This window comes from Gobio gobio, assembly GCF_949357685.1.
Source record: "Gobio gobio genome assembly, chromosome: 15".
In the NCBI taxonomy this organism is placed as follows: Eukaryota; Metazoa; Chordata; class Actinopteri; order Cypriniformes; family Gobionidae; genus Gobio; species Gobio gobio.
Genome location: NC_137108.1, coordinates 42,565,455 through 42,637,543, shown reverse-complemented (window position 1 = coordinate 42,637,543; position 72,089 = coordinate 42,565,455). Strand labels below are relative to the sequence as shown.

The 72,089-nt window shown below is 40.9% G+C and overlaps 2 protein-coding genes and 1 long non-coding RNA gene across 7 annotated transcripts; 2 read left to right on the top strand and 1 right to left on the bottom strand.

Moving 5' to 3' along the window:
• Nucleotides 1-17,573: 17,573 nt before the first annotated feature.
• LOC307138486 (proline-rich transmembrane protein 1-like) lies at nt 17,574-66,139 on the top strand. Of its 5 annotated transcripts, none has more exons than XM_079836805.1 (3): nt 54,250-54,363; nt 56,475-57,031; nt 65,141-66,139. In XM_079836805.1, the coding sequence occupies exons 2-3, from the start codon at nt 56,696-56,698 to the stop codon at nt 65,291-65,293; spliced, it is 489 nt and encodes a 162-aa protein (XP_079692931.1). In that variant the 5' UTR covers nt 54,250-54,363; nt 56,475-56,695; the 3' UTR covers nt 65,294-66,139. The 5 variants fall into 5 exon arrangements, 2 of the variants coding, with proteins under 2 accessions (XP_079692932.1, XP_079692931.1); XR_013818026.1 differs by having other exon boundaries at nt 54,262-54,363; nt 56,756-57,031; nt 65,141-65,632; XR_013818025.1 differs by lacking the exon at nt 54,250-54,363 and having other exon boundaries at nt 55,962-57,031; nt 65,141-65,883; nt 65,994-66,139.
• LOC307138726 lies at nt 40,057-43,627 on the bottom strand. The gene is made up of 8 exons (XR_013818055.1): nt 42,331-43,627; nt 42,162-42,213; nt 41,544-41,709; nt 40,984-41,059; nt 40,787-40,895; nt 40,677-40,697; nt 40,523-40,585; nt 40,057-40,441 (listed from the first exon to the last, which is right to left on the bottom strand). It is a non-coding gene; the product is annotated as an uncharacterized lncRNA (long non-coding RNA).
• A 1,337-nt stretch (nt 66,140-67,476) lies between the features above and the next one.
• On the top strand, nt 67,477-69,911 carry LOC307139026 (uncharacterized protein). The gene is made up of 2 exons (XM_079837802.1): nt 67,477-67,917; nt 69,105-69,911. Exons 1-2 carry the CDS (start codon nt 67,582-67,584, stop codon nt 69,288-69,290), a joined length of 522 nt encoding a protein of 173 aa, XP_079693928.1. The 5' UTR covers nt 67,477-67,581; the 3' UTR covers nt 69,291-69,911.
• Nucleotides 69,912-72,089: the final 2,178 nt, after the last annotated feature.

Below are 72,089 nucleotides of genomic sequence, written 5' to 3'. Positions count from 1 at the left end.
GGAAACTACACTTGTTTTTTTAACTATCGCTACCCATTTCTGAATATATTGGTCACTTTTTCAAAATTCTTCACACAGTGTGCACAACAGCAGTTTATGTTGGAAAATGTCTCATTACTTTGGCATATACACTCACCTAAAGGATTATTAGGAACACCTGTTCAATTTCTCATTAATGCAATTATCTAATCAAGATACTATTCAAAAGTTGGTAAAACACCAAGTTTGATATTTGTTCTAATAAGTGACTTTGTATACTGCGCGAAGAGTGAGTTACAGACACTTTAAGTTACAGTGTGATAGTTCATGTCGTGGACTTTGTGGTTATAATTAGCAACAGTCGGAGAAAGTGTGGACAGCTGATTATCACGCGCGAGATCAAAAGGACTTTGCCAGTGAGTAGCCTGCTCGGTTGCTGTGTTAAGTGCATCGCGGAAAAAATAAAACATAATCTTCAAGCAAGTGACGGGGAAGGATCGGAGGGATTCTTCAAGGCCGTTGAGCATTGGGAGGATCGTGTTTCAGCGCGTTGAAGGACAACACGCCGACTCATCAGTTCTGTTACGTGAGTTTGATTTTGTTTGTTGCGCCGAGGCGTGAAGCGACCATTGTGTTTTAGGTCTCAACGATCTCAAGCTACACAGCAGGCCTGCCACGAGTATTCATTTGACTATCAGGGCATTCATTTTGTTTATTCATTTTGATGGCCATTTAGTCATTTGCCGGCTTTAGATTTAGAATTTAATTTGGTTTAATTTGGGGAATTTGATGTGAAGAGAATTGTGATTTTGAATTTGTTTATTTGAATCTAATTGTATATTTGTAAACATTTAATATATTTTTTTAAGTAAATAGTTCATAACTATTTCCTGTGAAGATTGTCTTTATATTTTGGGTTTTATATATTTATACGGGTGATATATTTAAAGTAAATAATATCATTTACTGTATAATAATTTGGTTTAGAGTGAACGTAAATATTTGTGATAAAGTACCTTAATAATTCCTTTCCAGTCCAAGTAATATTATACTTATGGGAGTATAGCAATTCAAATAGGTGTAATACAAAAAAAGGATATTAAAGTGAGTGTTCATTTTAATTAGAATGTGAGATTCAGACATTCAGTCAATATTTTACTTTATTTTAGCTATACAGACATTGTGTGATTATTATAAATTAAGTAAGTGACTAATAGGAATAAAAGTGAACATATAGTGAGAAATTAGTGATTTACATTGGTGCATTAATTAATAACAAAAAGAGAGATCTTTCGCCAAGTAGGAATTCAGGGAGCGCACTTCAATAAACAAAAGCTAAGACACGCTAAGGGGGCGCTACACGCACAACCATTTCTAGGGTTTACAAAGAATGGTGTGAAAAGGGAAAAACATCCAGTATGCGGCAGTCCTGTGGGCGAAAATGCCTTGTTGATGCTAGAGGTCAGAGGAGAATGGGCCGACTGATTCAAGCTGATAGAAGAGCAACTTTGACTGAAATAACCACTCGTTACAACCGAGGTATGCAGCAAAGCATTTGTAAAGCCACAACACGCACAACCTTGAGGCGGATGGGCTACAACAGCAGAAGACCCCACCGGGTACCACTCATCTCCACTACAAATAGGAAAAAGAGGCTACAATTTGCACAAGCTCACCAAAATTGGACAGTTGAAGACTGGAAAAATGTTGCCTGGTCTGATGAGTCTCGATTTCTGTTGAGACATTCAGATGGTAGAGTCAGAATTTGGCGTAAACAGAATGAGAACATGGATCCATCATGCCTTGTTACCACTGTGCAGGCTGGTGGTGGTGGTGTAATGGTGTGGGGGATGTTTTCTTGGCACACTTTAGGCCCTTTAGTGTCAATTGGGCATCGTTTAAATGCCACGGCCTACCTGAGCATTATTTCTGACCATGTCCTTCCCTTTATGACCACCATGTACCCATCCTCTGATGGCTACTTCCAGCAGGATAATGCACCATGTCACAAAGCTCGAATCATTTCAAATTGGTTTCTTGAACATGACAATGAGTTCACTTTACTAAAATGGCCCCCACAGTCACCAGATCTCAACCCAATAGAGCATCTTTGGGATGTGGTGGAACGGGAGCTTCGTGCCCTGGATGTGCATCCCACAAATCTCCATCAACTGCAAGATGCTATCCTATCAATATGGGCCAACATTTCTAAAGAATGCTTTCAGCACCTTGTTGAATCAATGCCACGTATAATTAAGGCAGTTCTGAAGGTGAAAGGGGGTCAAACACAGTATTAGTATGGTGTTCCTAATAATCCTTTAAGTGAGTGTATATATTAGGGCTGTCACCATTAACGCGCTAACGCATGTGAAAATAAATAAATAAAAATTAAACTTAAAATAAATTAACGCAAATAAATTACAGAAGTATGTGAAGCTACGTCATTAATGTAATTTTCGTCATGCAGTTAGATGATCTTAGAAGTCGGGAGTTTATCACAATCACTAAGCATACAAGCACCTGTAACCCTTAGTAGGAGGAAATTTCCATTCTAACTCTTTAACCCAATTCTGCTTCTCTGTTTGTGATCAGGCCATTTTAGGCCGTTACACTCTGGCAAAGTTTTTCAGTGATCCAGTAATCAAATTCATTCAAACAGCCCAAAACAGAGCTCATGTAAAGAAGGCCAAACTGATTACATCAGACATATCAGAGAGAATAGAGACTCACATCGCGTTCTTAGTGAATTATTCATTAGTGGAATCAATCATTCCAGTGTGTGCTTTGCTTTAAAACACGAGCTCTGTTGTATTCCGTGATTGGTTCTAATGAGCGCAATTTTGTATACAGGAGTTGTACAGTAAGCGCGTGAGAGTCTGTTATATTGATGCACAAAGAACAAACCATGTATTTGTGCGCTCTCGATCACTGATCGCACGCTGCATTCATGCAGACACACAATGCATTCAGGTTGTTTCCAAACACACTCAGGAAGGATAATATTTTATTTGTCATGTCTACGTTGTTGTGCTTAGTAATCGTAGGTTTATGCAGTCCAGTCAAAGCAGTTTTTTGTCGTCTCCGTGTGGTCCTGTTCAGAAATATTATGTGCTTAGATGTGTTTAAATGTATTATATAGCCTAATATACTTTTATGGACTCCTTATATTTGGTTATTTGGTGTCCTTTTGGAGTCTCCAATGATCCTTGATTGCAGAAAATACATATATAGGGCTGTCAATCGATTAAAATGTGTGTGTGTGTGTGTATATATATATATATATATATATATATATATATATATATATATATATATATATATATATATATATATATATATATATATATATAATATAAATAAGTGAGAAAATAATTCATGTAATTTGCCAGTTTGCAGTTGTTTACACTTTTAAACTGTTAAACTTAAGTTCAAAACCAAATATAAAACAAAGAATAAGACCGCAATTTGCCACAGAAGAAGTTTCAGTAAACAGTAAATCTGCCAAAATTCATGTCACTCCTCCCCCTACAGTACAGCACAACCCAACTACCAGTCACCAAAAGAGCAATGTGATGCAAGCAACAGATCAATCTTCACCTGCATGACACACCAGAGACAGAGGTACAGATCTTTCTTATTCCTTCAGAGGTGTTGGACAAACCGCTATCAGAGAAACATGGATCCCCAGAAGTCCTCAATTGTAGTAGGGCAGCCTTTGCTTCCACTGCAGGACCCTCCAAAGTACGCCAGTGTTGGATTGCCTCCCTGTGAGAGCTATCCCAGCACTTCAGGTCACCCTGTGCAGCAGTATGGAGCTCCGGCAGCATCTGGCCTGAGCACCCAAGGGCCATATCCGATGCAAACTGTGGTCACTATGCAGCCTCCAGTTAATGTGTCCTTCACTCCACTGACCATACCAGAGAAAGATTACCTGTGCTATTCCATCTTTACCCTGCTGTGCTGCTGTTTACCTCTGGGAGTGGCTGCTCTTGTTTACTCCCTCACAGTAAGTATTGCTTCATACACCACACTTAGCATATTTACAGGTGAAGTAAACATTAGAGATGCTTTGCCACAAGCTGCAACTGTATGAACTACTCTCACTGTATGAACTACTCAGTATGGTGATGCGGATCATCTTCCGAGGTGGTATTCCTTGGAGCATCCACGTTGTTGGGACCCTTCCGCATCATCAGCAGGCAAATGATAGGCCTACTCTTAACATTTATTTTAAAATAATATATAAATATTGTTTTGAAAGTGTTTATAGAAATCACTTAATATTAAGGGCTCAACAAGACTTCAGAGGATCACGGTTCATGTCAAAATAAAGGAATCAAATTAAGTGGAACTGAAACAGACAATAAAGACTGTAAGAATAATGGCGTTTTTAATGATCATTTAACGTCATGGATCAAGGTTGAATTCAAATCTTGTTTCGAGTTTGCCATTCGAATCAACATTGATATTGTGACGTTGAACCTCTGTTAAAAATTCAATGTTTTATTTTTAGTAGTTTTACTTCAAAGCTTTAGGTCTATTCACTTTATTCTTAAAGATTTCAGACATCTTCTCCAGTTATATTAGCTGTGCAAAAACAGTCAGGGGTAGGGGTAAAACCTAACGCAGGGCTAGTTAACACACATGGTTTAAAACTTTCCACACATGCCAGGGTGACGAAACTTAGTGTATTTATTTACTAGTTGCCATATCAACATGATTTAGAGAAAAAGAAATGCGTCAAAATTAAAAAATCTTTGGAAGATATCACTGAACATTTAACCATAGCAAAAGTAAATTTCCTTCTTACGTTAATTGTTCATTTCTGTTCTTCGTGTTTATTTAAAATTAGACAAATCTAGGGTTGGGTACCGTAAACCCTTACTTATATAACCGGTATGTACCGGACCGAATCAGAACGCAGATTTCGGTTCCTCATTTCGGTGCCAAAATTCAAACGTGCTTTCGCGCTTTGGCTGGCGCCGAGCCAGAGACAGACACGCTCAGCGCTCGCTACATCACAACTCATGACAACTATTCAGTGTTTTCAACCACATCATGTTTATTTCAGGTTTCAGACATTTAAATGCTCATAAGTAGGCTACTAGCAACAAAACACACACTGATGTCTATGAAAGCGGCAATGACAATCCTTTCAGACGGTTATAATTTGACTAACGTTACGTGTTTTATTCACAACAGATACATGCACATTATATAGTAACTATATAGTTTACTCTATTCTTCTTCCAGTTCACTGGTCACTTACTTTCATGTATTTCGTGAGACGAGAATGAACTTAAGCGTTGTAAATCCGACAGATCCGATTCTGAGAATTTGTGAATATTTTGAATAAAAAGGAAAAACGAAATAAACCCGATACAGCTGAGCTGTCAGCGCTATTGCGGCTGCCGTGTCATGTGAGAAACATGATGCGTCGCCATGGAAACATTAAGGCGATGCGTTCTAAAATATTTAGCCAGAGAATATGATCATATTTCAAAATAAAGCTGAAGCTCGAAGCTGGTTTGTAGCATACCAAGAATACAGACTACTGCTGTTATTACTGTAACTGTTATTTAGAGTTATATTAGGCTTGTTGTAGTTGGGTTAGGTGGCTTAGGTTGTGAATTTGTAAATAAGTCAATAATAATTTGTAAATAAGTAAATTGTGTTTTGTATTTATTTATATTCATACATTTAAGTATACATTAAACTTTTAATAAATGGTTCAATTTAAATAAAAAAAATAAAAGCCATTTAATGTCATCCACCTCGTTTTGTGGCCTTTATTTTTTTTTAAGTATCGGTTCAGGCACCGTTTAGGCACCGGTACCGCTTTAAAAGTATCGGTTTGGCACCGGAATCGAAAAAAAGCCAAACGATACCCAACCCTAGACAAATCTGATATTATTTTAATCTTATATCTGTTATTTAACAGTTGAGATAGTTCTTTAATTCTGATCGAACCAGCTGACGACAAAAGCCGTGGTTAAATCCTAGTTGTGCAGGGTTTTTTATTTTTTTTAAATCCATTATTTTATATGAAAAAGTTGATAATTGTATTTTATTGACAAAATATTTTAATTTGTCTTGTGTATATATATATATATATATATATAATTTTTTATTTTATTTTTTTTATTAGATCAGATAACATTTTAAGCTGTGATATGGTCATGTTACAATGTTGTCACATTTCACTTCCATTTTTTTCAGTGTATATCAAGAAAAAAATTATACCCCGTATTAATGAAACAAATACACAAGTGTACTAGACATGTGTGAACTTAATGTGGGGAAAAAGAAATACACTAAACCCCAAGTGGATTTACACAAACTGAGGAAGTCAAAAACCGCTCTCCCCTAATTATGGCGATTGACATTGTAAACTGGTATTTCTTTCCATATTATTTTAATTTATTAACATACTAATAAACACAATAGTTGGTAGTGCAAACCGCTTTACTGTTTACAGCACTTTCAGCCAGTCACACACCAGACGAGAAGCACCACGCAGAGCTGCGGTTAATGAAAAAGAAGCCTTGTACATGCACCGAAAATATTGCTTCTGTGTTGAAAAATTAATTATACCAATAGAGAATTAAATAGTAAGCTAATTGCGCTAAAATAGTATAAACTGCTAGTAGTAGCCTACATACAAAAAACAAACTTGAAACTGCAACTCTGGGAAAGTTGAGACCCTGATTGTATTTTGAAGTATATTATGTCTTGATGTTGTAATATTGGTTACAATTGTGTATGTTATTTGTTGTTAAAGTGCCCCTATTATGCTATGTAAGCCATCCCAACGACGGCTTCCGATAAGCGGGTGAAGGTTTCTGTCTTTTCAGCGTGGCAAAGTCATTTAATTCCAATTTACCTTTATCTGACTCCATTTTATCATGACCTCGAATTTAGGTTAGAATGCTGATTTGTTTTCTAGTCATTTGTATAACAATTTAATTACACATTTGCTTATTCTATGTAATTCTTTACTCTTATTGAAATCATTCATTCGGTTCTCAGAGTCGCACAGGGTCCTCGCTCCGGCTGGTATGCGGGCCCACGATCACAACCTTGCCAGTCCGATAATTAACCAGAGGTTATGGCTAAAGTGATTTAACAATGCAGCCCATGCTTGCTATTGTTAAAAAGTACCCATGTAGCCCCTTACAGTTGCCTATATAACAACTTAAGCCGTGTTTCCACCGCGATAACTTTCCCCATGAACTAGGGACTTTGGGGTGTTTCAACCGCAGGAACCAGAGTTTAAATGAAGTTCCGGGTAAAGATTTCCCCCTCAAAACGGCCCTGCTTGCGAGGTAGTACTTTTTCAAAGTTCAGGAACTTTCGGGGGTGGGACTTGGGCGCTGAACATGCTGATTGGTTGAGCTCACGCAGCATTTTATTGCAACCTAAAAGTCTGTTACGGTGCGTGCAGTAAAAGTTGTTTACTATTCAAATCAACAATGGAGCTTAAAAAATACAACCAACGGACTGACGACGAGGTTCAGGTTTTATTACGTTTATTTGCGGAGGACGAAATCCAGTGGGCTCTGGAAAGTCAAGCACAGTCCTAAGTCACTGGACTAATCTTCACGGTACTTTAGACCACTATGGAAACACAGCAGTTCGGAAAAAAAGTTCCTGGGACAAATTGTTCCGGGTAATTTCCGTGGAAACAGGGCTATAGTTAAAGCTGAAACACTAACCAGAGGTTATGACCAGTACCATAAAATGATGCCATATATTATTTTAGTAGTATTTTATCTGGCCCCCTATAAAGTGAACTTCTGGCAACATCTACCTAAATAGCAGACCAAGACAGAAACCTCTTTTCAAATGTAAACATGAGTTCACAATGGGAATTTGCATTAATCAAGTCTCCAGACCTTGAAGGCAGGAGGTAATATTCATAAAAGACCAATTGGCAGAGGACACACTCCACCACAGTAAGCAAAATATCTCTAAACTCTTAAAACCGTTATTACCTTTTGGTTTACTTATGTGGGAATGAGACCTTTGTACCAAACAATATAGTATAATACTGTATAGTCCTTCTTCACACCAACTCACAGACCCTGGGTGAATCCCAGGCCATCTCAACATGTGGAGAGAAGTAATGAGAGTGAGGGGGATGAATTGTAAATTAGGTGATAGACTCAGTGTGCCACTTTCACAAGAGAGAGTTCAAATGTTAATTTCCTTTATTTTCACAATGAGTCGCCATCTCTTACAGTTCTTCCAGTTTCTTTACAGCTATTTTAAAGTTTCCTAATTTAGTCTCCAACAACAGGTTTGCATGCATCAAAGGTCAAAAAACTGTTTCAGTTTCATATACATTGCACATCACCACAGTGTTCAATGATTCTCAAACAACTCAATGGGTGAGCCTACTCTGCTCTGATTGGTCAGATGGCCAAGTCTATTGTGATTGGTCTACCAATTACAGCGCGTATTTCAGAAACAAACACCCATTACCATGACGGAACTCCAGCTCCATCCGGAGGCTTCCTAAAGCTCAGCGATTGTACACACTGTAAAGTAACGACGACGTCGATTTTACATCAATCCCAGCGTGAGTCCGAATCGATGATGAAACATTGGAAGAACTAGTTATTCAACCCGACGTTTCTCAGTGAAGCTACACAGTTTGAGGTACATTATAAGATGTTTCAACTCTAATTCTTCACCATCAGCATTAACAAGTGTGCTTCCATCAAACCCGTGTGTGTGTGTGTGTGTGTGTGTGTGTGTGTGTGTGTGTGTGTGTGTGTGTGTGTGTGTGTGTGTGTGTGTGTGTGTGTGTGTGTGTGTGTGTGTGTGTGTGTGTGTGTGTGTGTGTGTGTGTGTGTGTGTGTGTGTGTGTGTGTGTGTGTGTGTGTGTGTGTGTGTGTGTGTGTGTGTGTGTGTGTGTGTGTGTGCGTGTGCGTGCGCGTGCGTGCGTGCGTGTTTATAATTTATCACGGTGCACAACTGCACATGCAGGAACTTTATCAATAACAGCGCATATGTTAGCTGAGCATAAACGTGAATGACTGTTGTAACATTAAAGTTTGAAAAACAAATCTTGCTCCATCCTATATCTTTACTCAAAGTAGTGAGAATGACTGACAATCTGCATTAATAGACACAGGTTTAGGTAATACGGCAGCCCACAGCTGATTTACAGTAGTATTTCAGTATGACAGTAAAAATGTGAGTTAGCGGGTTAGCCATGATACTTACACAATATGAAACACAATAAACACATTGTAGAGCACAGCATCTTCTCGACATGATGCTCAGTATCCACAGGAATCAGCTGCAGCGTTTGAGGGGGTTCAAGTTTTCCCTGGTGTCTGCGAGCAAAACAAAATGGACGGGCAATACGTTTCGTCCTGACGTCACAACAAAATGGCTTGGGATTCGTTTAAAAAACGATTCGATTAATACATTTAATCAGAGTCAACTCTTACTTTTGAGAGACAGTTGTAAAACTTTGCAGGATGTTTTCATTCACTTATAACTATGTTACACACTACATGAAAGGAAATAAAAAAAAACATAATAGGGGCACTATTTTTTTTTTTAAAAACTATTGGAAAGTTGAGGTTGCAACTGGAAACCGCCAGGGGGCACAATGCCACTGTAAAAACCACTGTCCTTAAGATCATGAGACGTTAAACTGAGGTCTTCTCCTATCTGTGGATGTTAAATAAAACACACACACACATTCAATTCACATCTTTAAAGTGATACATGTAACCCTCGTTCCCTGAAGGAATGTCACCGACTGAAAGGGAACTGGATGTTCAGTGAAAATAAGTAAGGGACAGTGTGACAGTATGAGAATGATTTGCTGCCCATCCTGTGATCACAAGGGGTTTTGTCTGTATCAGCTAAGCCAAAAGAAATGTGTTTTTGTTATTCCTCACTTAACCATTATGTGGTCTTTGTCACTCATGGTCTTTGGGGTCTCCAGAGACCCCAGGCAACAAAATGTAATTTTACTCTGTTTATTAATGTTTTTACTCCATATCCTTATATTAATTGTATGATATCTTTTAAATGTATATAAATAAATTAAAAAGATTTTTAAAAATAGGTTTTTATGCAAAAACAGCTTTTAATGTAGGCTAAAATTCACTTTATAAAAGACCCACATTTCTAACTTACATTCATCGGGATAACATGGATAATTTGACATGGTTTAGTGTAAGATTTTTGCCCATCTTTTGGAAAATGCCGTTTTAAAGGTAAAAAAATTATCACTTTAACCAGTAGATGGCTGCAGAGCTCCACTATTTGCTATTTGACTTACTGAAAGCTGTCAGTTGGATTCATAAATATTATGAAATCACGATTATAACAATAAAAATAACTTTTTGTCAAAGTTTAGCATTTTTTTGTACTGAAATTTTTTTTTTTTTCTCCATAATGTTACATTATGATAGAATCAAACCTGAGTATTTAGAGTTTATCATTTATTTCATATTGTTTTTTTATATAACGTGCATGTGAATAGGACAGGAGTTAAATGTTATCTAACAGTTCACCATTCTTCACCAGTTGATTAACCAGTAAGACAATTGTTTTCAGGAAGCTGCAAATGAGGCATTAAATATGCACTAGTTTGCATTAGAACAGAAATATGAACAAAAAATAAAGCCAGGTAAAATGTTTGTGTTTTTTTTTTTTTTTACAGCCACTATAAATCAAATATATAATAATAATATTTCTTATTAATTTTCTTCTTAGTTGTGCTTTTTGTGTTTTCTTATTGTGTTTATATTCTGACCTGTGAAGACCTTTGATTTTATTTTATGCATGTCATTTAAGAAAGGTTCTGTACCCAGATTTGTGATTTACTTCCACAGACTCGAGATGCTAACATGTTTGGACACCAACCAATAGCAAGCAGAAACTCCAGAATGGCTCGCATCCTTAACCATGTCAGTCTTGCTATTGGCCTCCTCCTCTGGTTGATCATTGTTATCTATGTCATTGCTGTTATCATCACAGTTTCAAGGATTAGCTATAATAACTATAGATATTGACCATAAGTGTTAAAAATATAATTTTAGGACACCAGAAAGTTATAGATGGCGAGGGTTTTACAAACATAAACACATTATGTTTTGAATACACAGACATTTTGTGGTCTGCTTTTAAATGTTAGTGTTGCTCAAGTTATAATTGTGTAAGTAATTTAAACACATTCCTTTTTCAAGTTCATTGTTGTGTTTTTAAAACAATTAAAGCTTTGACTGTAAATGTGTCGTCAATTAAAACATTTGTTTTTTGTCTTGTCTTTGTTATATCATAGAATGAATATGATATTCTTGAATCTTTGTGTCACAATAGTCCACTGAAGGCGAGTTGAACTGAACCCATGTGAAGTTTATTTAGATCCAACATGAACAAAATTCAAAGTAAACAATGAATAGACTCGACCTTGAACTAAACATGAACAGAACTCACAACAGCAGGGAACAAAAACAAGGGACAATTGTAACAGGCACCGGCTGGTGAGATCATCCGGTTGCAGGCGGGGCAAGAGTAAAGAGACGGGCATCAGGTCGGACACTTAATGCTTTCCATAGTGTGCTAAACCAACTTCATCCATGGCAGACCATGCTATTTTTGCCAAATATAAGCAATAGGTTAACCAGAACGTTTTCTTCCAAACTGTTACTCTTATACAATAAGAATATATATTTACTAGAGTGTAATCTTAATTTTTGTTAATGTTTTGTGTGTTTTGTTTGAATATCAGATATTCAATATCAAGATTGGTTAAATACAGAAACTTTCCTAAGAAAAAACACGTCATCCTTGTCATCACAGAATCTGACCAATGAGAATAAAGTGTGTCATCATCAAGGCTTTCGTAGCCGATTTTGAGCAACGCATCGCTTGACCTAGGCAGCTGGTCTTGTTTTGCGCTTGTGGTAGCTACTTTGATGGCACATTTAAAGAAATCCAGTGTTTGATCATATCTAAATATTTATTAAAATGCAAAACCTAAAAATAAGTAAGCAGATATGATCTGCAATACTTTTTTGAGCAACTAGATTAGATACATGTATATTTATTAAAGAGCCATACAGGCACCTGGTGGCTAATGGCATTACAAATGAAAATTATTATTTTTCTAGCCACAAAATAACTCTAATTTACCTCTTTGAATTGGAATTCTCTATTTTAACCTTAATTACTATACTATCTGTAATATAAATAATAAGTGGTCATTCATTGACAATAATTATTGCAAAAATAGTATTTAGTAACAAAATATCTTCTCAAAATATTCAATAAATATTATTGAACTAAAATATAGAACATTTATTTAATTGAAAAATAGTTACGGTGTATGGTCACATTTGACCATCAATGAGTGTGAGCAATTAGTAAGCAATGAGAGCTAAATACAAGAAAAGCATTAACATTTATGTTAAAGATGTTGCATCTCCATCACTCTCCATAATAAAACAATCCTGTAAATATGGTTGACGTAATAATCAATGCACACTGCGCTGTACTGTTAACCTAAACTTGCCTGTATAGTGAAGCTGTTGTCTATCCGCTTAAGCCCTTCAAATGTATTGACACAGCGCTAAAGTATTGAGAGCACAATGAACCACGTGACGCATTTTCAACGCCTCTGGCTTTAACTGTATGCCTCATTAATTGCGGCAAAACGATATTTATTGTTTGAATTTTGCATTAAAACTTTAAAAAAAAGCGAGGCATTCTACAACCTTCATTCCACTAATGCTCACGTCACGAACATGCATTACAAAACGCTTATAAAACTTAAACCTTTTTTTTTTTAATGGCCGATCGTTTCGCTAGATAAGACCCTTATTTATCGTCTGGTATCGTTTAAAGCCCTTTGAAGCTGCACTGAAACTGTCATTTGGAACTTGAACAGTTTGGGCCCATTGAAGTCCATTATATGGAGAAGAACCCTGGAATGTTTTCATCAAAAACCTTCATTTCTTTTCGACTGCAGAAATAAAGACATGGACATCTTGGATGACATGGGGGTGAGTAAATTATCAGCAAAAGTGTATTTAAAAGTGAAATAATCCTTTAAAAGTTTCGTTTTATCATATTTATAAAAGACAGATACGCTGTACTTTTAGGGCGTATTATAAATAAAAAAATTCCTGCCTCAAGAAGCTTTACAACACGTTTTACAGCAGTGATATCAAATGCTCATTTGCTCTCACCTGCTTCATAACCCATTGTGGCATTCCATGTTTCGGTTGATTTGCGTTTGAATTAGAAATGCATGCCTTAAATTCACAGAGTGGATTAGGATAAGATCTTCAATAATTAATAACTTATTCTGAGGACGCATAGTAGGCAGTGCTTCCTCATACTGTATGTGTCTTTTAAGAAACCCCCATTGAATTTAATAATGTGAGAATAAAATAAATGAAAATATGACTTCAGTTATTAAATTTTAGCAAAAGGGTTGGCCCCACTTTATATTAGGTGGCCTTAACTACTATGTACTTACATCAAAAAATAAGTACAATGTACTTAGTTTTTATGTAAGTACAATGTAAAAACATGTATGTACACAATAAGTGCATTGTATCAAATTATTAATTAAAAAATGTTAGTACACAGTAGTTAAGGCCACCTAATACAAAGTGGGTCCAAAGGGTTTGTCTATAACCCTATAAACCAAGATGTGCAACATAAGTTTTCACCACATTTGTGCAGGAAGTGATGCGTCTGACAGACACCTGCGTTCAGCCCCGACAAAATGTTGCAAAACGTTTTGTAAACGGAAACGGTGCTGCGTTGAACACCCTGTTCTGATGACCAAGAGTTGCAACTATGGCTTTGTGTTCTTTTTGAGGAATTTTCGGAGCATAATGAAATCGATTATAAACACATGTTTAATACTGTAAAATACATGCAATCATGCCCTTGCTGCCCAGAATAAAAGACAACATCCCCATCCCATTTAATTAACTTTTTTATCTCCTGGTAATCAATTCTAATTTAAATAATTTTATTTCTAGTTCTTACTTTTTTAATAGCTTGTATTTTCGTCCTCATTTTTATGTAAAGCACTTAATTACCATATATGAAATGTGGTATATAAATAAACTTGCCTTGCAATGAAGCTAAAATATAAACAACTACACTACTTTCACGCTCTTGGCAGGCAGGCTGGACATAGCCTATAATTAATGGACATGTTTAATCTTAGTGATTTCTTAAGTTATTCAAGCCTGCCGGCTGTGTAGGCCTACGGACGTTGTTTTGTGCGGCTATTTTCTATTGAAGTCTATGGGAAGTCTAGTTTATTTTCCCCTAAAAAGGGGCATTGACGAAATTGACAGTTAAGTTCCCGGATGTGCCGGTAGTCCGTATATATCCTCCCTCCCTTTAGCGTCACTTCAAAGCGTCGTCATCAATCAATGACTCTACACCATAGCTCAATGTAACCCCTCTCGTTCGAACCGCCTCGCTCCAATCGGGACTCGAACCCGGGTCCGCCAACATGAGAGTCAGACGCTCTATCAAGGAGGCTAAAGGCTGCAACCTCTAGCGTCAGTCGCTAGAGCGTCTCTTGAGATCAGGGGAGTGAGGTTTACTCGCACAGCAACTACTAGCTGGCCTCCATTACACTCACCCCCCTAAACCTCACTCCCATCCGGGTCACGGCACCAATGTAACCCCTCCTGTTCGAATCGCCCCGTTCCAAGCGGGACCCGAACCCTGGTCCGCCAGCATGAGAGTCAGACGCTCTATCAAGGAGGCTAAAGGCTGCAACCTCTAGCGTCAGTCGCTAGAGCTTCTCTTGAGATAAGGAAAGTGAGTTTTACTCGCACAGCAACTACTAGCTGGCCTCCGTTACATCTACACCGATGGATTTAGCTTGCACGTCGGGATTCTTGATCATTAGAGATAATCATTTGTTTTGTAATAGTTTTAAAGGTCCCATGGCATGAAATTTTCATTTTATGAGGTATTTCAACATTAATATGAGTTCCCCTAGCCTGAATATTGTCCCCAAGTGGATAGAAATGTTGATCGGTGTAAAACCGAGTTCTGGCTGTCTGTCTCTGCCTTTGAGAAAATGACAGGCCAGACTAGCCAATCCTGAAGTCTCCTGGTTTGACGTCCAAGCAGGAACGGTTTCCTCCCTTTCCCCCGCCCAGAGAATCTGCCACGCCCATGCAAACACTCGAGATCATTAACGTTACTTGTGAACGAGTGAACACTGGCAGTTTCTCAGTGTTTGGATGTACAAATGAAAACAGAAGTCTTTCTTCAGTTCCTTCTGATCTGTGATCATTGATTTCTTATGTGTAGCTTATTATTTATTATTTGTGGACACGCAGCGGCTTCTCTCTCTCCCGACAGAACAGTGTTTTCGTGTTTTCTATCTTGTGAGTCAGTGTTTTTGTACGTCCTTGTCGCGTCTATCTGTTCTAAAATGTGCATACAGTCTTTTCTGTTTAACATCAGCAGTCACATCTTTAGAGATAAACTTCACACACGCCGAAGCTCGGCCTCCAACATCCCCGACCCCCAGTACTGCATCTGGCCCACAGCGGAGGCACCAAACGCGGCGTGAGATTAAGCAGAAGGAGGGTAAGCGTGAGGGTATCCGGCTAGGCTAGCCAGCTTTCCCCACAATAAACTGGATTACATTCGATTACAGCTGTTGTGTCTTTGTTTGCGCTGTGTAACGTTACTCAATGCGCGTCAAAGACGCTATTCATATGATTGTAACATATCTAGAAATAATGCTATACTCAACACTTACTAACTCGTTCATCTCGCTGTAATGGTACATTGCATGTGTTACAAAGTTGGTAGAATAATGATGAAGAGGACTCGGTGTGACTGGGACTCGTGTTTATTCAGAACTCTCAGATACAAACACAATAAACTCGCGCTGACTGACAGCGCTCTCATAACTCAGTAGTTACTATAAATAACTTTGTTAGCAATCGCTTCGTCTCCGTGATGTCCGGTTCGCGAACGAATCATTCTTTTGAATCGGTTCTTTTTAGTGAACCGAACCAGTTCACCAAATCGGACTGAATCGTTCTAAACGGTTCGCGTCTCGAGTCAGCGCTGATCCATAATTTACTAAAGTTACTAACTTTCTGACATGAGTGACAGCCCCTCCGACTAGAAATAAACTAATAACCTGAAGTATATGCTAGTAACTACAACAGTTCACCCTGAACTGAGACATGCTGAGAGAACTGATGAGAAGTGAACAAACACAGGTCCATCCGTCTCTCTGGCAGACTCGTGCCTGCTCGTGCCTCGTTAAACCACCCCCCCCTCCGCTCATTTAAAATGCAAAGATGTCAGCCAATCACAACAGTGGGCGTTTTTACTGAAGTCTCACAGCAGACACGCCTCTTGAAGCAGGGCATTCAGCCACAGGGCAAACAGCAGTATAGAAAAAATGCCTTTTATTTCTAAATTATGACATTTTATGATGTAAAAATCATACTAATAATATAAGTACACCTCAGAAAACACTATAAAATAATAGAAAAATGCCATGCCATGGGACCTTTAACCTCTACAAAATACCACATTTGCCCGTAGCCTACATTTTTTATATTACCAGTTATTATTAACAATGAATTATTCCCAGTTATTAACTGCTTTTATTTGTTTGTTTCATTTTCTTGTGCTTTGATATAATTCTGCATATCAAAACAAAAGGGTTTGGGGGTAGGGTTAAGGAATCTAAAATGTATTTATTTAAATTTATTTAAAGTTTTTTTTTTGTTGCTGTAAATAAGTTTACGTTAAAATGTCAATATGTCCATCTATGTGTTGTACCTGTAAATGTTACATATTAATACCTTTCGTCTGAGGACACAAGGCAGTGCTTCCTCAAACATATGTGTTTAATGTGTCTTCAAGATCTTCTTTTAAGAAAGGGTTGAATTTAATAATGTGAGAATAAAATAAATGGAAGTAGGCTATGACTTCAGTATTACATTTTAGCAGAAGAGTTTGTCTATAACACTGTTAAGAAGTTTCATCCAATCAGAGCGCTGTTTACTAAGTGACGTCAGTCAATGCCTAGCAGTCAGCAGAAGACGAACTGAATAGTTGTTGCTATTTGACATACATTTGTGTCTTGTATGTTAACATAATAACGTTTCCGTGTCAAAGGATGGAGGATGGAGGAGAGGAAACGAGGAGAGATATTGAGAAGCACCCCCTGAGAATTTATAAGTGAATTTTGTCAGACAAGCAAACAACCAAAATACCACAGACAGACAGTTGGTTCCCAGTGATCAAGCAACTTCAACATAAGTGTCTGTCAAATACCCAAATCAGGATTTGATTAACAAGAACCTGACAGGAGGAATGACAAAATTACATATCTGGATTTAAATAAAAGAAGATAAGGAAAGATTAAAAAAAAAAAAAAATCCCCAGGAAACATGAAATCATCTCCATCTGTCTCCTGGTATTTCGTTTTCCTGAACTCATATATTGATTCCACCAGGGGGCATCTGCAGTCAAGCTGGAGAACTAACAATGAACAGTGGGCCCATATCTGTGCCAAAACTCTTGTCACTCCTCCCCTTACACACACACACACACACACACAAAAGGAATGTGATACGTGCAACAGATCAGTCTTCAGCTGACTACACACCAGAGACAGACGTACAGATCTTTCTATTTCCTTCAGGGGAGCAGGGGGGGAAATCAAATAGAAACATGGATCCCAAATACTCATCTCAGAATCCTGAATTAGGGCAGCCTTTACTTGCACTGCAGGACCCTCCAGAGTACTCCAGTGTTGGATTCCCTCCCTCTGAGAGCTATCCCAGCACTTCAGGTCAGCCTGTGCAGCAGTATGGAGCTCCGACAGCACCTTGCCTGAGCACCCAAGGGCCATATCTGGTGCAAACTGTGGTCTCTGTGCAGCCTCCAGTTAATGTGTCCTTCACTCCACTGGCCAAACCAGAGAAAGATTACCTGTGCTATTCCATCTTTACCCTGCTGTGCTGCTGTTTACCTCTGGGATCGGCTGCTCTTGTTTACTCAGTCACAGTAAGTATTGCTTCATACACTGGTCTCACCTCACTTAGCATATTTACAACTGATAGGCCTACTCTTCAAAATAAATAAATAATTTAACCATTAGTTTAAAATATTATAGAACATAACTATTGTTTTAAAAGTGATCACTTTATTTTAAGGGCTAAACTTCAGAGGGTCACGGTTCATGTCAAAATAAAGGAATCAAAGTGGAACTGAAACAGACAATAGAGACAGTAACGTTAGGCCTTAGTGGTAGGAATATTTACCAAGGTTCATATTTCAGTGTTCAAATAAAGAATGACTTAGGCCTACATCTTCAGAAATGAGTCTTTATTGTTTACAGCCTGCATTTTAATGGTCATTTAAAGTCATGGACCAAGGTTTAATTCAAATCAAAAAGAGTTTGCCATTCGAATCAACATTGTGACGTTGTTTGAACCTCTGTATGTTGTTATCCTTTTTACATCAGTTTACATTAAGCCTTCCGTTTTTAAAGAAAGGGTGTGGCGCGATATGGAAAAACAACTCTTGAGTTGCTGTCAATTTACAGTAGGTCCTTTTCTCTCTCTTGAGTTAAAAAAGAAATAAACATAACAAAATAATAGGAATTTTATATTATTATTATAATAATAATAATTATTATGCATTACAGAAGTTTAAATACACAAATATCTTCTAGCTATCACAGTATACTCTAAAAAAAAAAAGGTTCTATATGGCACCAAAAATAGTTCTTGGCTCGTAATCATAGGGGAACCTTTTTTAGTGCTATATAGCACCATTTTTGGTGCTTCAGTGGTTCTTCAGCGGTTCTTCAGAGGTTCTTCACCGGTTCTTCAGAGGTTCTTCACCGGTTCTTCAGAGGTTCTTCACCGGTTCTTTGACTAAGGTGCTATATAGCACCTCTGAAGAACCTCTGAAGCACCAAAATTGGTGCTATATAGCACTAAAAAAGGTTCCCTTATGATTAAGAGACTTTTTTTTTAGAGTGTAGCTACTGCTCTCCAATACTTATTCTCCTTATTCTTAACATAAGAGCCATTTTTAATGTTCAAAGCTTTCGGTGTCAGGTATCTTCTCCTGTTTGTTAAGCTGTGCAAAAATAAATCATTATGTTGATGTACATTGTAAACTGGTATTTATTACACCAGACGAGAAGTGCCACGCTGAGCTGCGGTTAATGAAAAGGAAGTAGCCTAGGCTATAAATAGGCTACAGAGAAAATATTGCATCCGTGTTGAAAAATTAATAATACAAATACAGAATTAAATAGTAAACGTGCTCTAAAGTGCTCTAAAATAGCATAGTATATTAAAAAAAAGCGGTCCTCCTGGGACTACGGTCCTGAAACTGCCTCCGATACTCTGGGAGAATTAAGGTTGCTACTGGAAGCCGCCAGGGGGCGCAATGACACTGTAAACACTTCAGATCATGAGACATTAAACTGAGGTCTTCGATATCTGTGTGGATGTTAAAGTTATAAAAAAAAAAAGAGTAAGGGACAGTGTGATATTATGAGAAGGATTTGATGCCCATCTTGTCATCACAAGGGGTTTTGTCTGGATCAACTAGGCCAAAATAAATGTTATTCCCCACTTAAAGCAAGGCACCACATAAGGTTAAACAGTTCACCATACTTCCCCAGTTAATTAATCATTAAGACAAATGTTTTCAGGAATCTGCAAATGAGGCATTAAATACGTACCAGTTTGCATTAGAACAGAATAATTTTATTTAACATATTAAAGTTTTTACAGTGAGGATTTTGGTTATCTTTTTTCCATGAATCAGAATGCCTTAAGGAGATTCTTATCTGCAATTGTTCACTCACTGTATATTTATTATCTTGGTTCCATAAAGCAACATGCAATAATAGATCATGCCAAGACAGTTAATCTAGCCTAGTTGAAATAACTTTTAAAAACAGATTTGAAGGAAGCAAAAACGATATGCGCCAATCCCTGATGTTTAAAAACTCTGTGATATGTTTTACAGCCACTAAATCAGATAAATAATAATACTATATTTGATTTCTCATTTTCTTAGTAGTTCACTGTTTGAGTTGTGTTTTCTTATAGTGTTTATATTCTGACTTGTGAAGACCTTTGATTTGTTTTTATGCATGTCATTTAAGAAAGCAGATTTGTAATATTATTGTAATTTACTTTCACAGACTCGAGATGCTAATATGTTTGGACACCAACCAATGGCAAGCAGAAACTCCAGAATGGCTTGCATCCTTAACCATGTCAGTGTTGCTATTGGCCTCCTCTTTTGGTTGATCATTCTCATCAAGTTCATTCTTTTTGTAAGTGTATAGAAATATCATGTTAGGACACCAAAAGTTATAGATGGTGAGGGTTTTACAAACATAAACACATTATGTTTTTGGTGGTCTGCTTTTAAATGTTAGTGTTGCTCAAGTGATAATTGACATGAGAGCTGTAAGACTCTAAATGTGTAAGGAGCTCCATCTATAGGGCCAGTGAGGAATGATTCAGGATGCTTCATGTAACTCATCTGCATTTTTTAAACAATTAAAGCTTTGACTGTAAATGTATCGTCAATTAAAACATTTGTTTTTCGTCTTGTCTTTGTTATTTCATAGAATAAATATGATATTAACGAATCTTTGTGTCACAATAGTCCACTGAAGGCGAGTTGAACTGAACCCATGAGCAGTTTATTTAGATCCAACATGAACAAAATTCAAAGTTAACACTGACTAGATTTGACCTTGTACTAAAAATGAACAGAACTCACAACAGGGAACAAAGCTACAAGGTATAATGGCAACAAGAAGGCTATTACTGAGGGTGCGTCTCAATCAGCCCCCTAGTTCGGTAGTCAGGGCACTGATCAGGGAGTCAGGCCATGTCCTGATCAGTGCCCTGACTACTGAACTAGGGAGCTGATTGAGACGCACCCTTAGTTAAACAGGACTAGGGAAGCACATGACATGATCACTTGATGGGATATAAGGGAATCACATGACTAACAGAAAACATGACTGAGGCTGAATCCGAAATCGCCCCATATACCATTAAATAGGGCACTATTTGAGGGGGACAGCCATTAGTAGTGGTGTCCGAAACCATAGTGGACAATACACAATAACGAGTGTACAGCCAATGTACACACAGCGGCTGTCCGAATTCACTCCCTTGTTTTCGAACTGTATTAGTGAACTAAAGTAGGGAATAGTGAATGAGGGTTTAGGGGGCGATTTCGGATTCAGCCTATGACTACACTTCAAAATAAAAGACATGAATACATTAGCAAAACCAACAACAGACATGACACTGTAGGCTACCTAGCTTATTTAGCAGTAAAAAACAATTGCTGCCCCAAGAAGCATTACGACCCCTTTTTACGGCTGATATCAAACCACACTCATTGGCTCTCGCCTGCTTCGTCAGCCATGCCAATGTTTCGGTTGCCGTTTGAATTAGAAATGCATGCCTTAAATTCACAGAGTGGATTAGGACAGGGGTTTTCAAACTGGGGTCCTCCAGAAGGTTATAAAGGGTCCCCAGAAAATTTCAGGGAATAAAAAGACAAAGCAAAACCGGTTCAAGTCTACTGAACTTTGTAACTGAATTTAAGAATTGTAAATGTTTGCTTTGTTTTTCTCAATATAGTCCCTTTATCGCACTTACTGGGGCTGTAAGACAGTTTTCTTAACGCAGTACGTGAGCTGCTTTTATACATTTATTATGAAAGTTGCTTATACAAATAATTTTTAATTGAAAATGTTCTTCAGGTTTTACATCCAACATTAAGTATAGCCAATTTAAATTTAGAAGCTATATGTTGTATTTATAATGTCATACTTACTATTTATCTAACAGTTTTTTCATATATAAAAGTATGTGACCCTGGAGCACAAAACCAGTCATAAGTCTCACGGGTATATTTGTGGCAATAGCCAACACTACTTAATATCCTAATGATTTTTGGCATAAAAGAAAAATCTATAATTTTGACCCATACAATGTAAAGATCATGTTCTATGAAGATATATGTATAAATCTTTATTTTTTTTAAATTGACCCATATGGTTTTGTGGTCAGGGTCACATATATAGAAGGATTTTGGGAAGGGGGTCCCTCATAAAAGGTTTATCATATTTGGGGGTCCTTGGCATCATAAAGTTTGAAAACCCCTGGATTAGGATACAATTTTCAGAAATTCATGATTTAAATTCTGCTCTGTACCTCATACAAAACTGTTTTATACCACAGAGAGGACTGCAATTGTGCACTGTCATTTGGACAAATTTTGCCAACGTTTTTCACAAATTATTGTGATTACTTGTCTGTTGTTTTTCTTTATAACTCTACATGTATTTTAAGAAATGGTTATGGGTAGATTTAAAGGTAGGAGTGCGATTAGCAGCTCAAAATATCTTTTTAATGCTATAATGTTACTAAAATTTAAATTTTTTCTCACACATTTCTATCCATTACATTATATATATTTTTATTTACTCTATAAAATTGTTATGTTTGGGTTTGGGGGTAGGGTTAAGGAATCTAAAAATTATTTATTTAAATTTATTTAAAGTTTTTTTTTTTGTTGCTGTAAATAAGTTTACGTTAAAATGTCAATATGTCCATCTATGTGTTGTACCTGTAAATGTTACATATTAATAATTTCGTCTGAGGACACAAGGCATGCTTCCTCAAACATATGTGTTTAATGTGTCTTCAAGATCTTCTTTTAAGAAAAGGTTGAATTTAATGTGAGAATAAAATAAATGAAAGTAGGCTATGACTTCAGTAGCCTATTACATTTTAGCAGAAGGGTTTGTCTATAACACTGTTAAGAAGTTTCATCCAATCAGAGCGCTCTTTACTAAGTGACGTCAGTCAATGCCTAGCAGTCAGCAGAAGACGAACTGAATGCTCCAATGCAGGAGATTAATATCTCCATTTCCTTCTTTCAGTAGTGGACTTATGTGAGCGAGTTAATGACCAGAATGTAAGTTGTTTGTTACCTATTATCCAGTGATCATTCCGATGTGTTTGAAATCAGATTTGAGTACTTTATTGTGATACCACGAGCTTGTTTGTTTACAATCGCGGCAGTTCCCGCTAGCGCCTAAGCGCCAAAGTTCACTCGTGGCATATAACTAATTCCTAAGAGTAATTCCTTCATAGAGTAATTAATATATCTGGATGGTGATTTATATTGTTATTTATATATATTGCGTTATGTGCTGTTTGTTGTAGGCTACTGGCCGTTACCGCCTGTAATGACACTATAATGGTGTCTCTCTTAAAGGGTAACTAAACCCTAAACCAACTTTTTTTAGTTAATGATCTGTCATACTGGGGCTTTATTAATGCTGTTCATTGATTCGAGTAAATGTTTTGACATTTGAGTATAATGTGTTTTAATTCTATAAAATATGGTGTAAAACCTCCAAAGTGCTACCCTCTTAAGGTTGAACGGTGGCTATTAGCGGCATCCAATAGCCACATAGAGGTTAGGTAGCGGGTTCGTGACTCGTTCGCACTCGGTCATCTTCATATTAAAGGAAGACGATTTAGTTTGCCTTTTGTAGTTTTATTTTAAACACATACTAACATGAGTAGACCAGTACAGGTACGGTCAACAGAAAGTTGGCCCCGCTACTCGCCCCTTCCAACCATAACAAACAATTCCAAAAAAGAAATTATAAAGGAAAACGGAAGTGAACACCTGTGCCCATGTGACTGTGAATAACCAATCAGAAATAACAAAGAATCAACGCACTTACATTCCGGCCCCATGATTATTACAAAAAAAAAAAGATAATAATCATCAATTAACAACAACAACAATAAATACATACGAAAACTGTACAACATATAAATTATTTACAAATATACTTATATATGTGTGTGTATGCATTTGTCCATGTAAAAGGAATGTCCGCTTTTCTTCTTAGTCACATTCTTAATGTCAGTCAAAAAAAAAAGGTCCAAAAAAGTCTGTCTATAAATCAGTCATCATGTCAGTATGTCCGTATGTCGTTGAGCGCTCAAAAAAAATCAATTGCAGTCTTCTTCAGATTCAAGAAGTAGACAAATCTTGGTGACTGGTCTGTCTAAACAGTTATACTTTGTTTTAATCCTTACTTGGCGAATCAATCCCCTTTTATCTGGTGTAGTATGAATAATTTTACCCATAATCTATGAGTTTCGAGGGGCAGTATCATTGACAACAAGTACAACATCTCCTACTTGGAAATTTCTTCTCTTTACAAGCCATTTCTGCCATTCCTGCAGCTGAGGTAGGTATTCCTTTAGCCATCTCCTCCAAAACAGGTCGGCCATATACTGTACTTGTCGCCATCTACGACGAACATATAGGTCTTCCTTCAAAAATAAATCAGGGGGTAAAGATGGTTGGGTTCTCAGGAGTAGCAGATGATTGGGGGTTAGAGCCTCTAGATCGTTGGGATCCATAGATGATCTGGTTATAGGGCGGCCGTTGATAATTGACTCTACTTCACACAAAAGCGTATGAAGTCCCTCTTCATCTATACTCTGCCCTCTCAAGATAGAATTCATAATCCTCCTCACTGATCGAATCATCCTCTCCCAGATGCCTCCATGATGAGATCCTGTAGGAGGATTAAATATCCATTTGATACTCTTCTGGATTAGAACATCATTGATCTTATCATGGTTCCAGTTTTTTATGGCTTCTCTCAATTCTCGTTCGGCTCCAACAAAGTTGGTTCCATTATCCGAACGCAATTCTGATACCTGACCACGTCGTGCTATGAACCTTCGCAAAGCGTGAATAAAAGAATCAGTATCTAATGATGCAACCACTTCGATGTGTATGGCTCTTATAGACAAACAGGTAAAAATGACACCATATCGCTTCACAGCACTTCGTCCACGTTTGATCTCAAATGGACCGAAACAATCAACTCCAACTCGAGTAAATGGTGGTTCATCTGGTGAGACTCTACTTAAAGGTAAATTTGCCATCTGCTGGCAACCTGTTGTTCCTTGAAGTCTTTTGCAGATTACACATCTGGAGAGAATTCTCCGTATAGCTGAACTTGCTCCTGGTATCCAGTATCGTTGACGTAGCCTAGCCAACATGTAATTTCGTCCACTGTGTCCAACCTCATGGTGAATATGCCTTAAAAGTAACTCAGAAATATGCAGATCCTTTGACAGAATTATTGGATGCTTCGATTCTTCAGGCATGACTGCATTATCCAGACGTCCATACATTCTTATTACACCTGCCTCAAGCACTGGATTGAGACTATACAGAGGACTACTCCGCTTGACTTCTTCACCTCTCTGTAAAGATTTCAATTCCGCTGGGAACCTCATCCTTTGAGAAAAGCAGACAATCTCCATTTCACTTTTGTCTAGCTCCTCTACTGATAGATGGCCTTCACCCATACCGGACCGTAGTTTACGCATGGTTTCATCAATGCTAACCTTCAGTGGTTGATTAGATTCAGTGCAATCGAAAGATTCCATCAGTTGTTTTCTCTTCTTACTTAGAGCTAGAAGGATTCTCTTCAGCCTAAGAATCCAGGCCACACCCTTCTTCAAACGTGTCCATGATGAGTAATGATTGATAAGCCGTGCAACAGCATCATCTTTCTCCTCAATTTGAAGCAGTAGTGTGTTAACCCCGACTTCTCGCTTGATTTCTGGATCTTGTACCAAACTCCTTTCCAAATCGATTGGGTTGTTTGGCCACTCTTCCTGTGATCTAGTAAGAAAGGGAGGGCCAAATGTCCACATCTGCTCCTCTAGTAAAAGATCAACCTTTAGCCCTCTTGAGGCAAAGTCAGCAGGATTGTTGGCAGAATCTATATATCTCCACTGAGCTGTGCTGGATGCTCTCAGGATCTCTGACACTCTGTTGGCAACAAAACACTTAAATCTGGAAGATTCATTTTGAATATATTTTAAGACAGCAGTGCTGTCGGACCAAAACACTGATTCTTGTAGCTTCATTCTTAGATCCCTTTTCCATAGCCTGTCCATTCGGCTGGCAAGAGTGGCAGCTGTAAGCTCCATGCGGGGAATGGTGGTTGATTTCACTGGTGCCACTCGAGCCTTACCCATCAAAAAGGCAGAATGTACAATGCCTTTACTGTTCTGTAGAAGCAGGTAGGACACAACACCATAGCCTTCTTCACTGGCATCAGAAAAGTGATGCAGCTGAGCCAACGTGACCTCTCCAAACTCTACCGGTTTCAAACATCTTTTCGTCTCGAATTTCTCCAAGCCATGAAGATCTTCAAGCCAGTTTCTCCATCTCTGTACATATTTAATGGGTATAACACTATCCCATCCAATCCTTTCCCTGCAAAGATCTTGAAGAATCTTCTTTGCAGAAAGAACTACTGGAGACAAGAAGCCAAGAGGATCATACACTGCACTAAGCACAGAAAGTATTCCTCTTCTAGTAAAAGGTCTGTCCTTAATTACTACCTTAAATTTGAAGGTGTCAGATTCGGCACACCACTGTACACCCAATACTCTCTCCATCGGGAGCACATCATGGTTCAAGTCAAGATCCTTCACTTCTTTCACCCGTTCTTCTTCTGGTATGGCATTCAACACACCATGACTGTTGCTCATCCATTTGGTAAGATGAAAACCACCTTTAGCACACATTGCATGGAGATCCTTATATAGTTGGATCGCATCAGATTCTGTGAGAACTGAAGCAAGACAATCATCAACATAGAAATGATTTCGGATTACCTCTGCTGTTTTGCAATTAAACATGTCTCCATGGTCCTCTGCACATCTCCTGAGTGCATAATTAGAACAACTTGGGGACGAGGAAGCTCCGAACAGATGTACAACCATTCTGAATTCCTCCAAGTCCTTACTCAAGTCACCTTTTGACCACCACAGAAACCTCAAAAGGTCAGAATCTTCTGCGGGAACCTTCACCTGATAGAACATGGATTCAACATCAGCCATTAAGGCGACAGACTCCATTCTAAATCCTGTAAGGACACTTATTAAGGTGCTCGTCAGGTCTGGTCCCTGAAGTAGTTGTGCATTCAGTGATACTCCTTGGAAGGAGGCACTACAGTCAAAAACCACCCTGATCTTTTTCTTTTTTGAATGGTAAACCCAGTAATGCGGTATATACCAAACTCGGCCATCATGCCTTTCGAGTTTCTCCACAGGTATCTTTTCCGCATATCCTTTGGAAATTACCTCTTCCATGAAAGCAGTATAATCTGCCAGAAACGTTAAATCTTTCCTGAATTTCCTTTGGAGGTTCAAAGCCCGTTGTTCAGCAACAATTCTGTTGTTTGGAAAGACCACATCCTTATTCTTAAGCGGCAAACCAATGCTGTAATGACCATCTATTAGTTTTATAGACTGAGATACAAGATCCATGAACTGATTATCTTCTTTAGACATCCCTACCATCTCATCCAGTGCATTTTCCGGGAAATCAGTCTTAAACTGTTGTTTCCAAAGCTCATCCAATTTTGAGACCGAGATCCTGTTTACAGTCACCTGAGGTTGATCATTACAGAAAGTTCCATCCTTTCCCATTCCTTTAAGTGGTCCATTTACCGTCCATCCAAGTATGGTTTTTACCGCATATGGTCCATTCCTTTGGCTACGAACAACCTGCCATGGCTCCATTGCCTCTGGTACATTTGCTCCAATCAAGAGTTCAACTCCTGATTCAATTGAAGGTAAGTGTAGGTGATTCAAATAAGGCCATCGAACAAGATCACTCTGCATGGGAATATTAGAATTGGATACTGGCATACTCTTCTGAGTATAAACTTCAGGAAGTGAACAATAATGTATCTGGTCCAATCCTGCCACTTCTAGTTCCTTAAGAACGTAACTAGAAACCAATTTATCCTGATTCATTGTTTTGAGCAGAATATTCACCTTTTTACCTGAAAGGTTAAGTTTATTCATGAGACTTTCTGTACAGAAGGTCGCTGAGCTGCCCGGATCTAAAAAGGCATAAGTTTCCACAATCTTGTTCCCATTTTTAGATTTAACACATACCGGAAGAATGGACAAGGCACAAGCATCTTCACCGGCCCCAGTAAGACTACTGGACTGAACTGAAATCAGAGCGCTACCTACAGTTTGCTTTGGTTCCTCTGATTTATCCCGCTGGAGGACATGAAGGATGCTGGGGTGTTTAAAGCCACACACCTTACATGTAATCCGCTTCTTACAATCTCTACTAATGTGGCCTATACCTAAACAGCCAAAACAGATTCCTTTCTTCTTCAGAAAGTCCATTTTTTCTTTATGGGGTTTTTTGGTAAGCACAGTACAGGAATTCAAGAAATGTTCTTCGCCGCAATAAAGACAAGACAAGCCTTTGTTCGTTTTCCTAGTGTCTTCCAATCCTGCTACAGAGACCGTGGTAGCGAAACTACTTCCCTTAGGCTTAGAACGGATCAAGCTTCGACCTCCACCAGGAGGAGCCTTAACAATGTTTCCAAACACAGGATCAGTAGCAATTTTGACTTGCCTTTCTACGAAATTCACAATGTCTTTAAATGTTGCTTGTTCGTTACGGCTTTCCTGCAAATCACACGCCACAGCTCTCCATTTGTCTCTGAGCTTAAATGGCAACTTGGAAAGAATAATTTGCATGTTAGTAACCAAGTTTAACTCTTTCATATAACGAACGTCCTCCATGGCATTACAGCAAGCTCTAAGACAAAGATGATAATCTTGTAAGGCCTTGTATCCTCAGGTCTTATGGACTTCCAAGAGAGTACTTTATCCATATATGCAGAAGATATTTTAACTTCATTTCCAAAGTGTTCCTTAAGTAAGGCTTTGGCCTTCAAATAACCCTGTGTAGAAGCCATATGTTGACAGCTTCTTACAAGTTCTCTTGGTTGACCTCGGGTATACTGCTCCAAAAAATAGAAACAGTCACCATAATCATTTACCCTTCTTTCCACAATCTCCTCAAACGATCGTATGAAGCTTTGGTATTGCAAAGGATCTCCATCAAAGGATACAACATCTCGGTGAGGAAGTAATGAAATATTGCGTTGCTGAACCAACATGGCAGTGATGTCATTTTGTTTCTCCATAAGACGCAATATACTTTGTTGTTCTTCATCAATTAATAATGGTCTTGAAACAGATACATCATTACTATTGTTACAGGGTAACTGCCCATTCATTGCTGTAGCTGACTGTACTGGTGTTATGTAATTTGGTTGTAACACATGAGGCTGAGAGCTGCTTTGGAACACATGAGGCTGAGAGCTGCTTTGGAACACATGAGGCTGAGAGCTGCTTTGGGACACATGAGGCTGAGAGCTGCTTTGGGACACATGAGGCTGAGAGCTGCTTTGGGACACATGAGGCTGAGAGCTGCTTTGGGACACATGAGGCTGAGAGCTGCTTTGGAACACATGAGGCTGAGAGCTGCTTTGGAACACATGAGGCTGAGAGCTGCTTTGGGACACATGAGGCTGAGAGCTGCTTTGGGACACATGAGGCTGAGAGCTGCTTTGGGACACATGAGGCTGAGAGCTGCTTTGGAACACATGAGGCTGAGAGCTGCTTTGGGACACATGAGGCTGAGAGCTGCTTTGGAACACATGAGGCTGAGAGCTGCTTTGGGACACATGAGGCTGAGAGCTGCTTTGGGACACATGAGGCTGAGAGCTGCTTTGGGACACATGAGGCTGAGAGCTGCTTTGGAACACATGAGGCTGAGAGCTGATTTGGGACACATGAGGCTGAGACTGTGATTCAACATGCGTGTCAATTTGAACTGATGCAACTGGCATCGAAATTGAAGAAATCATATCATAATTTTCCTTTCTTTCTTCCAAATTAATGCGTCGTTCTGATGCAGCAGACCTGTATACATTAGCTTTAGCCATAGACACAGCTAATTTTATTTGAAGATCAATATTTTCCTTCTTTTTCCTTAAACGCTCTTCTTCCTCTTCCACAGCATGCTTTTGTTGCAGCATTTGCTGACTGGCTAATAAAGCTGCCACTTCAGCTTCAGCTTGAAGACGAGCAGATGATGCAGATGATCTACTAGATCGTGAACCAGAAGAGGAGCTCCCTTTAAGTGATTTTTTGCTGTATACATTCGAGATGCTATCAGTTGGTTTGATCTCATCCATGAAATGCTCACAGGTCAATACATTACATTCCTCACCTTTCTCACATTGATTCAAAGTGTTTGAATTTACATTAGAGGTTGCAACAGGCAACGGATCATTTGAAGCAGTTTGCACTTGAGCAGCCATGGTCATTGACTGTATTCCGTCTATTGCAGAATGAGATGACAGAGGACATTCATTACTCTGTTCGGACACTACTGCTGTAGTTTGAGTCAGTGACGTTGTCCTACGTTCAAGATCACACAGCCATTGCTCCACATCTTCTATAAACCCTTTGTTGAACCGTACAATTGAGCCATACCATTCATTTTGCTTCATTTGTTCCTCAACAGGAAGTAAAGGAATTACATTCTCATGCAACACATTGACATCATCTCTTAAAAGTTTCAGTGTTTCCAGTAGAGGACGAACCATAGATGAATTTTCATTATTTTGCATAAGCTTTTTTGTTGAAGCAATCACATCTTTTATTTTGTTCACCTTGGATTTACGGTCCCTCTGTAGCGATTCGATCTTTAACTCCCAAGCCTTTGCGGTGAGCTTACGCTCCCTTTTGCTCTCCATAACCGCGTCACCAACATCCTCATCCATTTTCCTTCATCAAAGAACTCAACGGCACATGCCACTTCCAAAGCAATCAGTTCAATCACACGCGATAATGCGCAAATCCCAAAGCTGTATGTCACGCAAGACATAAACTACGCGTTTGACTCCACCGTAGTTTATCCAAACAACAACAGACGCTCCACGTCAAGCACAACCAGCAATAACTCCTCCAACCGACCGGCAGCAACAGCTTAATAATAAACTGATTCACATACCGGTTCAAGTGCTGTGCATCTCGTGTCCGTTCCACTTGCAATCCACAACTGCTTCCCTGTAAAGCGCGTGAATGGAATCTCTTTGAAATGAAGCGCCGTTTTCTGTTGACTAATGTTAGCGGCATCCAATAGCCACATAGAGGTTAGGTAGCGGGTTCGTGACTCGTTCGCACTCGGTCATCTTCATATTAAAGGAAGACGATTTAGTTTGCCTTTTGTAGTTTTATTTTAAACACATACTAACATGAGTAGACCAGTACAGGTACGGTCAACAGAAAGTTGGCCCCGCTACTCGCCCCTTCCAACCATAACAAACAATTACAAAAAAGGAAATAATAAAGGAAAACCGAAGTGAACACCTGTGCCCATGTGACTGTGAAAAACCAATCAGAAATAACAAAGAATCAACGCACTTACAGTGGCTACTGCAGTTGAATGTTCCTATTGGACGTTGTGGTACATCATGACGTAGGATGGTACCTCCAACAGCTAACTATCCGCCCCCTAGCACGAGCTCACCACGCCCTCAGAAATGTTTCCCCCAATCACATGATGAGAATGGCTTCACTCCAGTATGAACTGTCATATTACATGAAGTAGAAACATAATGAATGAAACTGACTTGACACTTGCTTTAACATTGTATTGAAGAAAATACGGTTAAATAATGCAGTTGTCAGTACACGTCAGGCTTTTCTTGCGATATTATTGCCGCCCGTCATGTGTACAGATAATTTTCATACATGACGTGCTTTCAAACCCTGACACGCAAGTGGTTGCCGCGGACACAGATAGATTAGGTCAGTTCTCTTGCACGGCTGCTTCACTAGCATCGTCTGCATCGGGAGTTAATGCAGTTTGAGCCAGCGACTCGCATTGATAAGGCTCTGGGTTTGTGTCTACAGACAATTCACCCTCCTCCACTTCAGGTGAAGGTAGGAGAAATGACCACTCTGTTGCAAAGCTGGCGTCACTCCAGTCATTCTCCATCTCTGCGACTCGCGAGTCAGACAGCTGTCAATCAATCCGTCACTGCGTGTCTCAGGTGCACGCCCTCTGCTCAGTCCCGCCCGCGGTTCATCCCTTCTGTCTCCGCTGGGCTCTGCCCACTTTTCCAGCATTTTTTAAAATTTGCCAGTGGGTGGAGTTAAGCTCTGAGCAGGGGTTTAGTTACCCTTTAATAACTCACTCCACATGTGGACTGTAGGCGCCATCTTGTGGACTAACTAAGTACTGTAACAACTTGAATAATGAAACCAGTTTATTGCTTATGTGAATGTTACTAATTATTTATATTTAATCTTTATTGTTATCCTTTGATTATTTCAGACCACTCACTGTAACCACTCACTGTACCCATTCAACTGAATCATAAACTCCAACTTTGATTCAACTGAGTCTTATGTGTTCTTGCCGACACACCAGTGCGGATACAAAGACACCTCTTCCAGTACAAATACAGTCCTCAATTAAATCTACAGAACAATTTGGTCCTTCGAGCCGGATAGTGTGTCTACACTGGACTAATGATGTCAGAAGAGCAGAGCCTAGATTACCGAGTCCATGGAGCACGCCCTAGACGTTCAGTTCGTCAACCAGCTTGCTTACAAGACTTCTAGTTGCAGTATGCTGGGCTGCCTAGAGCTAATGTTTCCCTGCCTCCCGAAACACTGCAACCACATGTGTCACATGAATTTCAGCAGGATGATGGAGATATTCCTATGGACCATCCATATGCATCCAGTACTTATCATGACCAAAGGGAAGGAACTGTTGGATCACCTGATTCTTTGGAATCCCTGTAAGGATCGGTTTTGTTGCTAAGACAAAAGCTGAGATACAAACCCCAGCAATAGAACAATAAAAGTAACTAATCTTGAGAGAAAATCTCACAGAAATTGTGGGACTCCACCCTGATGAAACATTTCTCCCCCTCCCCATTTTGCCCTCTCCTTGCCCTGTTTTCAAGTCACCAAATTCAGATATACCAGTGATGATGTATCTTTTAAATCTATTGTTTTATCCCTTTCATGTTTGATGTTTTTTTAAAGGTCTCGGTGTGAATGGTAAAATGGTCTCAGTTTCACTGCAGTCACTAGTAGTATTAGAAAGATTGAAAACTAATGAGAATTCAGTTCTCCTTTTGAGGAGTCTCTTCAAAGATATCTAATCCACTCCCCCAAAACCAGGTGTTTGTGTTGCAAATATTTACAACCCTTTTGTTCTAGTTGGAGTATTTAAGGCAGAGTAACCTAGCTTTCAGTGGGAAAAAAATCTGTAGCCAGAACCCCCATGTGGTGCTGTGTCTGTGACACATACACGACATGTAGACTATGAGCCAGACAAGATGACTCTTTTAAATTATTTTCATATTGCTTTGCAATTGTGTTTTATGTTTTTACGCTGATCAGTTGTGTACCATGGATTCTTGTTTACTTATTTACTTTTCCTGTCTGGCCAAAATAAATGTTAATCTTGACTTATCTTGTATTATTCTGAAATCATTTTTTTAGTATGGATCGATATAGACTCCTTAATTACCGCAAAATCTAGTGTTATGATAGATCAAACCGATGACGGCATGACTGAAGCATGGGGCGCAGCGTGTGCGATATTCCGATTTCTGACTATCGCTGGATTAGCAAATTGTAGTCCGTGGTTATGACTAAAATTACACTTTTTGTTGAGTGAGCATGGGCAACCACTTAAAGGTAACATATCCACTCTGCATCCTCTGACTAATCTCAGAAGTAACCATTTTGTGTCCGTGAATGCACGTCCGGATGTGTCTGTTTCTCTGCGATTTTGGGTCTCTCGATGAACGAATATGAAAACTAGGAAGATACAAAGAAAATCAACGATCTAAATTAAATCGCAACTAATCTTAAAATCAGCTAATAAACTCTAAACGTAACACACTTTATGGAGTCACATAAAAGATAAAATTATTAATGGAGTCAGATTTTAAATGAGATCTCAATAAATTAAGAGAACTTCACCAAAATGCTGAAAAGGCTTACACGCAGAATTCCTTTTGACCAAGCCATTAGCATCCGGTTTTTGGGCCAAATGGATGGAAGTTTACATCCCCACGTCTGGCCTTAGAGCCTTGGTATCTTACCACAGATCGGTGGAGTGAGAGAGATGAACGCAGCTCTCACTGGAATAGACATTCCTCGCCTCCTGACATCCAAAGCACAATGCGTGATCTGGAACAAGAAAATAGACGTCTCCGTGCTGCTCGGTTATCCATGAGGGATGAGATCAGCCAACTTGTAGGGATCCAGAAAAGCATGCAAGAGATGTGGATTAACCAGTCGCAAAGTCAGAGGTCAATTTATATGCCTAAACCACAGACCAGAGTATTAACCCCTCCAGTTCCTTTGCCTAGAGTTGTCAGTCGAAAGTTAGAGTCTCCAGTGCCATCACCAGCCCCTAGAGCTTTGCCCATACCTGCACCACGTCGCCTTTCTACACATAAGAATGCAGATCCGTATGCAGCTACATTCAGATATGCACAGCATGCATCTTCATTTCAGCCTGACTCAAATGTCTTTGCTCCAAGTAACGTAGGTGCTCACATTTCCTCAGATACCAGAGTTGCCCAGGTCACATGGCAACCAACGATAGAAATGAGAGCTTCTTTGATCTCAACACCTCCTACTCATTACTCCAGTCCGCTGCATATAGCCCCAGCTAATCACGCAGGGATGCAGACTAACACTTCAAGACAGGAGGTCATTTATAGAAGTCCATAGCCAACCATTCCAGATTTTACCCGCAGAGACCCTAGTGAATTTGCCCGTCTCAAACTAGCCTTGAGCAACCTACTACAGGATGAAGCTACAGAGCTATTCAAGTACCAAGTTTTGGTAGATCACCTGAAGTTAACAGATGCTCGCCTCATTGCTGATTCCTTTTTAAATTCATCCACTCCCTACGCAGATACCCTGGCGGCACTCACTGAACGGTACGGTCGACCTCGCCAGCTTGCTCTGAGCAAAATTGCTGCCATTATGGATGCATCAGATATTCAGCCTGGAGACACTGTAGGTTTTGAATGCTTCGCTCTTCAGATCCAAGCCCTGGTAGGATTTCTTAGGACATTAGGAGCTGAAGGAGACATTAAATTGCATTGTGGATCCCATGTGGCTCGACTTTTGTCCAAACTCCCTCCAGAACAAAGAGCATCCTTCAGAAGACACATGAGTTATGAACCAGGCTCAGTAGACACACCTCTGGATCTAGCAAAATGGCTTAACTTCGAATCTTGGTGTCAAGACCCAGAGAGCTTTGGTGGATATAAGCCCCAGAAAGATAGAGCCCGTTCCCGAGCAGATCAACAGAAAGAGACTAAATACAAGGTTAGACAGACTACAAGCCTTCACGGCTCAAATTAACCATCTCCCCCAATGCAACCAGTGCCAACCAAGAGTCAAGGTAAAAGCTTTGCCTTCTGTCCATACTGTGACAGCAAAGAACATTATCTGAGTCAATGTGCCACATTCCAGTCCCTGACTAAAGACCAAGTGATTGACTGGATCAAGACTAATAACAGATGCTGGAAGTGTGGACGCAACCAGAGAGCTGCCCAATGTACTCTCAAGAAACTCTGCCACTTGTGTAATGGAAAGCACCTCCAGATCCTCCATGAGGTCAACGTTAAACCAATGAAAGAAGGGACTGGTTTAGTCAGCTCAACTAGCAAACTGCTATACCAAGACCGCCCGCAAGGATTCAGCAGTGTCCTCCTGAAAGTGGTCAGAGTCATCCTGAAGCATAAAGGACAGATCCTTGATACTTATGCTGTGCTTGATGATGGGTCTGAATGGACCATGTTGTTACCATCAGCCAGTGATGGAGTACTCGAGTCCTTATTCTCTGGACTCGAGTCCGACTCGAGACTCCGTTCTCTGGACTCGTGACTCGACTTGGACTCGCGGACTGATGACTCGTACTTGGACTCGAGTCTCGAGGATATATAAAATCGCACTTGAGCATTCATCAAATTAATTACGTTGTTTCTGACTAAATAGGTTATCAAAATTTGTTATAAGATATTACACTTTTCCTGTTTTGGGCTCCCAAGACCGGCCGTGATCTATGTTTTCCCTCACAGACACTGCTACCGCTCGCTCTCCATGCTTGACAACACACTCACTGACTGACGTCACTCACTTTACGCCGCATTCTCGTGCATTATTTGCGGGCTAAATGTTGACATTTGTTGTGAAGTTCGCCTACACGGATTTTGCATCTAATGCTGAAAAGAGCAGCGCTAAATGTTGTGTGTGTAATCGCACAATTGAGGAAAAGACTGGGACAACTTCAAACTTGAACAGACATCTGTCACGGATGCACCCAGAAAAGTAAGTAAAATGCTTTCCATTGGCTAACATTAGCTTTAAAAAAAAAAACTATTATTGCCTAATGCATATATGATAATAAACAGAGGAAGCTAGGGTTTGCCCATGTCTGCCTATTTGGCATCAGACGTCGGCGATGTCTACGTACAGTGAAGCGAATGTACAGTGACGTGACAATAACTGCCAGATTCAAACTGTGCTTTCTGCAATGGCTGCAATTTTTTTAATATTGTGATATATTATTACAATTTAAAATATTTGGTTTCCAATTTATTATACTTTAAATTATCATTTATTTCTGTGATGCAAAGCTGAATTTTCAGGATCATTACTCCAGTCTTCAGTGTCACATGATCCTTCAGAAATTCTAATATTCTGATTTATTATGAGTGTTGGAAACAGTTCTGCTGCCTAATATATTTGATGAATAAAAGGTTCAAAAGAACTGCATTTATTCAAAATAAAAACATATTTTCAAATAATATAAATCTCCTTTACTATCACTTTTTATCAGTTTAACACATCCTTGCTGAATAAATGTGATTTATTTCAAAAAAAGAAAGAAAAAAAATTACTGACCCCAAATTACTGACCAGTAGTGTATATTGTTGTTACAAAAGATTTCTATTTTTAAAACATTTGCTTCTTTTTTCTTTTTCTTTTTTTACTTTTTATTTATCAAAGTACCCTAAAAAAGTATCACAGGTTATGAAAAAATATTAAGCAGAACTGTTTCCAAGACTCATAATAAATCAGAATATTAGAATGATTTCTGAAGGATCATGTGACACTGAAGACTGGAGTAATGCTCCTGAAAATTCAGCTTTGCATCACAGAAATAAATGATAATTTACAGTATAATAAATTGAAAACCAAATATTTTAAATTGTAATAATATATCAGAATATTACATTTTTTCTGTATTTTTTCTGTATTCTCGAACACGGGACTCGAGCCTCGACTCGGACTCGAATTCAGGTAATGGTGACTCGACTTGGACTCGACTCTGACTCTTCTTTGGTGACTCGGACTTGGACTCGGACTCGGAACACTGGGACTCGAGACTCATCTCGCACTCGACAGTTGGTGACTCGACTACAACACTGCCATCAGCAGCCCGGAAGCTAGGACTTACAGGCCAGGCAGAGGACTTAGCCTTGAGAACTATAAGGCAAGACATCACCAAGCTTCGTGGTGCTTCAGTGTCCTTTCATGTTTCAACTCCATCCCAGCCTGGCAGGAGTTACAACATAAAGGGAGCCTTTATTGCAGAATTGCTGAGCTTAGCTGAACATTCATACCCAGATGCAGACCTTCAGCGGCGTTACCAACATTTGAGAGGCTTACCATTACAGCCTATCCACAAAGCCTGTCCCCTGTTATTGATCGGAGCAGATCATCCTCACCTTATCACGCCGATTGAACCAATCCGTCTTGGTCCATCTGGAGGTCCGGCAGCTGTCAAGACAAGATTAGGTTGGTCTTTACAGGGCCCAGCAAGAGTCTTTGGAGATAAAGTGAAATCTCAACAGTGTTTGCTCATTGCTGTTAATCCATCAATGACAGAGTTGTTCCGTAATGTCGAGAGACTCTGGCAAGCAGATGCCATTCCTAACAGAACAGAGAAATCTATTACTCGGTCCAAGCAGGACCAAGAAGCCCTTGACTTGCTCCAGTCACAGACTGTCAAAGTACTGGTCGATGGTGTGAGTCACTATGCCACCCCACTCCTGCGGAAGAAAGATATGCCCATTCTTCAAGCTCCCATGGAAGCAGTACTCCCGAACCTTAGGAGCACAGAGAAACGCCTGGAGAAGGACCCTAGTAAAGCAGCTGCCTACCAACAGGAAATGAAGAAATTAGAAACCTCAGGCTACGTTGTCAAACTCCCACCTGAAATAGTAAATCCACAGAGTGAGTCATGGTTCATCCCTCACCACATTGTGCAACACAACGGTAAGAATCGTGTGGTTTTTAACTGTTCATTTGACTTTGAAGGCCATAACCTGAATAACTACCTACTGCCAGGACCAGCCTTAGGCCCATCCTTGTTAGGTGTATTCCTGCGCTTTCGTGAACATCCTGTGGCAATAAGCGGTGACATTAAAGGGATGTTCCATCAGGTTCGTCTCCTCCCAGAAGATAAGCATCTTCTCTGCTTTGTTTGGCGAGACTTTGACAGGTCTAAACCACCAGACATTTATGAATGGCAAGTGCTACCTTTCGGCACTACTTGTAGTCCGTGTTGTGCCATTTATGCTGTCCAGAAACATGTCATGGATCATGCCACTCCTGACGACAATGTCAGAACCACTGTAGAAAGAAATTTCTATGTGGATAATAGTTTGAAGAGCCTACCATCACCTCAAGAGGCAAGGCAGCTGGTGAACAAACTCTGCACCCTCTTTGCCAGCGGTGGCTTTGAACTTCATCAGTGGGCAAGTAATGATCCCAGTGAGGTGGACCACTTACCGACAGCAGTAAGATCCAGCAGTACCGAATTGTGGGTGTCTCAAGATCGTACTGATGTGCACGAATCCACATTAGGTTTAAGGTGGCACTGCAAATCAGACCTCCTTTGGTATAATACTCGTCCTGTCAAGCCTGGACCATGTACCCTTCGGCACATTTACAAGGTACTTGCAATGTAGTACGACCCCTTAGGTTTCATACTTCCATTCACCACACGGGCCAAGATTTCAATAGTGTCTGGCTGCAGACAAGACGAGATGCACTCTCAGCCGCGCATGCGCACTAAACGAGATGCTCTCTCAGCCGCGCATGCGCACTAAACGAGATGCACTCTCAGCCGCGCATGCACACTAAACGAGATTCACTCGTATTAAGACCGTAGATTACACATGCACTTGATGCCGCGCATAAATAAATTATATATATATTTTTTACACTACCGCGCAAAAGTGTTTGATCAGTAAGATTTTCATTTATTTGATTTTTAATGTTTTTGCTTATCAAGGCTGAATTTATTTGATGAAAAGTACAGATGCAAAAAATACAGTATTGTGAAATATTGCGATTCAAAATAAGTTTTGTATTGTAATACGTTTTTAAAATGTATGTCATGCAAAGCTGAACTTTCATCATCCATTAATCCAGTTTTCAGTGTCACATGATTAGTCAGAAATCTAATACTGATTAATCATCAATGTTAGAAACAACTTATTTTTACAGCCTGTTATAATTTTATTCTAAAGATTCTGTGAAAAATAAAACAAACAGAATTTATTCAATATTAAATTCTTAAACGTCTAAAAAACGTACACATTTTAACAAATGAACACATATCCTGAAAACAAATATTTTTTTTCAGTATTTTAATAAAATAGAAAACTGATATTTTAAATTATAATATTTCAGAGTTTTCCTGTATTTAAAAAAAAAAAAATATGGCATACATGACCATAAACTTTTAAAACATAAAATAAAATTATATATATATTATATATTTAGCTGCTTAAGTTCGGTATATATGTATGTACATAAGATTATTAAGATGTACATCTCAAAATATTGAGAAAAATCACCTTTAAAGATGTCCAAATTAACTTTATAATGAATTAAATCATAGCTTAACAAGCCAGTCACATTGCTACTGCTACGGTCACATTCAATGTTAATATACTTCCAAATAAACCATCATTTTTTTTTTTTTTATATATAAACACAGCAGTTGGTCGTGGTTGAGTTTTGTAAATTATTTTACTTATACATATATATAGAGAGAGAGATAGATGTACAAAAACATTACATCAAAAACAAAAACAAATGGACAATGTTTTGTTTGTTTAATTTTGTATGTGAGAAAAGATTGGTGCCAGGTGCATGTGGTCCACCATATTATCTACAAATGTATGCATGTCCTGCACAACTGTTAAGATAAACATCAGTGGCTCTACAAGATTGTCCTCTATAAACTCTGCACTGCAGTACTGTTCCAAGGCCTCAATGGCTTCCTCATCCTCCATGCACAGTATACGAGGAAGCTTAACTGAGCCAAGAAGATTGCCAGAGTTCTCCAAGCACCACTGACTGGCAATCTTAAGATTTGCCATGATACGCGCCTAAGAAAAAAAACAATTCAAAAGAGGAAAATTAAAAATATGCTGAACAATAATGGCTGCAACCCCTCTAATAAAACCTACTTTTCATGGAGCCACCTGCTTCTCCGATGTAGACTCAGGGGTGAAACCATTTGTTTCATCTTCCTAAAAAACATGAAGATTGAATTTGAACCTTTTTAAAAAGTAACTGATACTTTTTCTGAGGAGCTGCAACAAAGTAAAAGGTACGAGTTACCTGTACATGGAAAGGCTTTTCCTGTTAGTGGAAATAATACACCACAAGTTTAGCTAGTATATGATAACATGCCATTTTTAACCTCATTATTTCCAAGTATATGTTTTTACCTGAGAGATTTGATCAAACTTCCTCTTTGGCAACCTAAATACAGGCTGCTGATCACCTCTTAGGAAGGCTTTGCACTCTTCTGCATAATGGGCAAACAGTTTTCCATGTCTGGAAAATAGAGATTAAAGATTGAATATTGCATAGTACCTTATTCATGAAAGCTTTAAGTATTCAGAGGCCAAAAAACAAACTTTACCAATCCAATCCGAAGTTCTCCATTAACATGATGCACCACCATTTCCTCAGCTCTGCCATGTCCAGCTGCTCAGTATCTAGAAATTATAAACAGGATACAAATGAGAAAAAAAATAACATTTAAACAAAAGTTATATTTGACCAAGACTAAATACCCATAATATGGCTGTTCAAGACATTTTTTCAAATTGCACTCATACACGCTACCTTATTATTTGGTTGTTCAGAAGATAAACACTAAGCATCTTGAAGGTTAAATAAAAAAACTAAATGGATGATACACAGACAATGAGTTTGATAGTGTCTGTGAGAGAGTTGATAGTATGTTTGTGAATGAGTTTGGGTCAAAGCTTTGATTAGTGTGTGAGAAATAGTATAGTAGTGAATGAGAGAGTTTGATAGCATCCATGAAAATCTTTGATAGAGTGAGAGGCGTTTGAGAGAGTTTGATAGTGTGCACAAGAATATGTTTGAAATAGGTCTTCTCTTTTGCTTATTAGTACCCTTTTTGAAGTGCTTCAAAAAGACAACAACAAAAAAAACTTATCACACTCATCTTACCTTGGAAAAAGATTCCATTTTTTATATGGACTTTCCAGTGAGCCTGAACTTTCTTTTCAGTCATTGGCATCAATGAAGGGCACAGGGGGCAATGCTACAATTTGCAACAAGATGTGCATTTTGGTATCAGCTGATTTACACCTTCTATGACTATTGATTGATGCATCTGTAAGCATAAATTGAAGAGACAGAAATGAAAATAATTATTGTCTTGTGTATAATATTATTTGAATGTTTGTTATCTGTTTTATAGTATCTCATGATTTGAATAACCATTTTTAACAAAATTAACCTGTTATTTAATCTTTATTTTAAATCATTTTAAGGAACACCTCGTCTAAACAACACTTACACACAGCATCTCACTGTCACCTGCAAACTTCTATCACTTTTCAAAACAACAGACCCAAGCAAGAGACAGTAAAATTCAGTACATTTGTTCAATGCCTAAACAAAATGAATTTAGATCTTCAACTTACTGGATGAAGAATTGGTACCCAATAAGCACGGCAGGATCCATCAGACAGATATAAGCACAGTTTTGTTTACATTATCTAATAGATTAAACAACTATTTTACATCTAGCTAATCGTCTATGAATGAGGTAAATATACTTACATCAATTATTTAATGTTCGTCGACTCCTCTAAACACGTGCATAACGTCACACCTGTGCATGTGGGATATACCAGATAATAATCAGGATACTTTTCTATAACATTTACCAAATAATGAACAACTATTTTAATTTAAATTAATCTTGTACGAATTGCATAAATATACTTACACGTAGCCTGTAGGTGCGTCCGATAGCGCAAGTATCTGAGTGTCCACGAGCAGCTGATGAGAACGCTTGTAGAACTGCGTACGCATGCGTGATTGAAAACACATGTGTCGGACTGCGCAAGTGCAGCTGAGACTGCATGTATCTGAGTGCGCATGCGTGTCTGAGAGTGCATGTGTCGGACTGCGCATGCGTGTCTGAGAGTGCATGTGTCGGACTGCGCATGCGTGTCTGAGAGTGCATGTCTGCAGCCAGACCCTTCTCCAAGATTTTAGTTCTGAGATTATGGGACAAGCAACGAGAATGGGACGATCCAAATTTACCGGATGACCTTTTGAGATCCTGGAAGGGATGGGAGTCAGAACTCCCTAAGTTAGCAAGTATTTCACTTCCCCGCTGTATCACATCCTCAGACATGGATCAGTCTCACACCACCAGACAGATTCACATCTTTTGCGACGCTTCTGAGCAAGCTTATGGGTCTGTCGCCTACTTACGTACTGAGGAGAACAGTGGTCCGATCCAATTAGCCTTTGTGCTAGCAAGGTCCAAGGTTGCCCCAAAACGACGTCAGACCATTCCCCGACTAGAGTTGCGTGCTGCCCTGAATGGTGCCCAGTTTTCTAAACTCTTGCAAACTGAGCTCACCCTAAAGATCAATACAGTGACACTATGGACAGATTCCACAACTGTTTTAGCCTGGCTCAAATCTGAGTCATACCGATTCAAGGTGTTTGTGGGAACCCGTATTGCCGAAATTCAAGTGCTGACTGCAGAATGTACCTGGCGATATGTGAATTCCAGCAGTAATCCACCCTCGGTAGAGGACTACCAAACCGCAGAATGGCATATATTACAGAAATCCCAAATTGATAGGTTTCCTGATGAGTACAAATTGCTAAAAGCTGGTAAACCTGTACACTCCACTAGTCGACTGCTTGCTCTGGCCCCAGAGTTTGACGACACTTGCTAGCTTATCAGAGTGGGTGGCCGTTTACGTCGAGTTGAAGGACTTGAACTCTTGAACTATCATCGATACACCCTGTAGTCCTTGACCCACATGGGTTACCGAGTTGTTGATCCGAGACTATGATAGTAAACTCTGCCATCCAGGACCTGAAAGAGTCTTCGGAGAGATGAGGAGAAACTGGATACTGAGAGGATGGGAAGCTATCCGTAAACAACAACATCTGTGCAGAGACTGTCAAAAATGGAAAAACAAACCAGTTATTCCCAGAATGGCAGATCTGCCACCAGCTCGACTCAGACTACTCAAACCTCCATTTTACAGTACAGATATGGACTTGTAAGGACCGGTTTTGCTGCTAAGATAAAATCTTAGATCCACACCTCAGCAATAGAACAATAAAAGTCACTAATCTTGAGAGAAGATCTCACAGAAACTGTGTGACACCACCCTGATGAAACATTTCTCCCCCCTCCCCATTTTGCCCCCTCCTTGCCCTGTTTTCAAGTCACCAAATCCAGATATACCAGTGATGATGTATCTTGTAAATCTATTGTTTTATCCCTTTCATGTTTGATGTTTTTTTAAAGGTCTCGGTGCGAATGGTAAAATGGTCTCAGTTTCACTGCAGTCACTAGTAGTATTAGAAAGATTGAAAACTAATGAGAATTCAGTTCTCCTTTTGAGGAGTCTCTTCAAAGATATCTGATCCACTCCCCCAAAACCAAGTGTTTGTGTTGCAAATATTTACAACCCTTTTGTTCTAGTTGGAGTATTTAAGGAAGGGTAACCTAGCTTTCAGGGGGAGAAAATTCTGTTGCCAGAACCCCCATGTGGTGCTGTGTCAGTGTCTTTGGGGCACACATACACGACATGTAGACTATGAGCCAGACAAGATGACTCTTTTAAATTATTTTCATATTATTACATATTATTTTAATTTTGTGTCCGTGAACGCGCGTCCGGAAGCGTCTGTTTCTCTGCGATTTTGGGTCTCTCGATGAACGAATATGAAAACTAGGAAGAAAATCAACGATCTAAATTAAATCGCAACTAATCTTAAAATCAGCTGATAAACTCTAAACGTAACACACTTTATGGAGTCAGATAAAATTATTTATGGAGTCAGATTTAAAATGAGATATTAATAAATTAAGAGAACTTCACCGAAATGCTGAAAAGGCTTACTCGCTTACTCGCTCGATTGGCAGACGATGTGAAAAGAGATGGGGAATCATCTTTAAGTGTCCTCCTTGCATCCATGGATACCGATTCTTTTCTAAAGGCCTTGAGGAGGTTTGTAGCTCGCCGTGGCACACCTAGGGAGCTATATTCAGACCATGGTACTAACTTCCATGGAGGACAGAGAGAATTGCAAGAAGCCTTTGCATTGCTTACTCCACAGATTCAACTACAGTTGGCTAAACAAAGGATTTCTTTCCACTTTAACCCACCTGGAGCCCCACACTTTGGAGGTGCTTGGGAAAGAGAAATTAGGTCAGTCAAGACTGCCCTTCGCATCGTAGTCAGCTCCCAAGTCGTAACTGAGGAGGTTCTTCAAACAGTCCTCATTGAAGTAGAGGGAGTGCTTAATAGCAATCCACTGGGTTACACTTCCAGTAATGTAGCAGACTTTGACCCTGTCACACCAAATTATAGATAGTTCACTACCACTTGTAGTTTATCCCGCTACAGAGCTTATGGGTAGACGGAGGTGGAAACAGAGTCAAGTTCTGGCCGATCAGTTCTGGTCAAGTTTCATCCAGCACTACCTGCCACTGCATGAAAAGTGGGATTTTCGTCAGTATGTGGCACTGTAGATTGCCGTGGAACTTCAGGTTTACGACTGTGCACGGCAATTTGCAGGCAACACCGAAAACTGCCGTAAATTGTCAGAAATTGACGTGGGCCTTGCTTGGCAGTTGTCCCCCCATGACCCCCCCTCCCCTTAATTCTAGGGGAGGCTTTATCATGTAAATGAACATGCTGTGAGCTACACAAATGCAAATCAGAGTAGCAGCAGGGGGAGTTTTATCTAGGTTCTGAATTTTTTTAACTAAAACAAGTTTAAAGTTTAAGTTAAAATGTTAACTTAAATTTAAGTTAAATGTACTCGTTTTAGTTCACATTACTAAATTTTTAGGGCAACCAGTTTGCTCCAATTTTTTAAGTAGATTCAACTTGTCCGGGCTCACAGTGTAGATTAATTACTCTGTATGTCATTAGCAATAACCAATGTTATGTAAAAAAAAAAAAATACAGGACAGCAGTTCATGTCTTCAACCTTTAGAGAGGTTATGTGATGCAACCAGACAATGAACCAAAGCACACAAATAAATCAAGTAAAGCATACAGTTTACATACCAAAATTAATTTTTCCACCCTGCACTGTGAATGATTTTTTAAATGGCTATTAATCATAAATGTGAAAAGTACAAGTTTGTGTGTTTATAGTTAAGTCAGATTGTGTTTTTCTGTAATTGTCATTTAAATTGAGCTCACACCACATTTTATGAATTATCAATGCAGATTTTCAAGAGGTGGTTTCCTGGTTTAAATTATGCCAAGAGTAGGCCTAATCTAGTTAATCGCGAGTTAAAAAATTGTTGCCTGGAACAAAGATTAAGCACAGATTACTAACACCTGGACTATGAGTCCTGAACTAAAATAAACTGGATTCATTTACAGTTTTATCTAATTGCTTACACACAATTTCTGAAAATACGGCTCCATTTCTTGTAACTCTACACACAAAACACACAACATGCAAAACATCAGACATCGCTTGCAAAAGCAACACTTTGTGCAAAACTATTTTAACTCTTCCAAAAATTGTTTTTGCATATATCTAACTACACACAAATATGCACAACTGAGGAATTTACAGTTGAACTGAAATCAGCTGAACTGAATCAACACTGAAGTCACTTGAGCTGAATATTGACACTATATGGGCTTGTTAGAGCCGGTTTACAGCAGAATTTGTTTTGAACTTGTTACTGAAGCTGCTATGAAACAATATATTTTGTTGTATGCATATTCTTTATTTCTCAAACCTTAGTTTTGATTTCTAAGTGATCAATTTATGTATAAGTGTTTTCACACATGATCATTGGCTGTATGGGTCCTCAGTAAATTAATGTGGCATTTAAATGGCAAAAGTTATTCTTGTCTCTATAACGATACTTGGTTACTTAATGTAACCTCGGTTCTCTCTAGAAGAGGGAACGAGTATTGCGTAAGTTCCTTACGCTACGGGAAAGTATTCTTTCTTCGAGATTTCTGAAAAACCCAAAATTATCCTTAATTTTGTAACATTGTCAACGCAGTGCGGCAGCCTGGCAGACCATAGCAGGCTATTCCAGCGTGCTATTGGCTGCTCTTCTGGCAACTGCAGCAGCCTATCGGTGAGCCCGCGTGACGTGGCGACCAATGAGGGCGCTTCGCGCCCACCTGGCTTCATTTGCCTACAGGTGGGGCGTGGCCACGTGTATATAAGCGGGGCTCACGGGCTGCATATTCGGTTTTCGTAGTTCTGAAGTGTAAAAGCCCGCGGGGCGCACGGCAAGGAACGCAATACTCGTTCCCTCTTCTAGAGAGAACCGAGGTTACGTTAAGTAACCGAGTATCGTTCTCTTACGAGAGGTTCTCTCGTATTGCGTAAGTTCCTTACGCTACGGGAACATATTGTCAACGCCGTGCGCGCCTCGCATACAGCATATGTATCCCAGGGAACCGGGGAAAAAACACTGCTCGGGCAGGGTGGCCGGTAAAGGAAACGGGCCACCACATATACGGACACTTCATTAGAACTGACGGGTGGTTACAACAGGTGGTTACAACACCCTGTCCCATGAATGAGGGAACGGCACCTGCCGGTCTCCTTCAAATTCACCACACCTTGTCTCATGAATGAGGGAACGGCAACGCCAGTCGCCTTCAAATTCACAATATCTTGTTATATGAGTGAGGTAACGGCACCGCCGGTCACCTTCAAACTCACAACAGCTCGTCTCGTAAATGAGGGAACGGCACCACCGGTCTCCTTCAAATTCACATGAGCCTAGTACCGAACTTACTACCAGTATGTGAGCTATGTCTGCGCAGAATCACTGGGCAGAACCAACAGCCCTATTGAACTGATAACACTTTCGCCTGTAAGGCAGGAACTTCCAGATTGTAAAATCTCACGAACGTAGATGGGGAGGCCCAGCCTGCCGCCATACAGATATCGTGGATGGAAATCCCTCTGGCCCAAGCCCACGAAGAGGCTATGCCTCTGGTGGAGTGTGCTCTGACACCTAGCGGGCACTGCAGGTGTTTGGAAGCGTATGCAGTTGCAATCGCGTCCACTATCCACCTGGACAGGGTCTGTTTCGAGGAGGCGAGACCTTTAGCGCGCCCTCCAAACGAAACAAATAGCTGCTCAGAACGCCTGAAGGCGGCGGAGCGTGTGACATAAACCCTCAATGCCCTGACAGGGCAGAGGATATTGCCACCGTCCCCCTCGTCGGATGCTGGCAGAGCCGAGAGGGAGATAATCTGCGCCCTGAAGGGAGTGCCGATCGCTTTGGGGACATAACCATGCCTCGGTCTGAGAATGACCTTAGAGTCATTAGGACCGAACTCCATACACGTCGGGCTCACTGAGAGCGCGTGTAGATCCCCCACGCGTTTCACTGAAACCAGAGCTATCAGGAACGCGGTTTTTAGCGAAAGGAACCTTGGTTCCACAGTCTCGAGCGGTTCAAAGGGATGAGCCTTCAGGGCCTCTAGGACCAAGGCCAGATCCCATATAGGAACCAAAGGGGGCCGCGGGGGATTCATCCGTCTGGCTCCTCTGAGGAAACGGATGATGAGCTCGTTCCTTCCTAGCGTGCTACCTAGCGTCGTCTGAGCGAACGCTGCTATAGCCGCCACATACACTTTGAGCGTGGAAGGGGACCTGCCCAGTTCCAAAAGCTCTTGGAGGAAGGAGAGCACCCGCTGGACCCCACATTGCTGTGGGTCCAATCCCTTGGAAACACACCACTCAGTGAACACCGACCACTTAGAACTATATAACCGCCTCGTCGAGGGGGCTCTAGAGTGTGAAATCGTGTTCATAATCCCTTCGGGCAGGTCAACGGGTATCCGTTGGTCACCCATACATGCAGAGACCATCGATCTGGATGGGGATGCCAAACTGACCCTCCTGCTTGAGAGAGGAGGTCTGCTCTCAGCGGAACTGGACAGGGGGGTGAGTGCGACAGCCTCACCAGCTCTGGGTACCAAATCTGGTTCTCCCAGCGCGGCGCTATAAGGAGCACCGGGCGGCGCGTCTCCCTGATTTTCGCTATGACCTGGGGCAATAGGGAAATCGGCGGGAAAGCATACAGCGGGAGGCTGGGCCAAGGTTGGGACAGCGCATCCTCGCTTTTGGACAGAAACGTCGGGCAGCGGGCGTTCTCTTTTGTTGCAAAGAGGTCGAGCTCCGCACTGCCGAATAGGCGCCATACCAGCTGGACTGTCTGGGGGTGCAGGGACCATTCTCCTGAGAGAATGAGGCCCCTGGACAGCTTGTCCGGGCCCACATTGAGGTGGCCCGGTATGTGCGCAGCTCTCAGCGAGCGCAGCGAGCTGTCTGCCCACACGAGCAGGCGTTCTGTCAGATTGCCCAGACACCTGGACCTGACACCGCCCTGCCGGTTCACGTAGGACACCACTGTGGTATTGTCCGACCGGACCAACACGTGGTGTCCTCGTATAAGCGGGAGAAACTGCTTGAGCGCGTTCTCTACCGCTATCATCTCCAAACAGTTTATGTGTAGGAGTTTTTCCTCGCTCGACCAGAGGCCCGAGGCTGATCTGCCCTCGAAAACGGCGCCCCAACCCGTGGTGGAGGCGTCCGTCGAGATGACCTTGCGGTGTGAGATGGCTCCCATCGTCACTCCCCTCTGGTACCAGTCGGCTACTAACCAGGGCTCTAGGCTGAAACACAGCTCTGAGTCACTCTGATCCTGAAGCCTCCGGACGCCCAGGCTCTGTGAGGCACTCGGGCGTTTAACCAGCATTGCAGCGGGCGCATGCGCATTAAGCCCAGCTGGAGCACAGCTGCAGCTGAGGCCATACGTTCCAGCATCCTCTGAAAAAGCTTGAGAGGTGCGATTTTGCCCGGCCGGAAGTACTCAGCCATGCGCTGAACTTGGCGCGCGCGTTGGGGTGACAGGCGGGCTGACATTGCCACAGTGTCCAGATTCAAACCCAGAAATGAGGTTGATTGCGTGGGCACTAATGAGCTCTTGGTCCAATTGACCGTGAGCCCCAGGCTGTCCAGATGGCTGAGCAGCATTGCCCTGTGGGCGAGGAGCTCGGCCTCTGACTGCACCAGGATGAGCCAATCGTCCAGATAGTTCAACACTCGCATCCCTCTTTTTCTCAGAGGAGCGAGGGCCGCGTCCATGCACTTCGTAAATGTACGGGGTGCTAGAGACAGGCCGAACGGAAGGACGGTGTATTGATAAGCCTGGCCGTCGAAGGCGAATCGTAAGAATGGCCTGTGACGTGGCGTTATCTTGATTTGAAAATATGCATCTTTCAAATCTAGGGAGATTAGCCAGTCTCTCGGGCGAGTATGCGCGAGGATCTGCTTGGTCGTGAGCATCTTGAACGATCTTCTCATAAGAGCTTTGTTCAGACGCCTCAGATCCAGAATCGGTCTGAGCGACCCATCCCTTTTTGGCACGAGAAAATACTGGCTGTAAAAGCCTGACTCGCTCATAGAATGGGGAACCGGTTCTATAGCCCCTTTGCACAGCAGCGTGGCTATTTCTGCTCGAAGTAGATGTGCTACTTCCTCGCTCACTCTCGTCTCTGTACGCGCACAGAAGCGCGGAGGGTGGCGAGCGAACTGCAGAGTGTAGCCGTGCTTCACTGTTTTCAGCACCCATTCTGATACACCTGGAATGGCTTCCCACGCTCTCGCGTGTGCCACACGGGATAGAACGGCCTCCGGGCTCAAAACGCCGTGCTTCGCGGGTTTGACGGCCTGTATAGGAGGGGCGGGCGCAGTGCGCGCGCTCTCTGTGCTGTGGGCCAGCCGATCGCTCTCGATGGCTGGCCGCCTTACACACTGTATCTCTGCCGCTTCGAGCGGGGAGTGGCTTGTGTGTGGCCCTACACTCGTCGTTCCGGCCACCTTGGGCGGAGAACAAATGGTGTGTGGCGCGGCGCATGGCGCCGGGGGCAGAATGTTCGCGAAAATGTGTGAGCGCGTTTGAGCGGGCACAACTCTTACGCGTGGAACATGACCGGTTAAGAGTGGCTGTGTGACAGCGCGTGTGGTGATTAGGCGTGGGCGCAAATAAGCGGACACGTGACCTAACTCTAGCACTCGAGCGGCCGGTGGCCGCTTTATGTGAGTGAGAGACACGGGATTTGTGGTGCTTGGGTGCAGGGGTGAACACAAAAGTGGGCACGTTTACTGCATTTGAAAACACATACGGCGTGAGCCGTGCAACCAGAAATAAAAGCAACTTCGTGATTTCTCTGGTTCGTCGTAAAACGGCGGTTGTAGACAGGCGAGAGGGCAGTTTTGCCGGCTCGTTGGCTGCGTGAGAGCCATCTGCAGCAGCCACAGGAGTGGGGGCTGACAGGAAGAAGAGTTTTGACGGTGGTCCGGCCACGGCGGGACTTAACCGTCACTTCCCCCTTCTGCTAGGAGGACTTTGGAGGGGCTTCAGTTGGAAACAGGCGAGAGGGCGAGTCCGCCGGCTCGTAGGCTGTGTGGAAAACATCTGCAGTAGCCACAGGAGTGGGGACTGACAGGAAAACAGAGTTTTAACGGTGGTCCGGCCGCAGCGGGACTTAACCGTCTATTCTCTCCTTATGTATAGACGCCCAAAAATACTCGAGCGCCACGTGGTGCAAGTTAGCTTTCTGTATGTAAGAAAAGCTGGCCGCGAGCCCGGGGAAGCGGACAGTAAACATTTTTATCTGCCGCGAGAGCTGGGCTCGAACTCGGGTCTCCGGCGTTTCAGCCGCTGATTTTGCCGCTGTGCTACCGGGAGGGACACAATAGCGTTCAGTTAGCGCGAGCATACGGCAGTACGTCCTCGTGCTTATTGGCAGTCGTGCGTGCATAAAAGACAGGCTCGTTACTGCAATAGTAATATTTCCAGCCGCCTGAACTGGAGAGGGGGCTGAGAAATGCTAGAGAAAGGCGGTTTGTCCGGCCACAGCGGGACGAAAACACCCTCTGTTAATTTTCCGGTGAGTGCGGCGCGCACACGCGCGCTGAACATGCTCGTGACCGTGCGTACTCTCATTCCTTGCGAACGGCGCAATCTGCGCGGTCCAACAGGGGGGAGTGCGGGTTCGTTGGAGAGCATATGTAAGCGTCATGTCTCATGACGGCGTTTGTTCGCTGGCGTGCGTGTCTTAACAGGCTCGTGTACAGCAATATGAACAATTCCAGTCGCCTGAACTCATGAGGGGACTGAGAAATGTGCGCGAGGGTGGAACAGCTCTCTTGTAACGTAAAGAGAGCTGCAGGACCGTCCGTTTCTGCCATCCCTTGTATGTAAGCGGCGCATTAGCGCGGCATGAACAGAGGGGGGAGGAGGCTCGCTCCGAGACCGTTCATTTCTACCATCCCTTGCAAGCGGCGCGGTGGCGCGGCTTGAACAGAGGGGGAAGAGGCTCGCTCCGAGACCGTTCATTTCTACCATCCCTTGCAAGCGGCGCGGTGGCGCGGCTTGAATAGAGGGGGAGGAGGCTCGCTCCGAGACCGTTCATTTCTACCATCCCTCGCAAGCGGCGCGGTGGCGCGGCTTGAACAGAGGGGGAGGAGGCTCGCTCCGAGACCGTTCATTTCAACCATCCCTTATAAGCGGCGCGGTGGCGCGGCTTGAACAGAGGGGGGGAACAGCGGAGTGATGTCATCATAAAACTGCTCGAGTCGAGCCCGCAGGGTCGACATAGAGAGTTCCTCGCACTCGGGGCAATCGCCCGCGAGGAGTGCGGCGGCGGCGGCGGCGTGGTCACGGCCCAGACAGAGAGCGCAGACACATGGCGGTCTCTGGTGCTGAGCTGCACGTGGCACGAGCCGCAGGTGGAACGAGGCGTTTTGATAAAAACGCTCGTGCTCTTTTATGAAACGTGTGACGCAACGGCGAGAACACGTGCAATGAAAGGATATAATGCTGCCGGATAGCAGAGCAGGCACGGATGGCTGAAGGTGGCGCGATGCTGCCGGCTTCTTCAGGCGCTGTCCTCTGCTTGCTCGTCTGCACGTTCAACGGCGGCGGGTTCCAGATCCAGCGATGCGAAGGGCTTCGCTGAAGAAAAGAAAATCGAATATGCAGCCCGTGAGCCCCGCTTATATACACGTGGCCACGCCCCACCTGTAGGCAAATGAAGCCAGGTGGGCGCGAAGCGCCCTCATTGGTCGCCACGTCACGCGGGCTCACCGATAGGCTGCTGCAGTTGCCAGCAGAGCAGCCAATAGCACGCTGGAATAGCCTGCTATGGTCTGCCAGGCTGCCGCACTGCGTTGACAATGTTACAAAATTAAGGATAATTTTGGGTTTTTCAGAAATCTCGAAGAAAGAATACTTTCCCGTAGCGTAAGGAACTTACGCAATACGAGAGAACCTCTCGTAAGAGAACTTATGGCTTCCTAAAGACACGTTTATGGGTAAATAAAATATTAATAATATAAATAAAATGTATATCAAAACATATTTTAAATATAATGAAGTCATTTTATTATAGCACTCCTCAGATGTTCCTGGAAACAAAACAGAGACAGAACAGTATAAACAAACTATACAACAAACTAAACACCAAATTACAAAAACATTATTATGTGAAAGTGAATAAAGTTGTGTGTGTGTGTGTTTTCAGTTATAAATATGTGCTGTGTAAATTAGCCTATATATACTTTTAGAAATTATATATAGCCTAACTTTAAAAAACAAACAATAACCCATATAGATAAATTATAATAATTGTATAATATTAAGCATTTACTTAATATACATTGAAACATTAGGCTACTTTACTCTAGCACAGTAGTCAGTTAAGCAATTAATTAATATCTTATATTAATATGTATGTAGCCTAGGCTACATCTAAAGGTAAGTCTGCTTTAAAAAAAAATATATTACACTTCGACATGTACAGAATGTGCGCGTTAAGAAACACGTTCAACTGTGTCTTCTTAACATGTTAAAACTGTGCGTCGACTGTGCGTGTATGCCTGTTACACGACCAGAATGTGCGTGTCTACACATACAAAAGAAACACGTAAAAAATTGCTGCGTTGACGCGGAAAACAGTGCGTGTTGAAACCATAGACCGTAAAAAACAGTCATAAGTCACGCGTTTCGTATAAAGAGATTTGGCCCCGGGCGCGTTCCATAGTAGAGCCCTAGTCCAATGACGTGCGAGGTCGAGGTCATGGCCATGACGCGTAGAAGACGAGCTTTAAACTTTTTCTTTTTTCTCCACCTACGTCATGGTTCGTTTACGACAATTTTTGGCACAGACGAATGCGACGTTCGCTGCCTCTAAATTGTCGAAACTGCCGAAAATTAGGGAGATTTCCGGGAGTATACAGGCCTACACTACAGACCCGCAACAAGTGGCATGCAGAAGTCAATGACATTTCTACTGGAACTGTGGTAATGCTCATCGATCCACAATTACCATGAGCATTGTGGTTGGTAGGCAAAGTTGTGAATACCTTCCCAGGTTCTGATGGCCATATCAGAGCTGCAGATATTCAGGTAAAGGATAAGACAGTAGGTCTACACCCGACCTGTTTCCCGCCTGATCCCCATTCCTGCATTCACAGATCAAGTGGAAACTTGCTTAGCACCCAAGACTGGTTAGTACAAATATGCATAGCATATTTGGGGGCGGCAGTGTTAGGAAGTTTCATCCAATCAGAGCGCTGTTTACTAAGTGACGTCAGTCAATGCCTAGCAGTCAGCAGAAGACGAACTGAATGCTCCAATGCAGGAGATTAATATCTCCATTTCCTTCTTTCAGTAGTGGACTTATGTGAGCGAGTTAATGACCAGAATGTAAGTTGTTTGTTACCTATTATCCAGTGATCATTCCGATGTGTTTGAGCTTGTTTGTTTACAATCGGTCAGTTCCCACTAGCGCCTAAGCGCCAAAGTTCACTCGTGGCATATAACTAATTCCTAAGAGTAATTCCTTCATAGAGTAATTAATATATCTGGATGGTGATTTATATTGTTATTTATATATATTACGTTATGTGCTGTTTGTTGTACTGCCCGTTAACGCCTGTAATGACACTATAGTGTCTCTCTTAATAAATCACTCCACATGTGGACTGTAGGATCTTGTGGACTAACTAAGTACTGCAACAACTTGAATAATGAAACCAGTTTATTGCTTATGTGAATGTTACTAATTATTTATATTTAATCTTTATTGTTATCCTTTGATTATTTCAGACCACTCACTGTAACCACTCACTGTACCCATTCAACTGAATCATAAACGCCAACTTTGATTCAACTGAGTCTTATGTGTTCTTGCCAACACACCAGTGCGGATACAAAGACACCTCGAGTCTTCCAGTACAATTACAGTCCTCAATTAAATCTACAGAACAAACACTGTAAACCAAGATGAACAACACAAGTTAAAAAAAAAAAAAAAAAACATTTATTTGTGCAGGAAGTGATGCGTCTGACAGATAACACCTACAGTACCTGAGAATTTTAAGTAAATTTTGTCAGTGTAACGAGGTATGTAGGTTCAGGGAAGAAGGAGGCGGGAACCGGCGAACAATACAACACACTTTAATCAAAATAGTACAAACAAAATGAAAGTAAAAGTGGCAGCCCCTCACGGACGACTGCCGCGCACATACATAAACAAAACGTAAACAAAATACAAATCATAATCCAGGCCTGGTCCTCTCTCCTTCCTCCCATCACTCCTCCGTGAGACACGAGGCCGATGGGGCACGCAGCTGGCGCTCATCATCATAATGACCGCGGCCTCGTCCCGCTCTCACGGTCCATCAGCCTCGCTGCTCCTCTCACGGTCCCTCAGCCTCGCTGCTCGCCACAGTCAGACAAGCAAACAACCAAAAATACCACAAAGACAGACAGTGCAACTTCAGCAAGTAGTACAAGTGTTTGTCAAATACCCAAATCAGGATTTGATGGGAACCTGACAGGAGGAATTTGAAAAAAAAGATAAGGAAATTGTTACGTCTGTGCTCTGTGACTGTATTTTTGGATGTGCCAGATTTTTCTCTCTCCTCGTAGTTTCCGCTGTCTCTCCTCCTATCCTGCTTCTCATAGGTCGTTTCGGCCAAATTGGACGTGCCTTCAGAGCGCGCGGTGGTTGGTTAATTACGGGCAGCGCGGCGTCCTTTTAAAAGAGGAGCGGAAGCGTGTCATCGCTAGACGGAGAGAGCCAGAGACTGATAAGTGTTTTTAGTCCTGTGCAATGTTGTGAAATTGAACAGCGTGTGTGCCACTGTTATACCCACCATTTGTTAATTATGAACGCTTTTGCTCTTGTTTATGTCAAGTTAAGGAGATGTTGTTGTATTTGTTCTATTTTTCTTTTTACAGGAAATTTCGTTTTTCTTGGGATAAGTTAGTTGGCTTTGTGTTTATTATTTTGGCCTGGCCTGGCCCTAAAATTATTCCTGTGTTCTGATGCATTTGCTTTCTTTTTAACTTTCTGGCAATGCTCATCTCCTTTAACCTCACAAAAATAAAAACAGGAACCCTACACTCTAAAAAAAAAAAGGTTCTATCATAGGGGAACTTTTTTAGTGCTATATAGCACCAATTTTGGTGCTTCAGTGGTTCTTCAGCGGTTCTTCAATTCAGAGGTTCTTCACCGGTTCTTTGACTAAGGTGCTATATAGAACCTCTGAAGAACCTCTGAAGAACTGCTGAAGCACCAAAATTGGTGCTATATATAGCACTAAAAAAGGTTCCCCTATGATTACGAGCCAAGAACCTTTTTTGGTGCCATATAGAACCTTTTATTTTTTAGAGTGTTTTGTTACTTGCTTTTATGTTCACCCCTGCACCCCTAGACCAAGGGGTCATAAAAAAAAACATGAAATCATCTCCATCTGTCTCCTGGTATTTCATTTTCCTGATCTCATGAAGTTATATGTTGATTCCACCAGGTGGCGCCTGCAGTCAAACTGGAGTCTGGACAACTAACAATAAACAGTGGGCCTAAATCTGTGCCAAAATTCTTGTCACTCCTCCCCTTAAAAATTTTTAAAAAAAAACAAGGCTTCTGATACGTGCAACAGATCAGTCTTCAGCTGACTACAAACCAGAGACAGACGTACAGATCTTTCTATTTCTTTCAGCGCAGCAGGGGGGGAAATCAAATATAAACATGGATCCCAAATACTTTTCTCAGAATCCTGAATTAGGGCAGCCTTTACTTCCACTGCAGGACCCTCCAGAGTACTCCAGTGTTGGATTCCCTCCCTCTGAGAGCTATCCCAGCACTTCAGGTCACCCTGTGCAGCAGTATGGAGCTCCGGCAGCATCTGGCCTGAGCACCCAAGGGCCATATCTGGTGCAAACTGTGGTCACTGTGCAGCCTCCAGTTAATGTGTCCTTCACTCCACTGGCCATACCAGAGCCAGATTACCTGTGCTATTCCATCTTTACCCTGCTGTGCTGCTGTTTACCTCTGGGATCGGCTGCTCTTGTTTACTCCATCACAGTAAGTATTGCTTCATACACCGGTCTCACCTCACTTAGCATATTTACAACTGATAGGCCTACTTTTAAAAATAAATAAATAATTTAACCATTAGTTTAAAATATTATAGAACATAACTATTGTTATGAAAGTGATCACTTTATTTAAGGACTAAACAAGTCTTCAGAGGATCACGGTTCATGTCAAAATAAAGGAATCAAAGTGGAACTGAAACAGACAGCTCAGTAACGTTAGGCCATAACAGGACGAGGATGTGGTCGTAGTACTAGGAGAATATTTACCAAGGTTCATATTTCAGTGTTCAAATATTTAAAGAATGACTTCCATCTTCAAAAATTAGTCTTTATTGTTTACAGCCTGCGTTTTGATCATTTAACGTCATGGATCAAGGTTTAATTCAAATCAAGAGTTTTCCATTCAAATCAACATTGTGACGTTGTTTGAAACTCTTGTTTAAATTAAAATTCCAACGTTGTATTTAGTATGTTGTTAAACTTTTTACATCGGTTTACATTAAACCTGTTTGGTGGCTTCCCGTCACTTTCGTTTTTAAAGAAAGGGTGTGGCGCGATATGGAAAAACAACTCTGAGTTGCTGTCAATTTACAGTAGGTCCTTTTCTCTCTCTTGAGTTAAAAAAACCCCAACAAAACATAACAAAATAGGCCTACATTATGCATTACAGAAGTTTAAATACACAAATATCTTTTAGCTATCACACTGCTGCTCTCCCATTTACTCCAATACTTATAAGAGCCATTTTTAATGTTCAAAGCTTTCGGTGTCAGGCATCTTCTGCAGTTTTTTTAGCTGTGCAAAAATAAATCATTATGTTGATGGACATTGTAAACTGGTATTTATTTTATTTGAATTTATTCACGTCATTTAAATTTATTAAGTCACACACCAGACGAGAAGTGTTGAAAAAGTGAGAAAATATTGCATCCATGTTGAAAAATTAATCATACAAATACAGAATTAAATAGTAAACTAAGTGCTCTAAAATAGTAGCCTGCCTCTGCCCTCCTACGTACTTCCGCTCAATTTTCATTTACCTTCAGTACTATGTTTGGGACTGCTGTATATGCTTAGGTTCCCTTTCGAACGGTCAGTTCGTACTGCGTCTTAAGACGCCATGGGTAGGTTCTCCTACTCTCGAATATACTGAAGTAATTGTAAAATCACACAGTGCTACTGCCCAGTCAAAACAGTGTCGAGACATCTCGCACGCTATTGGCTGGCCAGTGGGAACTGCATGAACCAATGGCAGAACAGCGTAATCTGAGCGAACCAATGGGCACAAAGCCTGCGAAGCTGAGCGCAAGAGCCCGCGAAAGGGGCATATAAAATATGCTGTAACTGTCAAAAACGTCAGATTAATCTCCTTCACGATCTACGGTCCTCGCTGATAAACTCGAACTACACCACCTTCACCGTGAATTGACGAGCGTGCAGCGGAATAGCGAGCTAGCCAGCCCGGACGTCCTGCGAGAGTCAGTGGCCTGCTGTATTTCAGCGTGCTCAAATCGCCAGCGATCCCGCGATCTGTCACGCCTTTCCCCTGCGCTCTTTGGTGAAACATTACGGTGTATCCTTTCTGTACAATACTGAGAAAAACATATCACTTGTGTGCAGTACTTACCTGCACTTGGAGGATAACCACGACGGGTGCGTGATCTGTCTGGGCAAGGCCCACGCGGACGCTGCTCTCGCCGGGTCCGGCTGCTCTCACTGCGAGGGTATGCCCATTTCCTCCCTCCGTTCGTGGATAGCGCTCTTTTCAGAGCGCGACCCCGGCCCTCGCGCTCTCCCGTTCCCCTTTCCGCCCGAGCCTCGGCAGGAAAGAACGGCGGAGCCAGAGGGCTGAGTATACCGAGGCTAGCGAGTTCACGTCGGCCCAGTGCCTGTGTGACTCAACTTCACCTCAGAGAGACGTTTCCCCTGTGACGTTCCCTCGATCGGACCTGCTCCCTCCACTCGACGCAGAGGGCTTGGTCTAATTCGGCGGCAATGAGGAAGACGAATCCGCACAATTACCAACGTCTCGCTCTTCCTTTTCTCTCACTTGGGCCGCGCTAAGAAGCGCCGCGGACAGAGAATGCCAGAGTGGACGAGCGAACTAATGCCGGAGCTTCCCGCATTACTTTCTCTCAGACTGCTGGAGATATTGAGAGCGCAGTTTACGTTACAGGCTGTTGTCACTGCAGCTCGCGCTTCCTACAGCGGCAGCGTGTGCGCCCCCTCTCTCTCCCAGTGCGCGCTCACTATCGAGAGCGTGACTTACGTCATTGCTGCCTCGCTGTCTAGCGCATAATGGCGTCGTGAATGGCGGCCAAGCCCTACGTCTTTTCACTCTATCACTTATCTCAGTCCCCTATTCAGGCGACTGGAGAGGTTCAACAGTGTAGTAAACGAGTTATGAAACACGCACGCCACACACACTGAAAACACCGTCAAGAGCGCGACTTACGTCATAGCCGCGCCCTCTGCTGTTACGGTGTACTTCACACACAGGGTTGCCGGTTCGAGCCCCGCTCTCACAGGTTTCTCAGTGAGTCTCAATTTAGTGAATGGCGGCCAAGCCCTCCACCACTTCTCTCAGTAAACGAGCCTGTTATAAAACATGCAGGCCTGTACACAGAATGCTGTATTAACGCCGATCCTAATAAACAATTAAGAGTTCTTTCCTCTGTTATGACTGCAGGAAGTGTGTCCCCTACATAGGGTGTACCCCTGCATATAAGCACTGTTAATTCAGCGCTATAGAACCACTCAAAAGTCCTGCTGTGGCCGGATTACCACTACAGATTTACTTTACATTCTCTCAATCCCCTCGGTTGACGCGAATGGAGATGTAAATATTGCAGTCAACTAGCCTGTTGTCAAACACGCTCGCCTGCACATCAACGCTGTGTTTTAACAACGACCTTACTAAAATACATGCACCTTGCACATAAGCACTGTTCTCACAGATTATTGCTCACGCCGAGAGCGCTCTATATGTAGAGCACGCGCCCACTAAAGGTGTGTGCCGCTACACATAAGTGCTGTCCACACAGTGTCACATCTCTCCCCACGGCCCATTTTTGTTCCGGTCAGGGAGAAAAATACTGTTCTGAATGTTTTTCATGCAATGAATGTAAGCTACGAGTCCGCTATAATGCATGCTGTGAAGGAAATTTTACATTTAGATGTGTTTTACTATTAGATGTGTTTTTATTTCATCTAGATGTGGTTTTAACTCTTAGAAGTGTTCATTTTACTTAGATGTGTTTTTACTTAGATGTGAACCTTAACCTTTTATTCCTAGATGTGTATCACTTGTTAATATTGAACTATTAACATTGAACATGTATTTGAACTAATCATTATTAAAGAGATGTAACCAAGCTTTTAGAAATGCATACGTTAAGTGCAGGAACTCATTGTTCTGGGTGATAAATGGAAACTAGCTGGCAGGAACATATTGTTCTGAGTGATAGAGTGCTCAGTTGCAAGGAAGCTGGGTAGTGCAAGAGGTCAAGATGACATATCGTACTTTAAGTGTGACAAGTATGTGCGTTGCCGCAATTAGACTAGGAATAGACAGGATGTGTGAAAATGATGCAGCTCAAAAACAGGAAAATCTGCAGAAGTTGATATTGTGTTGTCTAGTTAGAATTTATGTTAAACATTGGGTCTGGTAAAGGTAGGTCCTTTTAAGGCAAAAAAGATTGGATACAACCAACCCAGGATGGAAGGAGGGTATATAATGGTATCCCGGAGAGCGAACTTTGCTCTTCTCATGACAGACATTCTCTGTATGTGAATTGCCTATTTCTTGCAAGAAATAAAATCATTTTTGATACTTTGACTTTTCAAAGGTTTGCATTTGTCTCCTCCCTCCTCATTTTTCGAATAGAATTATTTCCACAACAATGCTCCCCTGCATTCTACCGCCATAAAGGCGAGTTAAAAAATTCCAACTCAGAGCGTGTCAGGGTTTTTTACAGCCGCTACTTCCTTGTTCCCAAAAAAGATGGCGGCCTCAGGCCCATCTTAGATCTCAGACACCTGAACAAGGCTCTATCAAAAGGCCTTTCAGAATGCTGACATTAAAACAGATCATCGCGCAAATCTGCCCGATGGACTGGTTTTTCTCATTGGATCTGAAAGATGCTTACTCTCATATCCAAATTATTCCACGTCACAGACCGTTTTTGAGATTCGCGTTCGACGGGAAGGCTTATCAGTACACAGTCCTGCCATTTGGCCAAAATTGTGGGCGTTACATGTTTGGCCACTCAAGGGGGGCTTGAGAACCTCCCTGTGAGTGTCTTGAGCACCATCAGTGAAGCTAGAGCTCCGTCTACTAGATGTCTCTATGCCCTTAAATGGTCAGTGTTCTCTGACTGGTGTTCAGTCAGGAACTATAACCCAGTGTCATGCGAGATATCACAAATTCTTGTTTTTCTATAAGAGATGTTGGATGCAGGACACACTCCATCCACACTCAAAGTCTACACGGCAGCTATTGCCGCATCTCATAAGCCTATAGCTGGCCAATCAGTTGGCAGACACGACATGGTCATAAAATTCTTAAAAGGAGCCAGGAGGCTTAACCCCCTTCTCCCTCCTACAGTGCCATCCTGGGACCTTCATTGGTCCTAAGAGCACTAAAAAGACCTCCCTTCGAGCTGTTGCAGACGGCTGAATTAAAGCCACTTTCGCTGAAAACTGCCCTGCTATTAGCACTGGCATCTGTTAAGCGTGTCGGTGACATTCAAGCGTTATCTGTGAACGCGTCATGTTTAGAATTGGCCCAGGCGATTCTAAAGTCATCCTCAAACCAGGGCATGTACCTAAAGTGCTTTCAACACCATTCAAAGCACAGGTAATCACTCTCTCTCTGCCCTCCCCACTTCGGAGGATGAGAGACAGTTACACTTGCTCGGCCCTGTTAGGTCGCTTAGAGCATATTGAGCGGTCCTCCCACTTTAGACAGTCGGAGCAGCGCTTTGTAAGTTTTGGTGACCGAACTAAGGGACTTCCGGTCACCAAACAAAACCTAGCCAGATGGCTAGTGGACGCGATAGCGTTAGCATATGACACTATGGGCCTCCAATGCCCCATAGGTGTCAAAGCTCACTCCACCAGAGGCATGGCCTCCTCTTGGGCGTGGTCTAGTGGAGTTTTCTATGGGTGACATTTGTAGATCGGCAGGTTGGTCCTCACCATCTACTTTAACCAGATTCTTCAGTCTGGATTTCCCTGCACTGCAGGCACAAGTCCTCGCTGTATAAAAATACTAAGACGGCCTAACGAATATTAGACGGCCTTGTAAGCCCGTCCCCGTCATAAGTTGGCATTGGGGCCTTCATATACTTCAATGCTTACACATTCCTTATAGTTACCGGCCTCTATGAGCCCAGTAGTATAAGACGTGTGTACATATATATATTATATATATATATAAATGATGTGTCAGTAACTCTAGTCTTGAGCCCTTTCTAATAAGTGTTCAAACTTGAGGGAGTACATGTCACTGCGCTTATCATAGCACGGCAGGATTTTACAGGTTCCCATGGCGTCTTAAGACGCAGTACGAACTGACCATTCGAAAGGGAACGTTATCGGTTACTTAACGTAACCTCGGTTCCCTGAGATAAGGGAAGGAGTACTGCGTAGACGGCCGTGCTATGGCGCTGACTCGGGTGATCGTCGCTTCAGTCGATTTAACCTGACGTTTTTGACAGTTACAGCGTATTTTATATGCCCCTTTCGCGGGCTCTTGCGCTCAGCTTCGCGGGCTTTGTGCCCATTGGTTCGCTCAGATTACGCTGTTCTGCCATTGGTTCATGCAGTTCCCACTGGCCAGCCAATAGCGTGTGAGATGTCTCGACACTGTTGTGACTGGGCAGTAGCACTGTGTGATTTTACAATTACTTCAGTATATTTGAGAGTAGAAGAACCTACCCATGGCGTCTTAAGACGCAGTACTCCTTCCCTTATCTCAGGGAACCGAGGTTACGTTAAGTAACCGAGTACGTTTTCGCTGTAACAATTTTTTACCGGTCCAATCAGCGAACAGAGGGAGTGGCTGAGAGCGATGACGTTGATGTCGTGCGATAGTTTGAGTTAGTTCAGTAATGGTGGCGGTGAAAGATGCGAGTGTGTGGCACCGCTGACGAATGTTGAGAAGTTAAAGCTGGAGTGTGGCGAGGTGGACGAGCGAGCGAGATCGTGTGCGTGATTGAGAATGAGACACACCGGTCTCGAGTCCTCTCATGAGGGAGCACGGAGGCATATAAGAACGAGCGACACCGGTGAAGGACGAGAGAGGACAAGGCCTGGATTTTAAGTTGTGTTTTGCTTACGTTTTGTTATGTATGTGCGCGGCAGTTGTCCGTGAGGGGCACTGCTTTTACTTTCATTTTGTGTTTATTATTTGATTAAAAGTTGTTAAACGTTCGCCGGTTCCCGCCTCCTTCTTCGCTGAACAAATGAACTCCGTTACACGGAGCAAGAACAATCACTGCTGTACTGCTGAGTTGTGTTGGTGGCCATGATGTTGTGGTCCGGGAAAAGTATTTTTCAGCTCGCTCCGTTAGTGGTGAAGGAGTTGCTGAAGCCGTCCGTCTCCCACCACCGCGAAAAAAACCCAGGCTGAATTACCGACTGCTCTAGACAAACACCAAGGTCGTGTGGTAATGTAATTGCTCTCCGAATCCACATCTCTGAGTTTTCAAGAATATATCACTTCAAAATTCACTGTTTATATCCTTTTTAGACCCCTGCAGAGCACCGTACGGTTGCGTGTGCTGTAATTTGGATGCATTTCTAGACTTTTATTTCTTTAAATGCTGGCAAGTATTTACAAGAGCAAAATATTGCATCACCGCTCAAAAAATAAAAGAAGAAAAGCACGTAAACATTTGAATTGGACTGTTATTTACGGCAGCATTTATTCTTATCATACCAAGCATATGACATTTTATTTACAGCATATACAGTCATGTTATGATTGCACGAGATATGCACCACGAGAGCAGCGCGTTCCGATCATAAAACTCTCCTCTCCACCGTGAATAAATCACAATCCGAATGCACAAGGTTTTATCACTGACACTGTGAGAATCAAAGGCGAACGCCGCATGACATACGTCACGACCAAACGTTAGCGATTGGTTATGCAGATCCAGAGTGACTCTAGGCAGATCCAATAGTTTTAAACTTCAACAGAGTTCCCGCCTTCAAGGAAGTAAACGCTTGTCAATGGAGAGTGGCCAGACTCTATTTTACAAATGAAATGTACGAGAGTCTGGTAAGACCAGGCTACTAAAATAGTATAGTCTATTAAAAAAAGAGGTCCTGGGACTACGGTCCTGAAACTGTAGCCTCCGATACTCTGGGAGAATTGAGGTTGCTACTGGAAGCCACCAGGGGGCGCAATGACACTGTAAAAAACAATGTCCTTCAGATCATGAGACATTAAACTGAGGTCTTCGCTATCTGTGTGGATGTTAAAGTAAAAAAAAAAAGTAAGGGACAGTGTGACAGTATGAGAAGGATTTGATGCCCATCCTGTCATCACAAGGGGTTTTGTCTGGATCAACTAAGCCAAAATAAATGTTATTCCCCACTTAAGGCAAGGCACCACATGTGAATATGGTTTAAAAGTTCACCATACTTCCCCAGTTAATTAATCATTAAGACAAATGTTTTCAGGAATCTGCAAATGGGGCATTAAATACGCACCAGTTTGCATTAGAACAGAATAATTTTATTTAACATATTAGAGTTTTTACAGTGAGGATTTTGGTTATCTTTTTTCCATGAATCAGAATGCCATAAGGAGATTCAGTTTAATCGTCTCATCTCCAATTTTTTCCACTCACTATATATTTATTATCTTGGTTTCCATAAAGCAACATGCAATAATAGATCATGCCAAGACTAGTTAATCTAGTTGAAGTATAACTTTTAAAAACAGATTTGAAGGAAGCAAAAACTATATGCCATATGCACCAATCACTGATGTTTAAAAACTATGTGATATGTTTAACCTTTCTGTCATTTAAGAAAGGTTCTATACCCAGATTTGTAATTTTGTTGTGATTTACTTTCACAGACTCGAGATGCTAACATGTTTGGACACCAACCAATAGCAAGCAGAAACTCCAGAATGGCTCGCATCCTTAACCATGTCAGTCTTGCTATTGGCCTCCTCCTCTGGTTGATCGTTGTCATCAATGTCATTCTTGTTATCATCGCAGTTTCATAGCTATAGACCATAAGTGTAAGACATATCATGTTAGGACACCAGAAAGTTATAGATGGTGAGGGTTTTACAAACATAAACACATTATGTTTTGAATACACAGACATTTGGTGGTCTGCTTTTAAATGTTAGTGTTGCTCAAGTTATAATTGACATGAGAGCTGTAAGACTCTAAATGTGTAAGGAGCTCCATCTATAGGGCCAGTGAGGAATGATTCAGGATGTTTAATGTAACTCGTCTGCCTTATCATTATCATTTACGTAAATAAAACACATTCTTTTTTAAAGTTCATTGTTGTATTTTTAAAACAATTAAACCTTTGACTGTAAATGTATCGTCAATTAAAACATTTGTTTTTCGTCTTGTCTTTGTTATATCATAGAATGAATATGTTATTAACAAATCTTTGTGTCACAATAGTCCACTGAAGGCGAGTTGAACTGAACCCATGTGAAGTTTATTTAGATCCAACATGAACAAAATTCAAAGTAAACCATGACTATAGACTTGACCTTTAACTAAACATGAACAGAACTCACAACAGGGAACAAAGCTACAAGGTACAATGGCAACAAGAAGGCTATTACTGAGTGTGCGTCTCAATCAGCCCCCTATTTCAGATCAGGGCACTGATCAGGGTGTCAGCCCATTGACTTATGTCCTGATCAGTGCCCTGACTACTGAACTTGGGGGCTGATTGAGACGCACCCTTAGTTAAGCCCACCGGCAACTATAGTTGCCGCAGTGTATAGTTGTCATTTTCCTTTTGTAAGTATTTTTCTAGATATTATCCATGTTTTTAATCTCAATGACATGCAAGAAAACAACCAAATAAAGGATTTCAAGAGAAAAAAAAGGTATTAACTTCCTTCCTGTCACATGAGACTGCCAACTTCCTACCCCTACTTCCAGGAAGCATAATGAAGGCAAACCCTCCCAAACAAAGGTTATTTTCATGTTACTAATAAGTTTTTTTTGTTGAGATATATATATATCTACATAATCGTGAAGGTCTCTAGAATCATCCAAACAAAACAAATCTTACAACAGATCTATAGTTTTTTGTACACTTAGTCAAAAGTCCAAGCGGCAACTATAGTTGCCGGTGGGCAAATGCCTTGTAAGTACATACAATGGGGAAATGGGGTATACTGTGTTAACAGGTTCATAAATCAAGGTTTTTGGTCTTTAGTGCTTTTTGCTTTCATAAAATCCCACCTAAAACATAACTTAAAGGGTTAGTTCGCCCAAAAATGAAAATTATGTCAATAATTACTCACCCTCAGATAGGCCTCCATTGGCATTCAGTACATTTACACTCCCAAGACCCATAAAAGGCACTTCAAACGTCGTTACAAAATCCATCTCACCAGAGTGGCTCTACAATAATTTTTCGAAGCGACGACAATAGTTTTTGTGCGCAAAAAAAATCTAAATAACGACTTTATTCAACCTCTTCTTGTGTGTATGCCTCCACGACGCACACGAATTGAACAACCAAAAATACCACAAAGACAGACAGTTGGTTCCCAGTGATCAACTAACTTCAACACATGTTTGTCAAATACCCAAATCATGATTTGATGGGAACCTGACAGGAGGGATTTGAATAAAAAGATAAGGAAATTGTTACGTCTGTGACTGTATTTTTGGATGTGCGTGTTTTTTCTCTCCCCTCGTTGTTTCCGCTGTCTCTCCTCCTATCCTGCTTCTCATCGGTCGTTTCGGCCAAATTGGACGTGCCGCTGGTGTTTATTATTTTGGCCTGGAGTTATTCTTGCGTTCTGATTTATTTGCTTTCTCATCTCCTTTAACCTCACACAAATAAAAACAGGGACCCTAGAAAGTTCCTTTTAAAGGTAAACCTGCTTTGTTACTTGCTTTTATGTTCACCCCTAGACCAAAGGGTCGTAAAAAAATATTTTTAAAAGAAGTAAAAAAAAATAATAATAATTTAAATTAAAAGATGAAGAAGAAAACATGCTCAGGAATCATGAAATCATCTCCATCTGTCTCCTGGTATTTCATTTTCCTGAACTCATGTAGTTATATGTTGATTCCACCAGGTGGCGCCTGCAGTCAAACTGGAGAAGTAAAAATAAACAGTGGGTCTAAATCTGTGCCAAAATTCTTGTCACTCCTCCCCTTACAACACAACCCAACTACAAGTCACCAAAAGAGGAATGTGACACGTGCAACAGATCAGTCTTCACCTGACTACACACCAGAGACAGACGTACAGGTCTTTCTAATTATTTCAGGGGTGCAGGGGGAAAAAAATAAGTGAACCATGGATACCAAATACTCATCTCAGAATCCAGAAGTAGGGCAGCCTTTACTTGCACTGCAGGACCCTCCAGAGTACTCCAGTGTTGGATTCCCTCCCTCTGAGAGCTATCCCAGCACTTCAGGTCACCCTGTGCAGCAGTATGGAGCTCCGGCAGCATCTGGCCTGAGCACCCAAGGGCCATATCTGGTGCAAACTGTGGTCACTGTGCAGCCTCCAGTTAATGTGTCCTTCACTCCACTGGCCAAACCAGAGAAAGATTACCTGTGCTATTCCATCTTTACCCTGCTGTGCTGCTGTTTACCTCTGGGATCGGCTGCTCTTGTTTACTCAGTCACAGTAAGTATTGCTTCATACACCGGTCTCACCTCACTTAGTATATTTACAACTGATAGGCCTACTCTTCAAAATAAATAAATCATTTATTTAACCATTATTTTAAAATAATATAGAACGTAAATATTCTTTTGAAAGTGTTTATAGAAATCACTCAAATTAAGGACTAAACAAGTCTTCAGAGGATCACGGTTCGTGTGAAAATAAAGGAATCAAAGTGGAACCGAAACAGACAATAGAGACAGTAAAAATAATGAGGTGGACGTAATAGGAGGGTATGTAGCTACCACAGTTCATATTTTTAGTGTTTAATGTAAAGAATGACTTAAATCTTCAGAAATGAGTCTTTATTGTTTACAGCCTGCGTTTTAATGATCATTTAACGTCATGGATCAAGGTTGAATTCATTGTGACGTTGTTTGAACCTCTGTATGTTGTTAACCTTTTTACATCAGTTTACATTAAACCTGTTTGGTGGCTTCCCGTAACTTTCGTTTTTAAAGAAAGGGTGTGGCGGGATATGGAAAAACAAGTCTTGAGTTGCTGTTAATTTACAGTAGGTCCTTTTCTCTCTCTTGAGTTAAAACAACAACAACAACAAAATAATAGGCCTACATTATGCATTACAGAAGTTTAAATAGGCTTCTGTAAGCTTGTAAGGGTTCAGTTTGAGCAGATGTTTTATAAAACATCTGCTCAAACTGAAACCTTCCAAGATCCAAAAGATAACAAAATATGATTTATTTTATTCTATATATACCATCATCACTGTCCTCGTCAGAGCTCATTTCCCAGTACATTCAGCATCTGGCTCATATTCGCCATCTCAAACATATTCTCAAAACTACCCTTTTCAACATCTTCAAAAAACTGAGTGAGGAGGAGGGTAGTGAATAAATGCATTTAAGGGTTAATCTAGTTTTTAGTAACTTTTAAAAACAGATTTGATGGTAGCAAAACTAGAGCAAATGCTATATAAGGCACCAATCACTGATGTTTAAAAACTGTGATATGTTTTGTGATTATTTTACAGCCACTATAAATCAAATATATAATAATAATATATTTGATTTCTCATTTTATTCTTAGTTGTACACAGTATGAGTTGCTTTTTGTGTTTTCTTATTGTGTTTATATTCTGACCTGTGAAGACCTTTGATTTGTAATATTATTGTGATTTACTTTCACAGACTCGAGATGCTAACATGTTTGGACACCAACCAATAGCAAGCAGAAACTCCAGAATGGCTCGCATCCTTAACCATGTCAATGTTGCTATTGGCCTCCTCTTCTGGTTGATCATTGTTATCTATGTCATTCTTGTTGTCATCGCAGTTTCAAACGTTAGCCAGCGATTTAGACCATATAGACCATAAGTGTAAGAAATATCATGTAAGGACACCAGAAAGTTATAGATGGTGAGGGTTTTACAAACATAAATACATTATGTTTTGAATATACAGACATTTGGTGGTCTGCTTTTAAATGTTAGTGTTGCTCAAGTTATAATTGACATGAGAGCTGTAAGACTCTAAATGTGTAAGGAGCTCCATCTATAGGGCCAGTGAGGAATGATTCAGGATGTTTCATGTAACTCATCTGCTTTATCATTATTACTTACATAATTTAAGTTCATTATTGTATTTAAAAAAAATTAAAGCTTTGATTGTAAGTGTATCATCAATTAAAAAATTTGTTTTTCGTCTTGTATTTGTTATATCATATGAATATGATATTCTTGAATCTTTGTGTCACAATAGTCCACTGAAGGCAAGTTGAACTGAACACGTGCAGTTTATTTAGATCCAACATGAACAAAATTCAAAGTAAACAATGACTAGACTTGACCTTGAACTAAACATGAACAGAACTCACAACAGCGATAACAGGGAACAAAGCTAGAGAAGAGAGAAATGTAACAAGAGGGCTATAGGGTAAACGTACCTATTAAGCTCAAGTACCCATTACGCACACTACTATCTTTGAGCTCAGATTATAAAAAGAAAGAAAAAATATTTACCATCATACTTGATGTCGTAACCAATTGATGTGTTAACCTCCTGTAATGTCAAGCAAATCAGACCATTGCACGCTGAGATATGGGTATTCATGCCTTCACACTGTCTGGCGGCCATTTTGAAAGCTGTCTGAAAACTTTCACCAAAAGAGTAGCCCCTTAAATGTGCATTTTTTAGATGTTTAAGCCTTTATTTTCGATAAGAAACTTCTTACTGCAAAATTAAGAGATTCATATTTAGACTTTTGCATATTATAACCTGGAACCTGGATGTGGGAAATAATTAAAGTTTGATCCAAAGATCGTTTTAGCAAGCGCAGGTGCTACAGAACATAATTCATTATATTATAAATGTACAGTTTATTGATGTTCTGTAGTTTTACACTAGTGTATTTTTTAAAGACTCCATATTATTGTGCGGTGAGCTTAAAGGGTGCGCTAATCACAGCTTCAGTGTCATATCAATAAGAAAAAGTATATTTCATAGATATTTTCAATAATAGCTGTTCATATTAAAATGTATGAACTTAATACATGACCTAGATTATTTATTTAGCAAAATTGTCCTTTTAAATTTTATTTAATAATATTTATTAATTTAAAAAAAGTTTGCTGTTCCAATAAAGCACAGTGTGCTCCCTTTAAGCTCATCCACATTAAACGTCTATGTGAATACTTCATAAACAGACTTTAAATATTAACTCATGGTTGTCACTTCAGGTTAATCTTTATAAAATTATTCTTTAAAAATTTTGTTTAAAATAAACAAGAATTTTCCACAAAACTATGTTGTGAGCTTAATGGCAACAGGGGTGTGCTTACAAACATGTTTGTACCCATTAAGCACAGCCAGACTTTTTGTATTTAATAATGTATATCTTCATTTAAATGCTTTTGTCATTTAAAATAAAATAAAATATGATTGTGTGAGGGATTCATATTTTATTTTAACATAACTTCTTTTGCTCAAACCAATACCCTGTGCACTAAAATTTTGGTGAGCTTTCACAAAGACTAATTTCTTAAAGGTGCGGTGTGTAGTATTTATGAGGATCTATTGACAGAAATGCAATATAATATACAAAACTCTGTTTCCAGTGGTGTATAAAGACCTTACTTAATGTACCGTTATGTTTTTATTACCTTAGAATGAACCATTTCCATATACATACACCACGAGTCCCCTTACATTGAAATCAACATTTTGCGTCGTCATGTTTCTATTTCACATTTTGTCCTGTGTCGGCCCCTGTAGCTTCTCTATGTGCTTCGAAAGGGAGGGATGAGCGGCGTGTGATTGCAATTCACAACCTCACCACTAGATGCCACTAAAATGTACACACTGCACCTTTAAGACACACCTATGAACAATCAAGCACATGACATGATCACATGATGGGATAAGGGAATCACATGACAAACAGGAAATATTTCCCCATATTTTGACCATTTCCCAGTAGGCATGGTGTCTTTCAGGTGACTACTGTCCATTTAAAAAATGTAAAGGATGCTCACGGGCAATAGTGAAATTCATTTTTAATAACAAATATTAAAAATCTAAGATATTATAAGATATTATCAAAGCTTGCCTACGCTTTTGCTACAAACTCAAAAGTAGGCTATGCTATGTTTCTTTACAAAAAGAGTACATACTTGTTTTGGGCATAGTATAAGTAGGCGAATTGGGATGCAGCACTATATAAATTCAAAAATTGCTGCCTCAAGAAGCTTTACAACCCCTTTTTGGAACCCCCCTCTATACTCTATAAAATATAATTGGGGGTAGGGTTAAGGAATCTAAATTATGTTTATTTTATATTTTTGAAAGTTTTTTTTGCTGTAAATAAGTTTACGTTAAAGTCAATATGGATGTCCATATTGTATATTTCACCATCTATCCAAGTGTACAAAAATCTACGTTTTGTTCCTGTAAATGTTACAAATTAATACCTTTCGTCGGAGGACACAAGGCAGTGCTTCCTCAAACATATGTTTAATGTGTCTTCAAGATGGGAGATCTTTTAAGAAAGGGTTGAATTTAATAATGTGAGAATAAAACAAATGAAAATATGATTTCAGTTATTACATTTTAGCAGAAGGGTTTGTCTATAACACTGTAAACCAAGATGAACAACACAAGTTTTTACCATTTATTTAT

Bases quoted from the DNA above. Each gene is read 5' to 3' on its own strand.
- LOC307138486 (XM_079836805.1), top strand. From the start codon at position 56,696: ATGGATCCCAAATACTTTTCTCAGAATCCTGAATTAGGGCAGCCTTTA. The intron at 57,032-65,140 runs GTAAGTATTGCT...TTACTTTCACAG, and splicing joins CTCTTGTTTACTCCATCACA to ACTCGAGATGCTAACATGTT.
- LOC307139026 (XM_079837802.1), top strand. From the start codon at position 67,582: ATGGATACCAAATACTCATCTCAGAATCCAGAAGTAGGGCAGCCTTTA. The intron at 67,918-69,104 runs GTAAGTATTGCT...TTACTTTCACAG, and splicing joins CTCTTGTTTACTCAGTCACA to ACTCGAGATGCTAACATGTT.